The sequence below is a fragment of the Nansenia antarctica genome, assembly GCF_963989245.1.
Source record: "Nansenia antarctica genome assembly, chromosome: 1".
In the NCBI taxonomy this organism is placed as follows: domain Eukaryota; kingdom Metazoa; phylum Chordata; class Actinopteri; order Argentiniformes; family Microstomatidae; genus Nansenia; species Nansenia antarctica.
Window position 1 is genome coordinate 90177932 of NC_137674.1, and position 72089 is coordinate 90250020.

Consider the following 72089-nt stretch of genomic DNA (forward strand, 5'->3'; position numbering starts at 1 on the left):
TTCAATGAGTATTGTTGTGTGTAATGGATCCTCTGTAGTGTTTGCATTGAGTTGTGATACAGTAGACTAGTGTACATTCTGTATTTTCTGTAGATTTACATACTGTTCATATGAAACACACAAATCTATGAATGCCCAATACTCTACAGTGATATATTCTGAGAACAGATACTGTAAGGTTTCTAAAAATGTGCTTTGGCAGTTGTGAAGAAAAAAAAAAGGCACACTGAACATTGTGTTTTCAGTTGTTTTGTTGTAGTCTGTAATGATGCGTATAGTGTTTACATTTTTTGCAGGCTTTGAGATTTTCCCTGACCTGATTTTTATATGATCCTAAAAACCACAGTATTTAAGATCTTTAAATCTATAAAGATACATTGGAGTCAGATTATCAATATTAGAAATGTTTTGCTATCAACAAAACAGCCAAAAGTCTCTGCCAAACATTCATGTGAAAACTGATATTATTATATTTGCTCTACAGCCTGAATCAGTTCAACCATTCTTCCTATTCTAAAATGGTCATTGTATGCCTGCTATATTCATGGAATAAAACGTATGTCACCCCATTATTCTATCCAGACTGTTTGAGAGTCTAGTTTCCTCCTTGTAGCTACAGTATCAGTGTACCCAGGTGGCAGGTTGCAGGTTATGATGTTGTCCACATGAGGGCGCTGGTGATCCCACTGCTTTTCCATTCCATTGAGTGGAATGTTAATGTGCTGCTACACAGCTGTATACATTCATCAACAATAGGAGGCCTTTCATATAAATACATTGGAAAATATAACATAGTTTTTTATACTGCTGCTGAAACAATTCGGAGTGCCAGATGTGTGATAGTTTCAACCAGAGGCGCCCCGTCCATAGAGGCAACCAAGGCAATTGCTTGGGGCTAAAAGCTGCCGCTGCCAAAAGCTGCCGGGCCATCAGCGGCCTAAAGCTTCGTGCACACCGCGAACCGTGACCCACCGTTCTGACGCAACCTGGTGGGATGGGCTTGACGCATGTCGCATGCGATGCAGACGCAACAACACAGCGGTAATATATATGTCCGGAGGAGATAGCAAAGATGGCGCCGTTAGCATCACAAACACTATGCCATACAAGTTAGCATCAGAGGTAGACTAATATCCTCAACTTATGTCCTAATCACACTACTGTCATACAAGTCGTACCTTCTCCTTGACATGGACATAAACACCTGCTACCTTCTTTGAAAGAAATCGCGATTTATTCAGTGAAAACTAGTACACCATTCAGATAGCATAACAATAGCATAGCATTCGCGGACAGTCAGTCAATGCACCTAGCACAACAATAGCATAGCATTCGCGGACACAGTCAGTATGTTAACATCAGATATATAAACGGGTTATTTTGATAAACTGGACACATTTTGTGAATATATATGGTTACTTTCTCGCCTGAAAACATATAAAAACTTCATAAAATGACATATTAACACTTGTAGAGCCAAATTAAAGATTTTCGCCAATGGCGGATTTTACATCTGTGGCGAAAGCTCTGGTCAAGAAACTACTTCCGGTTACTTCCTGTTGTTTTGACGGATCCAACGCAACGCAAAAGCTGAAATATTTTGACTGATTACCGCACCCTGCCGGACAAGAAACGCAATGCAGAGCAACGCAACGGATCAACGCAACTGCCCCATTGAGATGAATGACTTCCGGTGCAACGCAATGACCTGGTGTGCACGCAGCTTAACGCGTCACGACCAGCTGGCACGCGTCACGACCAGCTGGCGACTGTGACGCGTCAGTCTAGTGTTTTTGAAACCTCCGTTTTGGCCGCCATTAGCGAAAAGCTGTAATTTGGCTCTACAAGTGTTAATATGTCATTTTATGAAGTATTAATATGTTTTCAGGCGAGAAAGTAACCATATATATTCACAAAATGTATCCGGTTTATCAAAATAACCCGTTTATATAAAGAAAGAAACGGAGGTCTGATCAGCAGATCATTTCTCATAAAGTTGCAAACGCAACTTGAGCCCTGGACTAAGCATCCTAAAACAATGCACAGCAATTCAACTTAATAATAAAAAATGCGCGTTTCGTTCAAGATTCATTAGAGTAGGACATGTACAGTTATGATAAGTACAGTCATATGTAACTTAGTAGTTGATATTGTAATAAAACTTGCCAATGTCAGACGATGAACAAACACACCACGAGTCCACACTGATTCAGAAAACGGAATAAACTTTATATATATATATACACAACACTTTGAAAATTCATAGGGGGGAATTCATCAGGGGGATAACGTTTGCAAAATAACTGTACAGGTTACAATCAGGTATATAATAATAGTTAGGGAGTAACATATCATTCACAAATTCAACAATAATAGAACCAGTATACGTATGTTACACAGTCAACTGTTAAGTGGGACAATGACATGCTGGTCTGTGTCCAGAGGGGAGAGAAGAAGAACAAAGGATGGAAGCATTGGATTGAAGGAGGAGAATTATACTTGGTGAGCTCTTGTCCTCATACATGCATTTCTTTTTTACTACAGTAAACATTGTATCCAAGAAAAGAAAAAAAATCAAAGTAAACATTGTCAACAAGAATGAAGCCCTGCATTTTTATAACTTTATATTTGTTTCTCTCTTAGGCAAGTCTAAAGGTTGTGGTGGTGGTGTGTCTGATATATCAATCAATCAATCAATAATCGTTTAGAATGTGTCAGGACCAGGTGGTGACTGTGACGTCATTCTAGTGCGCTGTGTTTAATCCTCCGCACTTTACTCCACCATTTTGCTCTGCTGCCGCACGTCAAAACACCTGCTACACGACACACCTGCTACTACAGAGAACTACTAGAGAACTACTACAGATAACCCTATCATTTCCTTTTATACGTTACTCTTATATTGTGCTTGTATTGTAAATTGTTTTATTTTAGATTGTGATTTATTTCGAACTAGCTAACTTGTGCGCGCACACACACACACACACACACACACACATGTCATGCACTCACTGGTTGTGACACAACACGTAGTTTGTACAGAATAGGAAAGACAACAGCATTCAACAAACTCTAGACCCATCTCAGCGAGCTCAAAGATCTGGCCCATTATGGACTCTCTGCCAGCTTGGAAGAGTCTTTGCCAGTCGCAAGAGAATGTGCGCTACTCCTATATGGAAAGGAGAAAATGGAAAATGGATTGATGTGCACAAACCTGGATGAACTGAGGTTCATCATTGCATCAACATCAGATACAGCCTCTGCAAATCTGCCGCCAACAGAGGATGCATTTCAGCAGCATGCGCAGAGAGCAATGTTCCAGACAGCGGTATGGTGTCACAGCCACATGCCCAAACCCCTGTTATGGAGTCCTATTGGCAAGGGGTGGATAATCAGAGATGGGGCCATTCAACCTGTCCTTTTTACAAAACTCCCAGCACCTACAGAAGTGAGAGACATCACTCACTTATATTGCAAAGATGCAAAGTGTGGAGAGAGTGGAAAGTGCCAGTGCCTCTCTGTTGGCCTTCCCTGTACAGAGTTCTGCACCTGCTGTGCAGAATGTCAAAATGTGTCCCCTAATGTTTGAGGACTTTATTTAATTGTACTTTGAATTAAGGTTCCAGTTTTAATAAAACCTGTACTATTTACACCTATGTTTTAGAGGCTTGCAATTTAGAACTAATAAACTTTATTTTATTGGGTTACTCTTATTCTGACTATTTGGTGATGTAGTTCAGCCACCTGGTATTTCCCTCTCCAAATATGATGACCATCAGAGTGAGCATTCTTAACTTATAGGCTATTATGCCACTTATCCCCCATTCGGAATTTGACTGTATCAGAGAAGAGGTAGGCCTATGTCTAAAGAAATCTCATTTGCAATAGAACTGTATGAGATATTTCCATACAACTACTGGTTAGTGTTCAATAGCACCCTAGACAATTCAGTAATGATATATTTTTCAGGGATTTCTGTTTTTCTGATAAATGAGAGAAAAGTGATGGAGTCCTATGTTCCTGTCACCAAAAAGTACAATTTCCGTCTAAACTAAAGCTAAGTTTACAGGACTATAATTCAGTATTTATTTAGGTAAATAGTTGTCTGACTATTTGGTGATGTTGGACAACCACCTGGTTCATACCTCAGCAAATCTGAAGAGGAAAAGAGTGATCATTCTCAAGTTATGGGCTTTTTTGTCACCTTCCCCATATTCGGCCTGGTCTAATTTGGGTCTTTTTCAGGGATTGGGGTAGCTCTAAAGAACAACCAAAAAAACATATTTCCCCCCAAAATAAAATTTGACAACAATCAATTTCATTAATGGGAGACCCTAAAGATAAGAAAAATCATTGTTGTCATTTGTTCTACCTCGGGTAGGGGTATCTCGAAAACTAAAGCCTTTTTTGAGGACTTGCTGCTAGACTATAAGGAAACAAGTAGTGGTAACCTCCATTGTTGCATCACCTGGACAAGAGAATCTAATTTGGCTTTTGAGACAATTAAACACAAATTGCAAGAAGCACCAGCTTTAGCGCTGCCAGATTATTTTAAAGAATTTGGATTGTATGTTTCCTCTTCCGCCGGAGGGAAGTATGCCTGCGCCGTTCTTACTCAACCAACAGGCATTGGAACTAGTCCACAGCCCATAGACTATTATTCTGTTGCATATTACAGAGCAACAGAATAATATGTATGAGAAGCCGTCAGCCTTAACAATGGGGTATCCAATAACCATTCTCTGCCACCACAGTCTGAGAAATCTCTTGAATCAAGGCAAGTACACTTTGACTATGCCTAGGATTAGGGATTATTACAGAATGTTAGAAAGGGAAGGGAACATTAGCAAGATGTAACACACTTAACCCAGCAGAAACCTTGCCAACCCCAGAGGATGGGGAGCCACATGACTGTGTAAAGGAAGCCACCAGGTACTCTAAGCTTAGAGCAGACCTACTAGCTTTGCCTTTAAATGGAGCTGATGTAGAGTTCTGGACTGATGGTTCTTGTTACCAGGTAGGAGAATCTTTGTGCGCTGGGTATGCCATAGTTAAAGCACACGATTCTAAGTTTGTGGTGGAGAAGGCTGAGGCAGTTCCTCAGCCCTGCTCAGCTCAGTTAGCTGAATTGATTGCCCTCACAGAAGCATGCAATTTGGGAACAGGACGGAGAGTAACAGTGTACACCGACTCTGCCTATGTACATAACGTTTGTCATTTACATGGAGCTGTATGGAAGGGGCGGGGTTTTAAGAAAACTGATGGTTTGCCTATACAGCACCAAGCACAGATCATGAAGCTGTTACAGGCCATGAAAAAGAGTTAGCCATAGTGAAGTGTGCAGCTCACAAATCTAACTCATCACGTCACACAGGGCAACAGGGCTGCAAATGATGCAGCTAAATCCATTACAGGAGCAGACAAGGCAGGTAAAGTTCTTCTGGTCACACATGAAGTGCAGTTGCAGGGCAGGGTCACACTTGAATATTTACTGATGTTACAAGATGGGGCAACTACGCTAGACAAGAACGTATGGCTAGCTAGGGGGGCAAGTCAGGATGAGACAGGTCTGTGGAGGAATCATACGGGAAGCTCATGGGTTAGCACATGTACCTAGAGCAGTGGTTCTCAACCTTTTTTGGGCCAGCGCCCCCCTGTCCATTATCCAGGCCTCTTACCGACCCCCCATCAAAAAAAGTAGGCTTATTTTCTTCCCTAGATATTAATGTTGACTAATATTCTGTGTTATATAATTTAAAAAGCATGTCACTGAATGCCAAATAATAGATTGGATTTAACTGGGCAGTTGGAATATCATTATCATTAGTTTACCAGAGAGCAGAAAAGCCATGTGAATGTGAATTAAAATGCTGTTTCTGAGTGTTAAACAAACTCAGACAACATCAGAGAATAGAAACAGACTGCTACGGAACAGCAGCAATTTCACACATGTCCGATGCAGAACAAACAGTAGGCTGCAGAACTGTACATTACAACTAACATTGTTAGTTTTTGTGCTGGTGTTGCATTTCTCCAAATTGCTGTTTTATGATGCTAATATTTATTACTTTTTGATTGGACTTTGGGGGGGGGGGGGTGTCACAATATGGCGGCAAACGCTAGGGGGCTATTATTTTAATATTTTATTTAGTATTCTATGGTATTATTTTCATAAACTGACCACTTCGAATTTCTCATATCAAAACATTGCACTGCGCTCTGGGAGCGCTCAGAGATGGGCGCTCTGACTGAAAACACGGTTTTGTCCGAGCGAACTGACCGTTCGTGCATTTACGAACGTACCCGTAATAACACAGCTGACAGCTGATCAATACAAAAGACGCTGCAGCTGATGCGTTCGTTTCCAGGACATCACAAGAGGAGCAACATATCACAAAAAAGCGATCGTATTTTAGTTTGCAAACACATCGCAATGCTAACCTCAGAATGGCACTAGGGATAACATCCACAACAACACTTAACAGTAATACATTTATGTAATATACTGTGATGAACCTGCGAGGGGAGGGGACATTCGTAGCTGATTTCTCCAGGTTCGATTATTGGTAAGCGACAGAGAACTTTCAGGACTGGTTTATTACGATCGCTTTTTTGAGATAGGTTGTTCCTGCTGTGATGTTCTGGTATGGTGGTATGGTATTACCGCTCATTTTAACTAAATTAAATAAGCTGTATTGAAAGGAAGCGAACGAAGCGAACGCAACAATTACAATGAGCCCACAAACTGAAACATATGTCACTCAAGCATAGCCTACAAAGAAAACACTCATAGAAGTTGGGCATTGGTCAACATGATGTTACAGATGGGATGAACCGGGGTTCTTTCTATCGTAGCATAGTATTGCAATTTCTGCACTGTGCATGAACTGTCAAGATTCTTCTACAATGCAGCTTACCCAGACACATTGGAAACTATCAAAAGCTCTGCCTTTGCTAGCTGAGTTTTTAGCTTCTCCATTTTCTTGATGACACTCTCACTTTTATTTTTTGTGTCTGCGTCAGAGCCCGGACAAGTTCAGAGCGCTCAGAGATGGGCACGTGTAGGGCTCTACGGCGCACTGCAACCAAACTAGCAGCTTTTTAGAAAAGGCTTCCCGCTCAGCCAATCACATTTCTACATGTCGTTCTATCAACCAATAGCAGCGGCCGTGGCTCGCATTAGGGCGGGACAGGCAGCCAGCAGGGTCGAACAGTCGACCGAAACACGGTTTGTCCGAGCGAACTGACCGTTCATCGTGCATCGACATTCAGCGTTCGTGCATTTACGAATGTGCCCGTAATAACACAGCTGTTTTTCATGAGAAAAATACTTAATGCGCGAACGCCCCCCAAGAACACCTCAACGCCCCCCTTTTAAAAATATCTGTTCCAGCGCCCCCCGGTGTTGTCTGAACGCCCCCTGGGGGGCGGTACCGCCCCCGTTGAGAAACGATGACCTAGAGGGAAAGGAAGACAAAAGATCCTAAAGGATTATGGGTTTTGGTCTCCATATTTAATGGAACATATTGACCATGCTATAGGTCGATGTGGGGTCTGTTGGAGAAAGAACATCAGAGCGGGTACACCAGTGGTGTCTGGGCATATCCCTACCCCAATTGGGCCACGGGTGGTGGACAGGGGGGTGAATGTACAGAGTAGGCAGGATGTTGTGCCAACAGGTAACAAGGTTCCCAGGGAACCAGTGTAGGAGGAGCTACAACGAGATGCTGAGGTGTTGCCAGAGCCGGTTGCGTTGCCAGTGGCAATACCAGCAATACCGGCAATACCAGAAACCGAGGAGACAGTAGAAACCTGTCCAGGGGTCAATGAACCAGTGACCAACGAAACAGAGAGTGTTGACAGTCTGGAGGTCCAACCAGGGAGTGTCCAAAGTTTGGACACCTGTGCTAGTGAGGATGCTGGTAAGTGCCTGCATCATGCTTCAGATGATGCTGGGGGCCACTCCCCAGACCTTGATCAGCATGGAAGGGGACCAGACAACTGCCTGAACCTAAATGACACTGACAGACGACGACCAGTTAGGAAAAGATTAAAGACTAAGCATAGGGTATTGAAGCAGCAAGTCAAGGGGAATGACGGGAATGGACAGCAGATGATAGCATGGCTGGAAACGGCCTTAGGTGCATGGGAAACTTATTTTGCTAAGATAGGAGCAGCTATTATAGCGGATATGATTTTGGACTTTGTTAGGAGACAGGGCCTCATTGACTTTTTTAGTAAAATCAGTCACTCAGTCCATGTTGGTGAACTTTTCGGATGGTTCCTCATCTGAGGTGAAGGCCCGTGCATTCATGCATTCCCTTTGTCCTGTGCTTTTTGTTGGGGATTATGTATTGTAATAACTGAAGGTGATATATCATGTACTGTGTGCTTATTTCCGTACCATGTGATTGATTTCAGTTGACAAGTGATGTGATGGTTACGCAAAGCTAGGAGAGAGGTTCTGTTCCTAGCACCAAGATGATAAAAGCTCCTGACTATGAAAGTGTTATCTATCTGAGACAGCGGTAAAGGTTGTTCTCCAACTGGGGTCAAGTGCTAGTAACCTCTGACCCTGAAGATGCAAGAACCAAGAAGACGTCGGTCGTTGGAAGTTTTTGTTTTGTATTGTACTGTGTTTGGATTTCTGTTTGGTTGTTATTTTTAGGATTTTTGGTTTGTGATGATTATTTTGAGTTTGTTTTATTTCTTTGTTTGATAGTTGCTGGTGCTGGTGTTGGGTTGGTTTGCGTTATTGGGTTTCTTGTGTTATGTGTTGGTGTGTTTCTTTTTCTGTCTGCTGTTGTTTGTGTTTTTGTGGGTTCTTAGCTGCATTGTGTGGGCTTTTGTTTTTATTTTTTGTTATTGTTGTTGTTGTGTTTTTGTGGGTGTTCCGAGGGGGGAATATGTAGTATATTTTTGGCTCACATACAGGCACAGAAACCATATAACCAGTATAGAATGTATAAGCTGTATAGGTTACCTTTGTTATATGGTTCCTCCTGACTGTGGGGGCTAGGGTAGGGTATTTACAACCCTTTGTTGGAAAGCCAAATGGTCAAGACAAAATGGAACCTGAAGGGACTGTATTCTAAATGGATCCTAAGTGGGGAAGAGCCTCTCTTTCACACCTTGATCACCAACTACAGTAATTGGGGTAGGCCCTTGTTTGAAACTGTATTTACATACCGTTGTTTATAAATACTGAGTGACCAGTCAGGGGCTGGGGGCCATTCCACTAAAGGTGGCTTAGTATAGCGGCGATTGAAATAAATGCGGCGATCAGGCAACTCGAGATTGGAATTCAAGCCTCAGGTGATTCCTCGAACGAGGATTAGCCTTGTGTCATCAGTGTTCACAGAACACCGGCTTACAAATCTTCGATATGGGCGCGTGCACGCAGACATAAAGAGCCCCGAAGAGTCGATCTGTCGAAATGAAGATACTCCACTCTGCAGGGGTACTACATTTGCGCAGCATTCCGAATTATTGATTTTTATGAAGACGGAAAAATAAGATGTAAAATAGTGCAATACTGCCGCAATTAACAAGGCGAGGGAAGATTAAATGCGTAGGTCATACTAGCCCCAGTTATTGTTATATGTTCATATTTTAATAAATGAATATTACTACTGTGGTGATATCAGCAGCAGGCTACAAACCGTCATAACACCACAATGGCCTAGTGGTATCGACCGCTGCCATAGGATTTATTCGTCATTTTTAGATGTGGTTCGAATCCCTCTTCGGACGCACTTTTTACTGCATTTCGTTGTCTGAATCTAATCTAAAATCTCATCTAAAATATAGTAATAGTAAGTATATAGGCTATAAAATGATGGTGCAGGCTAATTTACAAGAACTGACACGATTACAATGGTGTTTAAAGCCTTTCTGCGTAAATTATGTTCTTAAACTAAACCCTGGATTTGGCATAGATTATTTTTTCTTACGATTACTGATGGATAGATGATTCACTTAGACAGATATATATATATATATATATGTTGTAAATCGATTTGCATGAAGGCTTCGGTTAAATGTAAAAAAAAAAGAATGACTTAGTCAAGTCTCGAACACACAACCTTTGGAACCGACGCTAGCTGCCTTAACCACTGCGCCAGCCAGACGCTGAGATGACAGCAATGCAAGTTGACATAATGACTTTTTTTTTTTACACTTTTATTTATTGATCTATCGATCTATCTCACACTTTCAAAATATCAAGTTATCTATCGATCGATCACACTTTCAAAATATCAAATTATCTATCTATCACACAGTCAACCTATCCATCTATCTATCTCGTGTGAAGTGGGAACTAATATTTCCTAAAAGAGGAACTGTCGTTCGGGATGTAGATTCCGCCTGTGAGCCTTTTTTTGACGCGCGTCTTACTATAGCCAGTGTATTAGCCTGGTCCCGACCAGGCTAATTATATATCTGACTCAGAAGGAGCTCAACCAAGCAGCGAATTATTTGAGCCACATTGATGGAACCGAACGCAAGCTAACATTATCGAGGCTTACAACTTTATCGAGCTTCGTGGAATAGGCCCCAGGTCTCTCTTCTCTGACCACCAGCACCCCTCTCTTCTCTCTGATCCCAGCACCACCAGCAGCAGCTGTATTTTTGTAACCTGTACTGTGTTTAAATAAATCTTAAAAGCTCAGAAGTATATTCTTGATTATTCAACAAGTAACTTAAGAAAGATCCAACATAAGCAGACACACCAACACCAAGTTTGTTTCAACTTTTATTTCTTTAAATAAACATAAATGCTTATAAGTCATATACACATTATTTACACATGTGGGAGGCGGTGGTAGCCTAGAGGTTAGAGAGGCCGGCTAGCAATCGGAAGGTTGATGATTCGATCCCCGCCTCAGGAGGGAGCTTGCATGTTCCCTTGAGCAAGGCACTTAACCTCTAATTGCTCCAGGGGCGCTGACCCTGTGCCTAGAGCAAAAAAAGACCAAATTCCAACGACTGACTGACAAATTGATTGCATGGCAATAAAACAATGATGATATTATACACGTGATACAGAGGACATTCAATACAAAGGATGAGGTTCTGGTTACCTAGACGGCTGTGATGGGTTTTAGTGTCTGTTCAGGCTGGTTTTAGACTGGATTTCAGGGATATTTGGATCCACCCCACTACTCTAGTAGCGCTGCTTGTCCCTCCTTTCAGACTGGCATCTATGAGGGCGCCCCCCCCCAGTACTCTAGGACCTCTGCTTTTTGTTCCTGCCAACCTGGTATCTCCTGGCTGCCGCCTGCATGTTCTTCTGGGTGACTGACCGCTGGTCTGACTGGTCTCTCTCAGGTCCTCTCTCCTCCGTCTCCCAGGGCAGGGGGGTCTCCTGGGCGGGCATGGTCCTCAGCCACAGCTGGTAGTAACCACGGAAACCATCGATCTGGCACAGGTAGTTATTCTTCGACTTGTACTGAGAGAGAGAGAGAGAGAGGAAGGTTAGGGCAACATAGACAGTACATAGACAGATCACACACACACACACACACACACACACACACTACAGCTGCTCAAAGACTTGGAGGTAACTAAGACACACACACACACACACACACACACGGAGGCATGGAGGAAACTAATACTATTACACACACACACGGACGGAAGCACTTGCACGCGCACGCACACACACATACGCACCGGGTCATAGTTGGGGGGGTACTGAGAGGCGAACTCCAGCTGTTTGATGATGACCTCATTGGGCGCGACCCCCAGGTGTTTCATGTTCCTCAGAAGCTCCTTCAGGTAGCTGTAGTCCAGCCTCCGCGCTGCTTGGCCAATCAGGGCAGAGAACACCTGCACGTTGGGTGTCCTCCCGACTGCCTGCAGGAAACACACGGCCACATGTCATCCAGAAACACACCTGCCTGACGGACTCTCTCTCTGTTGATTACCATGGAGATTACTGGTTGTTTGTCATACCTCTGAGTGTGAGCATGAGTGTGTGTGTGTATGTATATTAGTTTCCTCCATGTCTTTGAGCAGCTGTATTCTGTCCGTGTGTGAGTATAAGTGTGTGTGTGTGTGTGTGTGTGTGTGTGTGTGTGTGTGTGGTTACCTCCATGTCTTTGAGCAGCTGTAGTCTGTGTGTGTGTGTGTGTGTGTGTGTGTGTGTGTGTGTGTGTGTGTGTGTGTGTGTGTGCGTGTGCGTGTGCGTGTTAAGCCCCTTTCACACATAGTACCCTGTAAATTACATGCAATCCCAACCCGGGTCCGCCAGTGATTTTCGCCGTTCACACGAGCTAAATGCCCGACAATTACCGGGTTGCTCCCTGTCACACATGGCTCCGACCCGGGTCTGCGCGAGCTACTTGAAACACGCATTCAACTGGATGCAGAACTGGAACGAGACAGGCCCGTGAGACTGCCATATACCATATGATATATCTGCCTCATACCTCTGTTTTATATGTATTCATCATCATATTTTTCACATTTTAACAGTGAGTCAACTCGTATTATGCTTACCATCACCAAGTTCGCTCGCCAACTAAAACACTTGATTACTGTTGATATTAGGGGTGGGCATCGATGATCGATGATCGATTAATTGATCGATAAGGTCTTGGTCGATCACAAAATATTTTGCTCGATAATCGTTTTTTTTATTTTTTATTTTTATTTTTTTATAATAATAATAATAATAATGGAAATTAGTTTGTCCACGTTATGTGTGAGAAATGAACTTTGCATTTGCCTTTGCATTGAATTTCGCAACGCAGTACGGCATGACGGAAGTTCCCGTACGTTAGTGTAACCTGACCTCCGGTCAGCGCCATGGCACAGCTCCTCGGGGAGCAATACGCAGCAGGCGCTGCTGCTGACAAGTTTGCACCTTTCTGAGGGAGCCTTCTGCGGGCCTGAACTGCGACCCAACTAGGGATGGACGGTTTTTCGGTTATACCGAAAACCGGGGTTTATAAAAATAGAAACGGTTTTTTATCAAAACCGTCTGAAACCGGATTTAAAAAAAAAAAAATTTAATGAAAAAAAAACCTTATTGATTAATCGATAATTGATCGTTAATTCGTTACGATGATCGAACAAAAAATGTTGATCGTTTGCCCACCCCTAGTTGATATAAACATAATATACTAGTCCAAAAGCACAGTATGGGAGAACTTGGTGATGGTAAGCATAATACGAGTTAACTCAATTAGACATATTGCTATGCAAACAATAGTTTAGTTTATGTTCAACTGGAAAAGGTAGTGAGCTCAGATTTTCGTGTTTAGACTTTGCTGGGAGTTTGTTAAAAATGTCTTTCCACCAAAGAACCGTGGAGCCGCAGTGTGTGAGCAGGCTGCCCGGGAGGGTCGGTCACTCGCCGGGGGAAGACGGAGGTTTCATCGTGGTGGATGGTCACAAACTTTGGAAGCCTGTTATATTTTCTGCATTGGATGAGGTTTGCTGTCATACAATGATCAATCAATGTAGAATTATATTTATCACTACTTTGGCTGATGTGATGTGGGTTAACTAGCCAACTCCCTAACATCAACAGAGCCAACCAAAAGTACCAAGTGAGAAACTACTCACTGTGATTGGTTAACTTGCCCCGTGAATATGTGAAAGGGGTTCTAGTTACCTCCATGTCTTTGAGCAGCTGTAGTCCGTCCCTCTGTTTGACACACCCCAGAGCCAGACTGCCATAAGTCTGCATGTCCACACTCACATTCCTCTGGAACATCACACGCACAACCGCCTGCAGAGAAAACACACACACACACCTTTTCATTTTATATATATATTGTGTAAACAAGTATTTGATACACTGCTGATTTTGCAGGTTTTCCCACTTAGAAAGAATGTAGAGGTCTGTAATTTTTTATCATAGGTACACTTCAACTGTGAGAGACGGAATCTAAAACAAAAATCCAGAAAATCACATTGTATGACTTTTAAATAATTAATTTGCATTTTATTGTATGAAATAAGTATTTGATCACCTACCAACCAGTAATAATTCCGGCTCTCACAGACCTGTTAGTTTTTCTTTAAGAAGCCCTCCTATTCTCCACTCATTACCTGTATTAACTGCACCTGTTTGAACTCGTTACCTTTATAAAAGACACCTCTCCACACACTCAATCAATCAGACCCCAACCTCTCCACAATGGGCAAGACCAAAGAGCTTTCTAAGGACATCAGGTACAAAATTGTAGACCTGCACAAGGCTGGGATGGGCTACAGGACAATAGGGAAGCAGCTTGGTGAGAAGGCAACAACTGTTGGCGCAATTATTAGAAAATGGAAGAAATTTAAGATGACGGTCAATCTCCCTCGGTCTGGGGCTCCATGCAAGATCTCACCTCGTGGGGCATCAATGATCATAAGAAAGGTGAGGGATCAGCCCAGAACTACACGGCAGGACCTGGTCAATGACCTGAAGAGAGCTGGGACCACAGTCTCAAAGAAAACTATCAGTAACACACTACGCCGTCAGGGATTAAAATCCTGTAGCGCACGCAAGGTCCCCCTGCTCAAGCCAGCGCATGTCCAGGCCCGTCTGAGGTTTGCCAATGATCATCTGGATGATCCAGAGGAGGAATGGGAGAAGGTCATGTAGTCTGATGAGACCAAAATAGAGCTTTTTGGCATAAACTCCACTCGCCGTGTTTGGAGGAAGAAGAAGGATGAGTACAACCCCAAGAACACCATCCCAACCGTGAAGCATGGAGGTGGAAACATCATTCTTTGGGGATGCTTTTCTGCAAAGGGGACAGGACGAATGCACCGTATTGAGGGGAGGATGGATGGGGCCAAGTATCGCGAGATCTTGGCCAATAACCTCCTTCCCTCAGTAAGAGCATTGAAGATGGGTCGTGGCTGGGTCTTCCAGCATGACAACGACCCGAAACACACAGCCAGGGCAACTAAGGAGTGGCTCCGTAAGAAGCATCTCAAGGTCCTGGAGTGGCCTAGCCAGTCTCCAGACCTGAACCCAATAGAAAATCTTTGGAGGGAGCTGAAAGTCTGTGTTGCCCAGCGACAGCCCCGAAACCTGAAGGATCTGGAGAAGATCTGTATGGAGGAGTGGGCCCAAATCCCTGCTGCAGTGTGTGCAAACCTGGTCAAGAACTACAGGAAACGTCTGATCTCTGTAATTGCAAACAAAGGTTTCTTTACCAAATATTAAGTTCTGTTTTTCTGATGTATCAAATACTTATTTCATGCAATAAAATGTAAATTAATTACTTTAAAATCATACAATTTGATTTTCTGGAAAACATTTTTAGATTCTGTCTCTCACAGTTGAAGTGTACCTATGATAAAAATTACAGACCTCTACATTCTTTCTAAGTGGGAAAACGTGCAAAATCAGCAGTGTATCAAATACTTGTTCTCCCCACTGTATATGTTACGGTACATGTGGGAAAACGGTTTATGTCGGCATTTTCCGGGACATGCCAGCATTAACCGTTGGCTTGGTACATTAACCGTTGGCTTGGTATTTCCCGGGACATACAGTGATCTCGGAATCCATGACATAACATGACATATCCTGTAATGTCATAAGTAATAGGCTACTGTACCACACACAATAATAGCCCTCCATTCCATATCTTAAGCAATGAGCCTATTTCATTTTTTAATACAAATTAAAAAAAAATATATATATAGTCGTTTTTCTAATGGGATAAATGCTTGTCAAATATTATGTGTTTATTCTGCTTAAAACAGTTGATAGGGCAGGTTATGTCATGGATTATTCTAATTATTTGTATGATATTGCTAGCATAGGTCAAAGCTAATGCAGGAGTCCAAGTAGAAGCCTGTTTAATTTGAAATCAGTGGCAAGTCAGGTGGCAGAACCGGTAAGTCAGTTGGCGCAACCACAATTAATGCCACTATATGGAATAAATACTGTTATTTAAAGCTCCAAGATGCTCTAAAATGTGTATTCGTGTCTACTTAAATATATATTAACACTTTTAAACGTTTCACGATTATAATGTCTTATTTTGAATAATTTTAGATGCCACTGTCAGTGAAGGAAAAAGCAGCCCAAAAACCAATGTCTTAGGCACTATAGACAATCTAATAAATATAGATAATAGATACATGACAAAGATTTCACTTAATAAATAAATAATAGGAAAATATAAATACTTTTACAAATAATTGGTTGCGCCACCTGATTTTTTTTTAGCAATTAAGTTAGAAATACAGTAAAAAAAAATATTTAAACAAATTAACAAATGCGGCATGTTTAAGCACATTGTCACAAAATATAAACTTTTTAGAAGCCTTATTCGTCATTGACCCATTTGACAAAGTGTCCCTGTCCCGCGTTATTGGCCTGGGCTCGGATGGGGCCAGTGTAATGATGGGGAAGCGTGCTGGAGTTGGTGCTCTTCTGAAGAGAGAGAGTGCGTTTTCCATTCAGGTGCACTGTGGTGCCCACCGAGTTGCGCTGGCCACGCTAGATGCTGCAAAAGCTGTGGACCAGGTAGGAGCCTACAAGCGCACAACTGCTTCTGTGTACTCCTTTTACAAGCACTCAGCCAGCAGGACCAATCGCCTCCGTCAGGTGACAGCAGCTCTCAGCGTCGAAGACATGACGAGCCTAAAGCAGCCGTGCACTGTCCGCTGGCTATCCTTGCACAGGGCAGTGGAGGGTATCAAACGTAACTGGCCTGCTCTGGTGATGGAGCTAAATGAAGAGGCTGTGAGAGGAAATTCCCAAGGCCTCCTAGGTCAAATCCAGCCGTACAGCTTTATCGCCTGGACTCACGCACTGGCTGATGTGCCACCTGTGATGACCAAACTGAACTTGGTTTTCCAGAAAGACGACGTCAATCTGGCCATGATCCGACCAATGGTTCACGCATTCGTAGCGGTACTAACATAGCTACGAGATGCCCGAGGCCCAGAAGAAGATAAGTTCCAGGCGGACTGCCAAGACGGTCTGTACAATGATGTCAAAGTGACACATGAACCGGTCCGTTCAGGCGTTTAAAAATGCCCGAGCATGCTACATCCAGCATCTAAACCCTGACATATATATATATATATATATATATATTTATTTATTTATTTTGTATATATATATCTTTTTTTTAATTATCTTGTGTCTGCTGAACATGACCCAGGCTATTGTTAAATTGAAAGCACATGACGCTTCACTCAGAAGTTGCATAACAGGTTGTTTATAGTGCGTGCGTGCGTACCTTAGCTCCCTCCATGTCTCCCGCCCGGGCGGACCTGCGGATCGCCGTGTTGAAAAACGCCACGTCCAGCTTCAGCTCGTTTTGCTTGGCGACCTTCAGGAGCCGTCCCAGTGACCGCGCCCCTGGCTCCATGACATCGGCCAGCAGCGTGACCGTCCGCAGGTCGGGCCGGAGGCCGCCGGCGGCCATCTTGTCCAGGACGCCCTCGACTCCGCCCATCAGAGCCAGCCTGTCCGACGCGCCGATCACGGTGCCCAGTGAGACCACGCCCGCCTCGCCCACCCATAGGTCCAGCAGGCTGGGGGGGCGGCCGTTATCTGTCGACTGACAGGACAGAGAGTCGACAGGGGGGGTCTGTGGCTCCTCCCTCACTGTTACAAGGTGGGTGGACTCCTCCTCCTGTTCCGACGTTACCGGGACGACCCCACTGTCCAGACCGGCGTAGTGCCCGGGCGTGTTGCCATAGCGACCAGGCTGGATAAACAGTTGGTTTTCGAGGCTTTCCAGGTCCAGCGGGGATGCGCCTCCTCGTGACCTGGGTCTGACCCTGGACCCCCTCTCCGTCCCCCTGGGTCCGGGGGTCAGCAGCAGGGCGGAGGCCAGAGCGCTGTCGCCTATCCCACAATCCCGTGCGGCGCGGAGGAGCAGGTTGTAGTTCTGGCAGTCCGGGTTGATGCCCATCTTCAACATCTGGCGCCACACCTACACACACACACAATATCAAACATACTGTATGTGTGTGAAGATGCATGCATGTGTGTGTGCGTGTTTTGCATGTGTGAGTGTGTGCTCACCTGTAGTGCCTGTCTGAAGCCAACCTCTTTGTCTCTCACACACCCCATCAGCACGTAGTGGAACGTCTCCTGGGTAACAGCATGGCCGTTCTCCAGCATCTCCTACACACACACACACACACACACACACACACACACACACACACACACACATGCACACACACACTCACACACACAAACATTCACACATACACATACACACACATACACCAAAAAACAGATGCTTGGACTTACAATCATGGAGACCAAAACGACCCCTCCATTCAGATAAGCTGTACACATTTCACAGCAGGCGACACACACACACACACACACACACACACACACACTCTCTCTGTCTCTCTCTCTCTACCCTGAGTGTTTGGAAGCAGGCCCTGAGGTGGTTGGTGAGAGCGTGGGTCTTCAGCAGGGCATGGTATGTGATGTCACTAAGTGGGTGGTTCATCTGCTTGAGCTCCTGCTCCAATCGCAGTGCCTGCTGTAGCCCTGCCTGTTTCCACGGCGACTCGGCGCAGGCGTTGAACAGCGCGGTGAAGGTGGCGTCCGTGGGAACCAGACCTCTCTTCTTCATCTGTGTGGGGAAGAGAGACTTTATTCCAAGCTGTGTGTGTGTGTGTGTGTGTGTGTGTCTGTGTGTGTGTCTGTGTGTGCGTACATACATCGTTGTAGAGTTTGAAGGCTTGTTTTAAGTGGCCTGTTCTTCCACAACCACCTATCAGGACAGTGTAGTTAAACTCCTCTGGCTGCAGTCTCTCTCCCTTCAGCATCTCCCTGTCAAATAAAGACAACGCCTCCCTCAGCTACAGGCAGGAAGTGAGAGGACAGGAAGAGGTGGTGGTTAGATACATCTGGCTTACACCATCAGGTCATTCACACTAGAGAAGAAGACAGATGGGTAAACGGAGAGAGAGAGGGGGGAGAGAGAGAGGGGGGGGGACGGAGAGAGAGAGGGGGGGGGGGACACAGAGAGAGAGAGAGAGAGAGGGGACAGAGAGAGAGGGGGGGGGGAGAGAGGGGGTGGACAGAGAGAGAGAGGGGGTGGACAGAGAGAGAGAGAGGGGGGGACAGAGAGAGAGGGGACAGAGAGAGAGAAAGGGGGGGACAGAGAGAGAGGGGGACAGAGAGAGAGAGGGGGGGGACAGAGAGAGAGAAAGGGGGGGACAGAGAGAGAGAAAGGGGGGGACAGAGAGAGAGGGGGACAGAGAGAGAGGGGGGGGGACAGAGAGAGAGAGAGAGGGGGGGGGGGGACAGAGAGAGAGAGAGAGGGGGGGGGACGACGACAAGGAGAGAACGAGGCATCTTTACCTTGTTCTCCTTGATCAGTCTCTTGCACCGTAGGAAGTACCAATACGGCGTGTTTGTCCTTCCAGTGTTGGACCTGAACTGTACCTCCTCCTCCTTCTCCTCCTCATCTTGGTAACTCTGATCTCGCAGCTCTCTGGAGGTCTTACGGAACGACCTTCTCGAGGAGAAATAAGCGGCCATCGAGCCGAAGTTCTCCTCTGTAATGTGGCTCCCAGCCCGGGGGGGAGACACTGGGGGCTCCGGTGCTGCTGCTGCTGCTGGGTCGACCGACGCCTCCCTTGGTCTGCGAGAACTCGCTGCCGTCACTGACACCGTGAAGCCTCTCCATCGGGCTTCCGTGGAAGAATGCACGGACAACAGACACGGGTCCCTCCTGCTGCTCCCGGCGGCGGACAGACCCCGTGCTGACTGAACCGAAGCAGCGTGTGTGACACCGTAACCTGCGACCCTCCTCCCGTTCCTCACACACGTCCCGGAGAGACACTGCCACATCCTCCTTGCCCAGGCAAAGGCGTTAGCTCGCTAGCTATTAGTGGTGTGTCAGCATGTAGTTATTGACAGTTAAACAAACACGTAGCTGCCAGTGAATATATGGCTAGAAATAATGTTGCTGAGTAGTTATTTAGATCTAATTTCTCGCTTTGAAGCTCATCGTGTCTTCCCGTCACTGCACGTCAGACTGGAAAGCAAACGCACGTTGTGTCCACCTACCAGACCATGACAGTAGATCGTCGACTTCCATCTCCCGTTATTGATGTATGATCAAATGTCAATAGTTTTCCATAAATGTTTCAAACGCAGATTTTAGGGACGTATATGTATTAATTAATTGTGTACCATAATCATAATAATATAATTCATTAATTAATTGTGGTTGTTTTTTTACACAAACTGAGGGACAGTGGTCGATTAGTAAGGCTTTCAGTTTAGAGGTCAGTTTTTAGATTTCTTCTTCGACAGGGTGATGACACAAATCAGCAAGAAACTACTGCCATCAGCTGGACATACGAGAATGACATCCTTTCGTGCTCTCGATGCAGAAAGAAAACGTTATTAAGAACACCTACATCTGTACATTACAACCGTAATACGTTTGTTTGAGATGCGTGCAGAATCTAAGGTCGTGTTCTCATATGAAACCCTCCTCAACTGTTACGAAACATTTCAAATCCGGGTCATCGGGTGAGGCAAGTTCACAATAAAAGTCCCAGCTTGAATTCGAAAGAAAGAAGAAAAAAAACTTTTTTTCGTTATGAATATTGGACTGAAACGATGTCTAGAAAGTCTAGAATTAGAATATGGACTGTATCCACAGTCTATACATCTCTTGTTTCATCGGTCTGACAAGAGGACTCTTATTGTGAAGATCTGGACCAAAGAACCCGGAAGTGGTCGCGTTCGGTCCTGCCATCTGAACAGTTCTAACCTCCACGTGCCTGAAACAGCCTGAAGCTGCTGAAAACAGCCTGAAGCTGCCTTCTAGACTTCACCAAGTGAGTATATATACTATATACGCTGCCAGCATGGGTTGAAGGAACATGTTTCTAAGCGTTCAACCTCAAATGCGAATGAATAAAACAGCTGTGCTCGAGCACAGGTAGTGGTGCTGTAACCATGGAGCTAGCTAACCCTAGCTTAGTTCCTCTACAGGTGCTGTAACCATGGATACCACTATGATTGATTCATATGTTACATGATTGATAATTATTAATCTCCAAGAGAGTTAAAAAGAAGTACATTTATATTGTATTGGCTAAGAACGGGTAGAACTGCAGGTCCCAGAATGCTTTGCAGCAAGACGTCATAGAAGTTGACCGTTTGTTTGTTTGTTTGTTTTGAGAAATGGGAATTGTAACGAATATCTAATGGCACGTTTATTGTTTGAAAGTGGTCAAAAGTGTATGACAGCTGATTTGTTATATAAATAACCTTTCGCTTTATAAACCGACGTCCTAGCCATAATTTTTTAAGGTAGAAATACCACCAAAGGAACATGTTTCTAAAGCCCAATTTATACTTCTGCGTAAAATCGTAGGCTACGCCGTAATGTAACTACGCAACACACCTACGCAGACCGGAGCACTGTGATTGGTCCGCTTGGTAGCACATGATTCCGACATGATTCCGACTCTCTCGTAGAGAAGCCATGACAGAAATGTTATTTATTTTTTCTGTAATTACTTATTAATAAAGATTAGAAAAATTATGATAGCCATCTTATTATCTTAGTTTAATGTCATTTCAAAAAATATGCTATTTTTATACGCTATTATGCTGCTATGACGCTATTATGCTGCTATGACGCTATGAGTACACCGTTGCAACGGAGCGCCCCATGTCAAGCACAGCCTTCCCAACCCCAGCCGAGCTCCCCTACAGGTAGTGGTGCTGTAACCATGGAGATAGCTAAGTAACCCTAGCCCTGGCTGAGCTCCTCTACAGGTAGTAGTCCTGTAACCATGGAGATAGCTAACCCTAGCCCTGGCTGAGCTCCTCTACGGGTAGTGGTGCTGTAACCATGGAGATTGTAACCATGGAGATAGCTAACCCTAGACCTAGCTGAGATCCCCTCTTAACACATCAGACTGGGTTAGGTGGAGGTCCAGGTAGATCCGGTGTCTTCTTCAAGATGCCATCTGGCTAACTTCTACATGAATGTGTGTCTGTCTGTCTGTCTCCTTCTCTCTCTGTGTGTGTGTGTGTGTGTGTGTGTGTGTGTGTCTCTCTCTCTCTCCTTCTCTGTGTGTGTCTGTCTCCTTCTCTGTCTGTGTCTGTCTGTTTCTCTCTCTGTGTGTGTGTGTGTGTGTCTGTGTGTCTGTGTGTGGTTGTGTGTGTGTGTGTGTGTGTGTGTGTGTGTGTGTCTGTCTGTCTGTCTGTCTGTCTGTCTGTCTGTCTGTCTGTCTCTCTCTCTGTGTGTGTGTGTGTCTCCCAGCATGGCCAGTGACCAGCAGGGGGCAGCAGTGGGTCAGGTGCTTGCCAGTGACCAGCAGGTGGCGGCGGTGGGTCGGGTGCTGGTGGACCCCAGCCAGGACCTGACGAGGCGGTTCCGGGCGCTGTTCACGCTGCGCGGCCTGGGAGGAGCGGAGGCGGTCCGCTGGATCGGCCTTGCCTTCACAGACGAGTCAGCGCTGCTGAAACACGAGCTGGCGTACTGCCTGGGCCAGATGCAGGACCGCAGGGCCCTCCCCGTCCTGGAGGCCGTGCTCAGAGACCCCAAGCAGGAGCCCATGGTCAGGCATGAAGCAGGTAAACACTGCCCCCACCTTGTACTGGAGCAGCATCAGCAATGGCTGAAGAGGTGTTTGTCTAACAGAGAGGCCAGTGACACTTAGGAAATCACTGTGGCCATCTTGACTGTAGCTAGCTGGCTAACAACAAAGAACATGTTCAGGGCTGCCAAGTTTCACCAAAACTTTGGAGTGAGATTTTTTGCCGGTGGAGCGACGCAAAACTGAGCACGTTTGGCAGCAGCGGCCCCTCTCTCCCACCCAATTATTATTATTATTATTATTATTTTTGCTAGTTTCCTACAATTTTACATCATAATAAACTAGCACAAGAAATGAAAACAATTGGAAAATTGTATTAAACAAGACAAATTCAGACAGTAATAAAAATATATTATATTTATTATCATCTATCTATAAATAAATCAATCATGTAACATCAGAATAACTCTTTTAACTGTCAATCAACCATGTAACATATTAATCACTCTTTTAACTGTCAATCAACCATGTGATTGCTAACCCCCCTAATTGATCAACCCCTGCTGTCCAGCAACCCGCTCCCTAGCCCGCTAACCAGCTGGTTGATCCTGAGCAGGAGACTGTCCTCTGCTCTCTGTGGAGATAAGCGACAGTGGAAAGTTGTGTTTACTTACTATCATACCTTACCTTACTATCATGCTATCTGCAATGTCCCGTTCTCGCCGTCCGCTATTGTTCCGACCGGCCAAAGCAGTTCGCTATCTAATTACACACATACATTACTCTATCTATCTAGTTATATATATATACTGTATATTAGGGATGCTCCGATCTGGATTTTTGGGGCCGATACCGATCACCGATTTTTTTCCTCAAGATCAACCGATACCGATACCGATTTTTTTTTAAATACATAACTGTAGGCCTACTGACTGGATAGCCTACATATTTTTTGCTTTTTAGACAAAAGTTTTGATCCATTAGGCACCAAGCAAACGCAGACCCATTTTTATGGCATAGTAAAGGTCTGGCCTATCACCCAGTTAGGGCCTGAAGCCCAAGTCAGTCGATATGGCTGTATAAAAGACATCATAAACGTGGCCTTCATGGTTTACATACTGTTACGTCCTCCTATGTTTTCTGTTCAGTTATCTGTCTTCCCCAGGGAAAAAGAAAAAAAACTAATAAAAAAAAAAAGATCGGTTTTTGCGATCGGCCATTTTTGCCGATCACCGATCGAGTCATTTGGAGTGAAATCGGCCGATTTAAATCGGTGGCCGATAAATCGGAGCATCCCTACTGTATATATCAGTTACTCTCTTTACTCCATAAACCGCCTAAATAACTCAACAACACCGAACCCTCCATCTTCATTACTGTCTCCACTCACACGACCATGAGCTCGAGGACCCATTGGGAGTGGCAGACGTGTCAGCCAATGGTTAAACAGTATAGAAGCTAACCACCGCTACTTCACAAATAGCAACCAATGGGATTAGCCGTAGGTGCCGTGCCTTAATAATTTCCACGATCAAGTTAGGCTGTCGCTGTCATTGCCGCTTGACGGCCTTTGACAGAACCAACGGGGTCTCTCACAGATCATTCTGCTAATCACCTGGATGACAATTTGAGATTTCAAAACATGTCACACGTCACGAAACTCATGTCCGGTAGCTTTCTTTCAAGGAATTTCAAAAAGAAAAGTCCCGTAAAACTAATTGTTATTTCTCGCCGTGAGAAATAGAGTTGCGGCTTGAGAGCGTGAGAACTGGTTGAAATGCGTGTGTCTCATGGTGATTGCGTGAGACTTGGCAGCCCTGATGGCGTTAGCTAGCTAGCTGGCTAACAACAAAGAACATGGCATTAGCTCGATATCTAGCTAACAACAAAGAACATGGCGTTAGCTAGATATCTAGCGTAGATAGAGCATGAACACGCTAGAAACACATAACTAGATGACACAGTACCTTTTTTATTGATGAGGATACATGTTCAATGCTATCTTCAAAAGTAAGTCTTATGATAATAAACAGTCATGGTTTACTTCATAGGTTGCATTATATTATATTATTACATTATCTGCGTCACATATCAGTAAGTAGCCGTGAGAACCGATGGTTCTCGAGCCTAATGGCCCTCCTGTTTCCGTATTGTGAGGCGGCTTGATGTACAAGTACACCCCCTGGACATGACGCTGGCATGTCGCAGGGTCTTTTATTTGTATTTATTTGTATTTTTTATTTTTATTTAACCAGGTAGGCCAATAAGAACTAATTATTATTTGCATTGGCAAACCCTGTATCAGTTATAAGTTAAAAGGACAGCATCATACATCCACATAAACCCGCACAACATTAAGCCAGGGCTCGACATTAAGGCTTGTCTGGGACAAGTACATTTTATGTTCGGACAAATGGACTTCCTCCTGCAGTTGTCCGATGGACAAGTCAAAACAAAAAAAAGAAATCAATATGTATTAATATCTGCAAACATGAATTCCTCCTTCCGATCTGAATAGTAAAAAAAAAATAGCAAGCAAAGCGATGCCGTGCCTCATTCTCGCTATTTCAGTCTCTCGTAGTTCGTTATCGTCATAGTTCGTAAATTTGCTCAGAGCGCACACTGCGTTCAACGTCATAAAGACGTGATTGGGCAAAAGGCATTCCATGAGTGCTGATCAGATTCCAGAGCGAGTTTACGAACGCAGCCATAGTGTTGTGGGTCTCCTGTCACTAGTGCCATTCACGTGAACGCGTATTCGCTTCTTCTCAATGCCGCTTATTTTCATGTAGTTCGATGCGATCGTATATTTACGGTTTGAAGTTTTAAGACCAGCACATCGCAATAGGAACTTCAGAATGATACTAATTATAGATTTCTCAATTTGAATATAGGATAGGCTACTATCCAAAAGCTAGCAAATAAGATTGCTTCCATTGGGGAGAGACTATAGTTACAAACATTTTTTGTAAATATTCCTAGATATTCATCCCTTTTGTGGCCAATCTTAATCTAAAAGGGTTAGGGGTTACGTTTTTAAATAATTACAAAATATTGAATACATTTGAAAATTAAGGATAAATCATTATCAAATCAATAGTAGTCAAATGTGTTATTTGCATACACATACACTCACTGGCCACTTCATTAGGCACACCTTGGGGTTGGACCCCCTCTTTTGCCTTCAGAACTGCCTTAATTCTTTGAGGCATAGATTCAACAAGGTGCTGGAAACATTCCTCAGAGATTTTGGTCCATATTGACACTATAATATCACGCAAACAGCCCGTCTGGCACAAACAACCATGCCAGGTTCAAAGTCACTTAAATCACCTTTCCCATCATTTCCCATCATTTCCCATTCTGATGCTGGTTTGAACTTCAGCAGATCGTCTTGACCATGTCTACATGCCTAAATGCATTGAGTTGCTGCCACATGATTGGCTGATTAGATATTTGCGTTAACAAGCAGTTGAAAAGGTGAACCTAATGAAGTGGCCGGTGAGAGTATAATATTATTATTAATATTATTGCTTTTTCAAAATCTTTGGATTTGGACAAGTAACTTGAGCTCTCGGACAAGTAAAAGATAAGTTCACTTGTCCGAAGGACAAGTACCTGAAAAAGCTTAATGTTAAGCCCTGATTAAGCACAACAGAAAGCACACCAACATTTTTTTTTGCTAATTTGGACAGACACAGGAAGTCAACAGGCATGCATGGGACAGACAGTAAGCAGCCAACAGGGTTAGGAAAAACACTAGAGGGTTGAGAAACAGTTGCATGTGTCAGTGGGAGTGCCCATGATAGTCCTTAAAAGCTGATTTGGAAATAAGAGTGTCCAGTTTGAGTGTTTTCTGTAAATGGTTCCAGTCATTGGCTGCAGCAGCCCTGAAAGAAGATTTACCTTGTGCAGTGTTTGTTTTGGGAATTTTTAGGAGAATAAGGTGAGCAGACCGGGTGTTGTGGGCAGCAGATGTAATTTGCAGCAAGTGACACAGGTAGGGGGGCGAGAGACCAAGGAGGGTTTTGTGGATGAGCATGAGCCAAATCAAATCAATTCAAATTGTATTTGTATAGCGCATTTCTTACAAGATGCAACTCAATGCGCTTCACATACTGACAGAGCAGGCAAAAGTAAAAAACCTGTACACTATGTAGCCAGGAAAATTCCCTTCCAGCCCTCTACTCATAGAGCGACTACTAACCACTTTGCCTACCAGCACCCATCGGTGGACCGTCAAATTTCTCTTTCTTTCATAATTTGCTTTTATGTAAAGAGAAAAAATATTTATTTTGGATTTCATTGTATCTTATCTTCAATGTTGAACAGAGCACCTTTATTATTATGTATACACACAAAAGAGGACAAGAGCAAATCATTGTGTGTTGATGTTGACTGCTCAATGAGAATAAATATTTGAAAGTACAGAAGAAAAGTATAGTTTTTATAATCTTTGGTGGTATGACACGGCCGGGGATCGAACTCACAACCTCCCAATCTCAGGGCGGACACAAGGGCGGACTCAACATTTTGAACAGGCCTACTAATGGGTGACCTCTCTCAGATGTTTGTATTCAAAGCCTACATTTGGGGCGGCTGTGGCGCAGGAGGTAGAGTCGCCGTCTAATGATCACAAGGTTGGCAGATCAGCGGTTCGAGCCCCGGCTGGCCACATGTCGAAGTGTCCTTGGGCAAGACACTGAACTCCAAAATTGCTCCCAGTGAGCGGGCCGGCGCCTTGCATGGCAGCTTGCCGCCATTGGTGTGTGAATGTGTGTGTGAATGGGTGCATGAGAGGCCGTTGTAAAGCACCTTGGAGCAGCAAAAAAGGCGCTATATAAGTGCAGTCCATTTACCATTTGATGTGGTTCTCCGTACTACACTGTAGCATTGGTGAATAGTTGCACTCTCTCTCTCTCACACACACACCACACACATGCCCTCACACGATGCCATACTACTATGGCTGCTACTGTATTTATCTTCTCACTCCACTATTGATGTTATGTTTCTGCTGCCTCTGCCTCATGTTACTGTTTAGTTATGACATCTGTGTTGTGTTGTTAGGCTTAGTTGATGTTACTGTTTAGTTATGACATCTGTGTTGTGTTGTTAGGGTCAGGTAGTGTTACTGTTTAGTTATGACATCTGTGTTGTTAGGGTTAGTTGAGGAGAGAGTTGTCCAGAAGCGATTCATTGCACCTAAACTTTGGTTTGTATGGTATTGAGTGTTTGTCTAACGGGTGACCCCTGACCTCTCTCTCCAGGGGAGGCGCTGGGGGCCATAGGGGACCCCAAGGTCCTGGACCTCCTGAAGGAGTACTCAGAGGACCCTGTCATTGAGGCAAGTCTAACCCCCAGCCCTATCCCCAACCCAGCCCTAACCCCCCATAACCCTAACCCAGCCCTAACCCCAACCCAATCCTAACTCTAACCCTGCCCTAACTCTAACTCTAACTCTGCCCTAACCCTAACTCTAACCCTGCTTTAACCCTAACTCTAACCTTGCCCTAACCCTGCCCTAACTCTAACCCAGCCCTAACCCTAACCCTGCTTTAACCCTAACTCTAACCTTGCCCTAACTCTAACCCTGCCCTAACTCTAACCCTGCCCTAACTCTAACTCTGCCCTAACCCTAACCCTGCTTTAACCCTAACCTTGCCCTTACCCTAACTCTAACCCTGCCCTAAACCTAACTCTAACCCTGCCCTAACTCTAACCCTCAGGGATTAAAGTTCTCTGTCGTAGCGACGGATTTCCGTCAATTTATTCCAAGTTGCGACGGAGTCTACCTGATGTAATATGATTAGTAGAGGCATACAAACTATTTTGATGTCAGTATTAGGTATATAAATGATATATAATAGCCTATATAGCCTACATATAGGCCTTTATTGGCAACAACTATGTGACAGTAACTTGCGCATAACGCAAACAAAACCTTATTTCTCATGCGTTGATCTACCTCTGATACATCGGAGACCGTATGAGCGCAGAAACTTGATTTCCAGGTAGCTAGTAATGCTAGAAGCATGGACGCGCTCATACTAAAAGAAGGCTCCGATGTATCGGAGGTAGATCAAAGCGTGAAAAATAAATGGAGATGGGCTTGGCTCTACGAAACGGGGTATGATAAACCTTTTAGTTCATGGTGCAAAAAAATAAAAGAGCCAGGTGTGTGTGTTTTTGCACCGTATGCCACAGGAAATGACATTATGGCAGTAAAAACTCAAAGTCAGTCAACCCTTGCAAAAAGTATCAGTTTTATTTCATGAATTGAAAACAGCATTGATATTATGTACAGGCCCGGATTAACCCAAAGCATGTTAGGCCCACCACCAAAGCATGTTTTTTTGTTTTTTTGCATTAATGTGATTGAAAAATATAGTATACGATCACTTCGTCTTTTGTCCTTTCTGTTTGTCCATAGCTGTTTTCCGTTCCCATAATTCCTGTGTTGTCAAGTCTAGTGTAATGCATAGTGTTACCTAGCTAATTTGTCTAGCAGAGTCGAACACAGCCTACAAAAATGTCCAGTGCTCAAAGAAAATACGAAAGCGGTGCCCAAAAAAGAAAATGTCAGCAACAAAAACAAGAGAGGAAACTGGAGTTGTTAAAGAAGACACCCAAATTAACCAGCAAATTAACCGTTAACCTGAATATTGACCGGAATCGGAATATGGTGTGCATGTAAACGCAGTCGATGACTTTGCCTCCAGGAAGAGCAGGAAAAAGGCCCTTTAATATTACTGGTGAATCCGATATTATTTACTCACGAGTATAGCCTCAATTTAAAAATATCTTAAATTGTTCTAGTGCCGACTAGCCTATTTCAGCAATAATGTAGGCTATTCTGTATTCTGAAAACGGTGTACTGTCTCCCTCTCTGTCATTGTGTTTTGCCTTTGTGTGGAATTGTGCTATTCTCTGGCTGTTGAGTAGGCCTAAATCTGTTTTGGCTGCACCTCAGTATTGATTTATTATTAAGATATATTTCAATAATCAATATGATTTTTAGATTTTTGATCACCTGCTATATAAAACATTGCCGCTCGGCTTTAATGGCTTAACCGCAAATTAACGTTTTTTTGCCACCCTAGTTTTTGGTCGTGCACGCGAAAAATCGCACGCGCGCCTCGCCCTCTAACCCTGCCCTAACCCTAACCCTAACCCTGACTTGTACTTCTCAACAACTTTGTCTCGGACTTGTTTGGAGAGTTCCTTGGTCTTCATGGCAGTGTTTGGTTGGTGGTGCCTCTTGCTTAGGTGTTGCAGCCTCTGGGGCCTTTCAGAAAAGGTGTGTATATACTGACAGATCATGTGACACTTAGATTGCATACAAGTGGACTTCATTTCACTAATTATGTGACTTCTGAAGGTAATTGGTTGCACCAGAAGTTTTTAGGGGCTTCATAACAAAGGGGGTGAATACCTTACACATGGCAATTTTCAGTTTTTTATTTTTTTAAATTCTTTTTTAATATATATATTTCTCATTTCATTTAAAAACTAACACTATTTTGTGCAGATTCATAAAATAAAATTCTGATTAATTTTTTTTTGTCACTCCGCATGTTAATATCGAGGCCGTACCGTTACCTTTTTTTACGCCCAGCCACAGTGGTGTCAGACAGACACGCCCAGCCACAGTGGTGTCAGACAGACACGCCCAGCCACAGTGGTGTCAGACAGACACGCCCAGCCACAGTGGTGTCAGACAGACACGCCCAGCCACAGTGGTTTCAGACAGACACGCCCAGCCACAGTGGTGTCAGACACGCCCAGCCACAGTGGAGTCAGACAGACACGCCCAGCCACAGTGGTTTCAGACAGACACGCCCAGCCACAGTGGTGTCAGACACGCCCAGCCACAGTGGAGTCAGACAGACACACCCAGCCACAGTGGTTTCAGACAGACACACCCAGCCACAGTGGTGTCAGACAGACACGCCCAGCCACAGTGGAGTCAGACAGACACGCCCAGCCACAGTGGTGTCAGACAGACACGCCCAGCCACAGTGGAGTCAGACAGACACGCCCAGCCACAGTGGTGTCAGACAGACACGCCCAGCCACAGTGGAGTCAGACAGACACGCCCAGCCACAGTGGAGACAGACACGCCCAGCCACAGTGGTGTCAGACAGACACGCCCAGCCACAGTGGTGTCAGACAGACACGCCCAGCCACAGTGGAGACAGACACGCCCAGCCACAGTGGAGTCAGACAGACACGCCCAGCCACAGTGGTTTCAGACAGACACGCCCAGCCACAGTGGTGTCAGACAGACACGCCCAGCCACAGTGGAGTCAGACAGACACACCCAGCCACACTGGTGTCAGACAGACACGCCCAGCCACAGTGGTGTCAGACACGCCCAGCCACAGTGGTGTCAGACAGACACGCCCAGCCACAGTGGTGTCAGACAGACACGCCCAGCCACAGTGGTGTCAGACACGCCCAGCCACAGTGGTGTCAGACAGACACGCCCAGCCACAGTGGTGTCAGACAGACACACCCAGCCACAGTGGTGTCAGACAGACACGCCCAGCCACAGTGGAGTCAGACAGACACGCCCAGCCACAGTGGTGTCAGATATATTTCAATAATCAATATGATTTTTAGATTTTTGATCACCTGCTATATAAAACATTGCCGCTCGGCTTTAATGGCTTAACCGCAAATTAACGTTTTTTTGCCACCCTAGTTTTTGGTCGTGCACGCGAAAAATCGCACGCGCGCCTCGCCCTCTAACCCTGCCCTAACCCTAACCCTAACCCTGACTTGTACTTCTCAACAACTTTGTCTCGGACTTGTTTGGAGAGTTCCTTGGTCTTCATGGCAGTGTTTGGTTGGTGGTGCCTCTTGCTTAGGTGTTGCAGCCTCTGGGGCCTTTCAGAAAAGGTGTGTATATACTGACAGATCATGTGACACTTAGATTGCATACAAGTGGACTTCATTTCACTAATTATGTGACTTCTGAAGGTAATTGGTTGCACCAGAAGTTTTTAGGGGCTTCATAACAAAGGGGGTGAATACCTTACACATGGCAATTTTCAGTTTTTTATTTTTTTAAATTCTTTTTTAATATATATATTTCTCATTTCATTTAAAAACTAACACTATTTTGTGCAGATTCATAAAATAAAATTCTGATTAATTTTTTTTTGTCACTCCGCATGTTAATATCGAGGCCGTACCGTTACCTTTTTTTACGCCCAGCCACAGTGGTGTCAGACAGACACGCCCAGCCACAGTGGTGTCAGACAGACACGCCCAGCCACAGTGGTGTCAGACAGACACGCCCAGCCACAGTGGTGTCAGACAGCCACGCCCAGCCACAGTGGTTTCAGACAGACACGCCCAGCCACAGTGGTGTCAGACACGCCCAGCCACAGTGGAGTCAGACAGACACGCCCAGCCACAGTGGTTTCAGACAGACACGCCCAGCCACAGTGGTGTCAGACACGCCCAGCCACAGTGGAGTCAGACAGACACACCCAGCCACAGTGGTTTCAGACAGACACACCCAGCCACAGTGGTGTCAGACAGACACGCCCAGCCACAGTGGAGTCAGACAGACACGCCCAGCCACAGTGGTGTCAGACAGACACGCCCAGCCACAGTGGAGTCAGACAGACACGCCCAGCCACAGTGGTGTCAGACAGACACGCCCAGCCACAGTGGAGTCAGACAGACACGCCCAGCCACAGTGGAGACAGACACGCCCAGCCACAGTGGTGTCAGACAGACACGCCCAGCCACAGTGGTGTCAGACAGACACGCCCAGCCACAGTGGAGACAGACACGCCCAGCCACAGTGGAGTCAGACAGACACGCCCAGCCACAGTGGTTTCAGACAGACACGCCCAGCCACAGTGGTGTCAGACAGACACGCCCAGCCACAGTGGAGTCAGACAGACACACCCAGCCACACTGGTGTCAGACAGACACGCCCAGCCACAGTGGTGTCAGACACGCCCAGCCACAGTGGTGTCAGACAGACACGCCCAGCCACAGTGGTGTCAGACAGACACGCCCAGCCACAGTGGTGTCAGACAGACACGCCCAGCCACAGTGGTGTCAGACACGCCCAGCCACAGTGGTGTCAGACAGACACGCCCAGCCACAGTGGTGTCAGACAGACACACCCAGCCACAGTGGTGTCAGACAGACACGCCCAGCCACAGTGGAGTCAGACAGACACGCCCAGCCACAGTGGTGTCAGACAGACACGCCCAGCCACAGTGGTGTCAGACAGACACGCCCAGCCACAGTGGTGTCAGACAGACACGCCCAGCCACAATGGTGTCAGACACGGCGAGTCTCACGCCCCGTCCTGCACTTTCTCTCCCTCCGCCTGCAGGTGGCGGAGACCTGTCAGCTGGCGCTCCGGCGTCTGGAGTGGCTGATGGGCGGGGGAGACCCGCAGGGGGCGGAGTCACCCTACAGCTCCGTAGACCCCGCCCCCCCCGCCCCCGGGAAGAAGGACGTGCCGGAGCTGCGGGCCCGGCTGCTGGACGAGAGCCTGCCACTGTTCGAGCGCTACAGAGCCATGTTCTCCCTGCGCAACCTGGGCACGGAGGAGGCCGTCCTGGCCCTGGGGGACGGTGAGGAACACACACACACACACACTCACTCACTCACTCACACACACACACACTCACACTCACTCCCACACACACACACACACACACACACACACACACACACCCACGGTGAGGAACACACACTCACCTCACCTCACACTCACTCACTCACACACACACTCTCACACACACACTCACTCACCTCACCTCACACTCACTCACTCTCACACACACACACACACTCACACTCACACACACACTCTCACACACACACACACACACACGCACACACACACACACACTCTCACACACACTCACACACACACTCACACACACGCTCTCACTCATTCACTCACACACACACACTAACACACACTCACTCACTCAATAATAACCCCCCCCTCTATAACCTCCCCCCCCCGCCAGGGCTCCAATGCAGCAGCTCTCTGTTCCGTCACGAGGTGGGTTACGTCCTGGGTCAGGTGCAGCATGCAGCCAGCATCCCCCAGCTGCGCGCCGCGTTGGAGCGCCCGCAGGAGAGCGGCATGGTGCGGCACGAGTGCGCCGAGGCCCTGGGCGCCATCGGCAGGGAGGAGTGCGTGGAGGTGCTGCGGCGTTACCGTGGTGACGCGGAGCGCGTGGTGCAGGAGAGCTGCGAGGTGGCGCTGGACATGCTGGAGTACGAGAACAGCCCCTCGCAGTTCCAGTACGCAGACGGCCTGCTGGCGCAGCAGGGGGTGCCGTGACCTGGAACACTTTGTTTTCTTCTTCATCATCATCTTCATCATCTTCATGATGGTCATCATGGTCATCCGGGCTCAGGACTGTTGCAGCTGAAACATTTCATATGTTGAACTTGGTTGTATTGTTTTATTTATTGTCGTCATGAAAGCCAAGATTGACAAACAGGTCAAGAATGTTCACTTTTGTTCACCCCCTGTACCCCCCACCCCCACAGCTTGCAGATGTACCCCCCACCCCCTCCAAGCTTGGAGATGTACCCCCCACCCCCCCCACAGCTTGGAGATATACCCCCCCCCCCACAGCTTGGAGATGTACCCCCCACCCCCTCCAAGCTTGGAGATGTACAATGTACAATGAATATTATTTCAATTCATTATCTGATTTGTACACGTCTGAAATCAGGGAATGTGAAATCTGTCAATAAACATCAGTTGAATCCATTGGGCTGCAACATAGCTGTCATTAGTGTGCTTGCTGTAAGCAATATATAATAATATATATAATATAGTACAAATAAAGAATATCTCTATTCTATCTCAAAGAAGCAACATTTATGCCAAAGTATATGTGTTGGATGCTAATTTAAGACACCGTCACTTCATTTTCACATTTTACATTCAGGACACTAAATCATTTGCAGATAAATACATGGCTATATGTTCACAACTATATACAGGGGTGCACATAACTTTTTGGGGCCAGTGCTCAGAGGAGCACCTAGGGATGCTGCTTGGTGCTCCCCGAGCTCGCGAGTCACGACCCGTCCCACAGGATGGATGAAAAAGGGATGCATGGATAACTTATATTAGCAAAACGACATTTGTTCATAAATAAAGATGAACGAACAAATGATTGTGTGCAAAACAAAAGAAACAAATGCAAAATCAAATGACTGCTCTTTAAGCATGAAAGTCTGTCAGACTCCTTTAAACACAATGAAATCAACTGACATCTCTTTAAGCACTAACTGAATGTCTGTTCTTTAAACACAATGAAATCAACTGACATCTCTTTAAGCACTAACTGAATGTCTGTTCTTTAAACACAATGAAATCAACTGACATCTCTTTAAGCACTAACTGAATGTCTGTTCTTTAAACACAATGAAATCAACTGACATCTCTTTAAGCACTGCTCTGTTCTGTAAACATTGAAATGAAAAAAAATCAGGTGTAGTGCTGAGGAACAAACATGTACATTTCAAGCCTGCAAACTGCGACACTTGTTGGAATAATACTATTGTGCAATATGACAACCCTAGTCGTCTGTCTGTACAGTATAGTACAGTGGATAGTGTACATAGCCTTTATTTATGTAAACCAGCTCCTTCCCTTCTTGTGATTTTTTTTCTAAAAGTTTTTTTTTCTTTTTTTTCCCTTTCCTAACACCAGGGGAGCCACCCCTCCTAAATTTCGTTGTTTGGTACCTGTACTGTAGCAATGACAATAAAGTCCATTCATTCATTCATCAAATCAACTTTTCAACAAAAAGTTACAGCCGAAGCATTTATTTATGCTACAAGCTTAATCATCATCATCACTGCTCTCTTGACTGCTGTTAATACTGTCCTCAATTTCAACCATGGTAGAGGATGTTGTAGGCTTTAAATAGCTCATTATTTTGATTGTGCAACAAAGTCTTTTTTTTTTTTTCTAATATAATTCCCAACCATATTCCCTGGGTCAGGGGTCTAGGTGCGATAATGAAGCTGTAAAACAAACGTCTGAACGTTTGAAAGCTTCAGAGAAAAGAAACGTGAAGTCCCTTGGTGTTGTTTTTCCTTTTAGCGACGAGTCGTTCGGGACTGAATTTCACGTGTCGGCGTGATAACCATGCGATACGCGATATGCGGAATGAAAGTACAAGTTACGATACTTTCCGAATGTTTTCGTGAGGGGAGTCGCCGTGGTCGTCGTCGGTCGACTGTTGTGATGGATTACTCGTCGGGCCTTCGGCTGAGGGGACGGCAAATAGTTACTTAGTGGGGCTTGCTTCTTGGACCCAGCTGTTGGTGCGCAAAAGCGCCTTCATGCCGCTGATCTGCCGCGCAGCATGCATTTTGGCGACGCATGCGCACTGGCGCACCAGTTATGTGCACCCCTGTCTATTATCTCCCTATCACACACTTCCCTGTCACTATCTGATAACCTATGTTCTACTGTCCCTAACACTTGCTCTACACTATCCCCGTCTACGCTATCTTTAGACATAGAACTCCTGCACTGTCTCTATGAATGAATGGTCTTTATTGTCATTGCTATAGTACAGGTACCAAACAACGAAATTTAGGAGGGGTGGCTCCCCTGGTGCTAGGAAAGAAAAAAAAGGAAAAAAAACACAAGAAGGGAAGGAGCTGGTTTACATAAATAAAGGCTATGTACACTATCCACTATACTATACTGTACAGATAGACGACTAGGGTTGTCATATTGCACATAGTGTTATTGCACATTCATTTAAAGTGTCGCAGTTTGCAGGCTTGAAATGTACATATTTGTGCCTCTGCACTACACCTGATTTTTTCAGTCCAGCAGCTGCCATCAATCCGTCCAGACTGTCCAGGGCCCAGAACCTAGGTCTTTGCTGTGTTCAGGGCCTGGATGGCCCTGGGGTAGAAGCTGTGCTTCAGTCTGTTTGTCCTTGCGGCCATGGTCCTGTACCGCCTTTTCGAGGGCAGCCGGGCAAAGTGTTCGTACCCAGGGTGGGTTGGGTTTCTGGAGATCTTGGAGGCCTTCCTGAGACAGCGTGTGTTGTACAGCTCTTCCAGAGAGGGGAGGGGGGCGCCGGTGATCTTCTGGGCTGTTCTCACGACTCTCTGTAGAGCATTTCTCTCCGCGGTTGTGCAGCTGGAGAACCAGTTGCAGATGCCGTAGGTGAGGATGCTCTCCACTGCGCCGTGGTAGTAGGCCACCATTATCTCCTGCTTGTTGTGTTCCTTCCTGAGGACTCTCAGGAAGTAGAGCCGCTGTTGTGCCTTCTTGATGGTGGCTGCTGTGTTGTTCTTCCAGGACAGGTCATCCTGTATGTGCACCCCCAGGAATCGGAGGGCTGAGACTCTCTCCACGCTCTCTCCGTCGATGAGCAGGGGCTGGACCTCAGACTTTTTCCTCCTGAAGTCAACGATGATTTCCTGGGTCTTTGACTTGTTCAGCAGCAGGTTGTTAACCTTGCACAGCTTGCTCAGTTGCTCTACCTCATCCCTGTACGCCGCCTCGTCCCCCCCCGAGATGCAGCCCACCGCGGTGGTGTCGTCTGCAAACTTTACGATGGAGTTGCTGGGGTGGACGGGGGTGAAGTCGTAGGTGTAGAGGTTGTAGAGGATGGGGCTTAGCACGCAGCCCTGGGGGGACCCAGTGCTGAGTCTGAGGGCTGTGGAGGTGTGGGAGCCCACCCGCACCCTCTGGGGGACGGTCGGTCAGGAAGTCCTTGATCCATGCACATATAGAGTGTGATAGTCCCAGGTCTAGTAGTTTGTTCACTAGCCTGTCTGGAAGGATGGTGTTGAAGGCAGAGCTGAAGTCCACAAAGAGCAGTCTCGCGTAGCTGTTTCCCCTCTCCAGGTGGGATGGAGTGGCGTGGAAAGTCATCGCGATGGCGTCCTCTGTGGACCTGTGGGCTCTGTAGGCGAACTGGTATGGATCCAGGTTGGGCGGGAGGCGTGTGAGTATGTGGGCCCGGACTAGTTTCTCGAAGCACTTCATGATGATTGGTGTGAGTGCCACCGGGCGGTAGTCGTTTAGGCAGCTCACCGTGCTTTTCTTAGGGACTGGGATGATAGTTGAGGTTTTCAGGCAGGGTGGGATGGTGGCCTGGGACAGGGACTGATTGAATATGTTGGTGAAAACCCCGGCCAGCTGGTCGGCGCAGTCCCTCAGCACCCGTCCTAGGACGCCATCCGGCCCCGAGGCTTTCCTGGGGTCCACCGCCTTCAGCACGCGTCTCACTTCATGCTCTGTGAGGGTGAGGCTGCTGAGAGCTGGAGAGAGTGGTGTTTGTGTTGTGGTTACCTCCGTTCGCCCCTCGTCGAACCGGGCGTAGAAGGAGTTCAGCTTTTCCGCCAGCAGGGGGTCGTCCTCTGCGGCTGTGAGCCTGTTGGCTCTGAAGTTTGTCATGTGCTGAACCCCCTGCCACATCCGCCTGGAGTCGTTGCTCAGGAAGCATTCCTCAATCTTCTCTCTGTGGTCTGCCTTGGCCTCTCGGATGCCGCGCTTTAGGTTAGCCCTGGTGGTGCTGTACAGCAGTGTGCCCTTCCCTGCGAAGAAGGCGTTGTCCCTCTCATTGATCAGTTTTTGGACCTTCCCAGTCATCCATGGCTTCGTGTTGGGGTAGACCCGGACCCGTTTGTCCACGGTGACTGAGTTGGTGCAGTTCACTATGTGGTTCAGAACCGACGACGTGAACTGTTCCAGGTCCTCATGCTCATATTCCTGCCATGAGGTGTCATTTAGGCAGATCTGCAGTGGAGCGGACCCTTCTGGCCAGGTTCTGACAGTCTTAGTGATGATGGGAGCACTTTTCCTCATGGTAGTGTAGGCTGGGATCAGGAGGATTGACACATGGTCAGACATGCCTAGATGAGCTAGCGGTCTAGCCTTGTAAGCACGCTTGATGTTGGTGTATACCTTATCCAGTGTTTTTTCTCCTCTTGTTGCGCATTTAACATGCTGATAGAACTTGGGTAGTACTGCCTTCAGGTCGGCATGATTAAAATCTCCGGCTATAATGTGAACTGCCTGTGGGTCCGCGTTCTGTTGACCACTGATGACGTCATATAGCCACGCCAATGCTAAGCTACCATCTGCATTAGGTGCAATGTAAACGCTTGTAATATACACTGCATTGAATTCCCTCGGGAGGTAAGTGGGTCGGCATTTAACAGTCAAGTATTCCAGGTTTGGGGAACAGTGGCTACTTACAGTTTTCGTGTTTAAGCACCAGCTATCCTTCGTAGATATAATGAGCCCACCTCCGCGGGTCTTTCCGCTAAGCAAAGTCCGATCTGCCCGGTGAAGGGTCCGTCCTTCCAGGCTAACCGCGGAGTCCAGGATAGTGTCATTTAGCCAGGTTTCAGTGAGAATAATCACACAGCTATCTCCCACGATGTTATTTTTGGCGACCTGTAGTCTCAATTCGTCCATCTTATTAGCCAGGGACCTGACGTTGGATAGGAAATTACTCGGCAAAGCTGGCTTATCCGGGCTACGTCTCAGCCTGGCTAGCAGGCCTCCCCTTCCTCCTCGGCGTTGTTTACGGTCTCGCCTCCGCCTGCGCCTGAGGGCGGGGATCGCGTAATATTTTTCACCCGGCGACCGCGCGAGGTCGAATGGGATCCTGTGTTGTTTCAAGAATTCCGCCGTTACAGTCCCCTCGTTTTTCGCACCAACTTCTAGTAAGTCTAGTCTGCTGTAGGTACTATTTACACAACCGTTCCCTATGAGTACTAAAATAAAAATGTACATACAAATGTACTTAGAAACACTTAAAAGCACCGATTTGGGAGCTCCCCCAAGCCTCGCGACCAAGCGCGCCGCCATCTTGGGTTTTCTCTAAAACCCCTACATCAGGGGTATTCAATTACAAATTCAGTTGGGCCAGATTTGAAAACCAAGACATTTAGCTGGGCCAGACATTTTCAGCGGCCAGTAGCCTAGGCACCAGGTAATGACACATTTCAAACCAACACAAATGAATGTAGGCCTAATGAAATATAAGCAGTTTATTTATAGTTTTCCTTTTAAATTAGGTAACATCTGACACAGGCACGTCAAAAAGACTTGACTGAACACAATAAAAGAGCTGTAATTGAACATAACCTAATAGCAATACTTTTTTCACTTTTTAGGTAAAACAACAACATTTTGGTCTCAACTGACCCATGCACATCTTAAAGTGCATAAAAAAGTGTACAGTAGTATACCAATAAAAACATGTCCTTTTGTAAAATAAAAATGTTGGTCATAGCTGACCCAGGCACAACGTGCTTTTAACTGAATGAAAATACACCTTGAGTGCACAATTAAACAAGTTACAGTTACAGTTAAACAATAAAATTGAATCTAATCTAATCTAATCTTACCCTGCTGACTTTCTTAGTGTGAGAAGTGACATGTTTTATTCTGAACAAGAGCAGTGACATTTGGCTCATAAGATGTCAATGCAATTAATCCGAAGGCATTGGTGAAGAGTACTGTCAGTCAGGGAACAACGAGAGCTGCTTTTTATTGTGTTCATGTGTGAAAAGCTTGATTCACAGGTGTATGTTGATCCAAACATACTGAGCACATGGATTGCTACTTTCTTAACGTTGACGTTGGTGCACGTTGACATCACTCCAAAACTTCGCAGGTCCATTAGTGCGAAGCTCCTGTGCCATGGTTACGGATGACTGCATGTCAACAAGTTCGAGTATGAATTTCCCCTCGTCGATAAGTCCCCTTCTATTGCAGCAGTGAATGGGTCTCTGGCAAAGCCCATCACCTCTGCGGGCAGAGCAAGTCCATCCAGTCGACCAGCAAAGTTCTCTTTCAACCTCGCAATGAAAACAGTCATCACATCTGTGATTTGTGCCGGGGATGAGACGCATTTGCGGAGCGTCGGAAAATGCAGCATTCTGCCGGTGCAGAAGTCGGCCGCGAAAAGGTCCAGTTTCCGCGCGTCTGTTCCACAAGATAAATCACAGTGTTGTCTCTGCCTTGTTGTAGCCCCACATTTAGGTCATTCAGGTGTTTGAACATGTCGCTCAGAAAGCAGACATCAACCATGAAGTTGTCGTCCAGTATGCGATTCAAGTGTGTTTCTGCCTTCGTTTGCTTGCTGCTGCGGAGGAAAGTTGTAATCTCCTCTCTGAAATCACAGAAACGCTCCAGTGCCTTGCCTTTGGACAGCCACCTGACGTCGTTATGCAAAAGCAGCTCGTGGTGCTCAGCAGACATTTCTGACAGCAACTTGCGGAATAAGCGATGTTGGAGGCTCGAAGTGGAGCGAATAAAATTAATTGTAGCCATTATTCATTGTTGTTTTAAGCTCCCCGCTTAGTTTGTTTAGAGTGTTATATTCACGTTCTGAAGCCTACTATTGTAGACATTTCTGCATGAATTTCTGAACACTCGCGAAATACGTTTTTCTCTGCTTTTATGGCTGGGCCAATCGGGGGTCGCGTCTGGGCCGCATGCGGCCCCCGGGCCGCTAATTTAATAGGCCTGCCCTACATAATCATTAACTATCTCCCCTTTCTCATTCTCTATTTCTTTTATATAAGTCCTGTCTCTGCTTCTCTAACCCTAAAAAGAACGCTGTACACTTCTCTCCCTCCACTGCATACTGTGCCCTACTTCTAACTATTGCCCCCCTACACTTTTCCCTCTCATATGCCTCTAACTGTCCCTTTACCTGTATATATTTAATTAAGCTCCTACCTGGGTCTCTCTATTTCTTTTAATTCCTCCTCCATTCTCTCCCTTAATACCCTTTCTTCCCTCTTTCTTTCTTGATTTCGCTTTCTACAGAATTTCATGCTTAAACTTTTAATTTGTTTTTTCACACTTTCCCACCATTCACACACATTCTCTTCATACATTTCACACATCATTCGCTCCCTGATACACTCATTCACCATCACCTTATACTCCTCCTCTGCTAACACGCTCGCATTCAAACACCACACTCCCCCCCCTTTCCCTGTTTGTCTATCCCCTAAATGAAAAATAATAGCTGCATGGTCACTGAAAATGTTAAACTTGTATTCTATATTGCTAATGTCCCTCTCTATTCCCTGCTGCACTAAACATAAATCTATCCTACTCTGTTTCAGAACCCCACTAACTATCTGCCTTCTTGAAAACTCCCACTTACTACTATTTCTTACCCTCCACACATCTATCAAATCCCTATCCTCTATCATTTTAAATAAACCCCTCCTTGCTGAATCTGTTCTAAAACTCTCTACTCTATGGGCCGGTTTCACAGACAAGGCTTAAGCCTAATCCTGGACTAAAAAGCATCTTCAATGGAGATTTTACATTGAAAGTGTGATTTAGTCCAGGACTAGGCTTAAGCCTTGTCTGTGAAACCGGCCCTAAATGTATCTATTTTTGTGCAAAAAGTATTAAAATCACCCACCAAAATACAATTCCCCGTACAATGTGTACTAAGTGCAGCAAAAAGCCCTCCTTTCAATTTCTTTGTTCGGTGCATATACATTAATCAATTTATACAATACATTATTCGCTTCAAATTCAATCCATAACACTCTTCCCTTCCCATCATTTAAAAACTCCTTTACATTTGTTACTCTATTTTTAAAAATTAATATGGCCACTCCACACGATTTGTCAGTTCCATGATTAGTAAAAAGTGCATCACTCCATATTCGACTGATTTCATTTATTTTAGTATCCGTCCATCGAGTTTCTTGGATGACTAAAATATTTGTTGGTAGACTGACCAGCACTTCCCCGAGTTTCTCCATGCTCCCTAGCCCGTTTATATTGAGCGAGGTAAGTGTGACCATTGAAACCAGGTATGAGAGTATATGCCTTCCTTTCATCATTCTATTTCATTTTCCCCTTTTTCTCTCCCGACTTTTGCCTTCTCGCCACCGATGTCTTTCCCTGCACCAACGCCCTCTTTCTCGCTCCTACCCCCGTTAACAACTCAGCCTCGTCAGAGGTCCCGTTGTCGCTGTCCAGCATGTTTTTTCAGACGGTTTAGGGGAGGGACTGATCGGAGTTGCGTCCCTCCAGCCCGACTCTTTTCCTGCGCTCTCACCTTTTCCAGCTTTCGCCGCTCTAGGGCGCACGGCTCTCGGAGGCAAAGGCTCTCTTTGAGAGCCCTTCCCTCCGGTCGCCTGTACGCCCTCTCCCCGTTCTGTTACCGGGTCCAATTCGAGCAGCGCCTGGTCCAATTCGAGCAGCGCCTGGTCGAGGCTGGACCCAATCTTTCCCCCTCCACTCTCTCCCGTCATGCTGGACAGCTGCGTTTCGGGCACCCCTGACTCCGACTGAGCTGTCATTCCCTCTTCCTCCTCTTCCATCCCTTCTTCCACCCCTTCTTCCTCCTCTTCCTCTTCCTCTTCTGTCTCTTCCTCTACCCCCTCTAGGTGGTGGGCCGAACGCGTTTATCGCGAAGTTTATCTTTTTCCATCTACGGAGTAAACGATCTCTTACATACGATATTAAGTAATTATCTTTAGTCTATAACAATTTGTTGGCAGCTGTATTTATGTCGGAGATTTTCACAAACTTGTTTTTTAATCGTCTGTCTGCTCAGGGACATCGCTGGTCGCTCTAGTTGATAAACCAATCAGAATTCGAGTACGGCTTCATTAGGACCCCGAAATGTAAACACTGGCTGTTAACCCTAGCAACTGACTGGATGTTAACCCTAGCAACCACGGGAAAATAACGAGATGTGATGAATTATGGAGTGTTGTATGCATTTAACAAACCGAACGGACAATATTATAGCATTTTCAGATGCAAGTTGGACCAAATTTGTACATTGTTCTCTACAGTGGGTGAATCTTCACACTGCAGAAAGCCAAATTGCAGAAAGGGCTGTAAAAAAAATATAACCTAGTAGACAGTTACATTCCAGATGTGCCAGCTACGGTAATATTGGCTACCATAGACAATGCTATATAATAATAATAATAATAACTTTATTTGTATAGCGCTTTTCCTGCAAACGTTGCAGCTCAAAGTGCTTTAATCATTATATAATCTTAATTTAATTATTTTGTAACTTAAAGGCAATATTAAAAAGATGGGTTTTTAGTCTTGACTTGAACATATTTGCTGAGGTTGCATCTCTAATGTATATGCAGTATGCCAACATACGAAACATTGAAAGAGCCCACAAGAGAAGGGAAAAATCAGTAGGCCTACAGGAGGCTGCAGGTTTTTTATAGCAATATAAGTTATTTATAAGAACAAGATGATATAAACAAGCTAAGATATGACATGAACATTATTAACAATATGATATAAACAAGCTAAGATATGACATGAACAAGATATGAACAAGGCATCAATGGGTCAGGGTCAGCCCTGCCAGGTCAGGTCCAGAAGATGTGCAGTGCAGTCCAGGGCTGAGCATCTGGGGTTACCTTGGTAAACAGATTAGGAGAGTTTTAAATAAACTAGGCTATAACTTTGGACGCTTTACTACTTTTACTATTGTTGTGGGAACAGTGAGGAAGATAGACATAGGGGAAATGCTGGTCTATAGTCTGGGACCCTTTCCTGCAGCAATTGCGAACATAGATGGCTCTCTTGTGAAAACAAAGCCAAATTAATGCACTTTCTAGAAGGATCAGTAAATCCACCAGCCACCGTAGAAATCCCTGATGGCTCAACCTGGGTGTGGGATGCAATGGCACTAGTACAGGCTATGAAACCCCAAGATACATTTGGAAGATTTGCCAACAGTGCACTAATGTACCTGATCAATGCAGCCAAAGTGAGTAAATCTAAAGTGGTGCATTTTGTCCCTGACACCTACAAAACACTGAGTATAAAGAATGCAGAACGAGGTCGACGAGCAACAAAAGGATGTCAGTTGATTGATTGATTGATTGATTGATTGATTATACTTTATTGTCCCCGAGGGGAAACTTGTCTTGGGCATGGTACTTTCATGCTTCAAGTGCAACAGAGACGATACATACAACATACAGTAGGCAAAGTAAACAACAGGACAGCAACAAACATTGAGTGACATTGGCAGCAGTTTCCACCTGGACATGGCATCATTTGGTATAAATATATATTGCACATAACCCTTCAAGTGGTGTGTTCGAATATTGCACATTGCGCAGTTGACAACAATATATTCAGCTGACCAGAAGACTTTGGTCCAAGTTCTTGGCTTGTGGCCAAAACAAAGAAAACCTACAACAGTTTCTTTTTGAGACATGGTCCAAGTCCAGGAAAAACCAAATTCAAGACATCACTTTGATTGTTGGACATGGGTCTGAGTGTCATGTGATCAGAGTCAACAGCAGTGGCACAGAACTTGAGGTTTTACCACTGCTCACACTGTTCTCAATACAGGAGGAGGCAGACACCCTGCTGTTGCTTCACTGTGAACATGCCTCACAGTATAGCTTACATGTTGTGATCAGCAGTCCTGACACAGATGTGTTTGTACTGGCTATCGCTTTCTGTAAGGAAATAGGAGCAAACCTGTACTTCCACACAGGAAAAGGGACAAACAAACACCATACACGTACAGAGAATACACAGCCAGACATCCCTCCGCCAATGAGCCATGGCTGGAAGATAGAGGGAGATTTCTTTGAGATTGACTGGATGTCCCTTCCCCCAGCCCCAGTCGCAGTTTTAGAGCTTGTATACTGCTCCTGCAAAAAAACAAAATGTGTGAAAGGGAATGCACATGCAAATCTAACAACCTACCATGTACAGACATGTGTCTGTGTTTGCACTGCGAAAACACACTAGTGTTATAAATGTTCTCTAACACTTGAATCTTTGTCTAGTCTCGTCAATTATAGGCAAGGCAAGTGAAGATACACTTAGTCTTGGGTTTTGTCTTACCAGCTCACCTTGTAAAAGTGAGACGATTGACAATATCAAAAACATGCTTGCACACACATATAACATACTCACACACAAGTTAATGTTACTGGTCCCAATTTGGCACAATTATTATTGACATAATTGAGAATAGACATAATTGACATTGGTAACTTAGCTATTGTACCCTTTAAAGTTAGATAACTAGCTTGTTAATTAATTAGCTTCACAATCGCGGGTGACGATAGGTCGGATTTTTCACTAAAATAGCATATTAGAACATGTTTGTATTGACACAACATGACATGGACTTGTTCATTAATATGTGATATAAATTAGTATGACATGCACATCTTACCTGAAACATTACTTGACAGTAAAGTTATCCGAAACAACTCAGTCTTCTCGTCTTTCCAGATAATACTTTGTTTACCTCTAGTTCCGTATTTTGAAGGAATATCATTGGCAGTCAAGTCAGGTGACGCTTTAACGGGTTTTGATTGGTTAGCGGCATAGTAGCCCCAAGCATTCTCCTTATTAACTTATGGATCGTAAGTTTACTTTTCATAAAACGTCGATCGAAAATCGGCTGCCAACAGACGGAAACATGTTCCAAAAAAAACTATTTAGCTTATATGAAAAAATCAACTAGTCCGTAGTTGTAGATCGATCATTTCACAAACGAAAGCAGATAGACAGCTTCGGCCCACCGCCTACTCCTCCTCCTCTATTTCTTCTCCCTCCTCCCCTCCTTCCTCCACCACCTCTCGTTTCTTTTCCTCACCTGTCTCCTTCTGCACATTAACCCTTCCAACCACCTCCTCCTCCCCTCCACACACACACAGCGACTTCCTCTTCCCACAACCCTCACACCTGGTTTCAAAGGTCTTGCACTCCCTCGCATAGTGCCCATTTAGATTGCATATTCTGCACCTGAACTCTGGGCACTCTCTAAAGCTGCGTGCACACCTTGCACACCGTGACCCACCGTTCTGGCGCAACCTGGTGGGATGGGCTTGACGTACTTCAACGTGCGATGCAGATGCAAAGCTCGTGTTGCTAGCGAAGTTTCCCACAGAAGTGGGGGAAAAAACGTCAGATAAAATATATAAACGGGTTATTTTGATAAACTGGACACATTTTGTGAATATATATGGTTACTTTCTCGCCTGAAAACATAAAAACTTCATAAAATGACATATTAACACTTGTAGAGCCAAATTACAGATTTTAGCCAATGGCGGCCAAAATTGAGGATTTTACATCTGAGGCGAGAGCTCTGGGCAAGAAACTACTTCCGGTTTACTTCCGGTTGTTTTAACGGATCCAACGCAACGAAAAAAGCTGAAATTGTTTGACTGATTGGCGCGTCCTGACGGTCAAGAAACGCAATGCAGAGCAAGGCAACTGATCAACGCAACGGCCCCATTGAGATGAATGACTTCCGGTGCAACGCAATGGCCTTGTGTGCACGCAGCTTAACGATGTGCCCAGGTTGCAGGCACATTCGGCACACCTTGACTTGGCGATCATGGATAACTCGGAAGAAGTCCGCGCCAGTCTCCGTGTCAAACCTAGTCGAATATGGAAGTGATTTAACAAATTCATTAAACTGCACTTTTACAAATCGTGTACCTTCACAAATATTCGTACCTGGCCACATTCTCCTTTTGATGGGGGACACTGCCTTCACTCCCCAGTCCCGCAGCTTGACCAGTGTATGTTTTTGTCAGTTCGATATTCCTTTTGAAAACGAAAACAGATTGACTTATCAGCTCGATATTCCTTTTGAAACCGAAGACGGCGTGAGTATAATAGCAGTTTATTTTCTATTTCCAGAACACAAACAAGAACATAGATGGTCACGTGTATGTTTTGTCAGTTCGATATTCCTTTTGAAAACGAAAACGGATTGACTTGTCAGTGACGTCATCCGAGAGAATTCTATTTTCTGTTCCTCTTTGAATCGGCACACTCCAGCCAGGTGGGCGTTGACAAGGAGGGGGTTCGTTCGGATTGTACCGAAAACATTTTAGCGTTAGCGTTGCATATTTCTGCTATGTAAACTACTTCCTTATGAATAAATAAGTTAGATTATACGCTATAGTGTTATATGTATTCATAATAGAGGTGTTAACGTTACTTTGGGTGTTTTGGTGTGGATTATTTTGGTTTATTTCTGCTATGTAAATTACTTCCTTATGAATAAATATGTTAGATTATACGCTATAGTGTTATATGTATTCATAATAGAGGTGTTAACGTTACTTTGGGTGTTTTGGTGTGGATTAATTTAGCTTTAACAAGCACCATGGCTTGGACGCAATGATTAACAATGATAGCTAGAAACCGTATTAACCTTATGTAGGATCAATATGCCAAGTCAATAACAATAATAATAATAATAATAATAATGCCAAGTCAATAACATTCCAGCTGAACCTTCTAATGTCTTAACGTCTGCCTCTGTGTGGTCTATATTTTCAGACAACCACCAATCTCTCCTCACTACACTGTCTGAGGCCCCATCTATCATAGGGGTTAGACTCCTAACCCTGTCTGCAAGTGTACTCTGAAGGTCCTGTGTAAAGGTGAGACATGGAGAAAGGCATGGACACACACAGGCAAACACACACACACACACACACTCACTCACATGATTGCATACACAATGTTTACATTTGTAAAGCACTAATGTCTATTCCATGAAGATAAGAGTCTGAGGAGGGAATCATCATCAATGCTTCTCTCCTCTGTTTGTCTGACAGCTCCCAATAGCAGGTCATGTGGTGCAGAGGCAGGGCCTGTGAACCACCACACCTTCAGCTGGATTCAGGTGAAGAACAGTCACAAGCAGAGCTGTAGATCATCAGCAGAAGCCAAGGGAGAGCCTTCTTCTTCCTCCATCTCTCGCAGAGCAGAGCAGAATGGCTACTCTTATTCTCAATAAGTCTAACGCCTTTGAAAGTAATCATGAAGTTCACATCCCACAGGGCAACCCATGTAATATTAAGAATTTCCATCGAGCTGTACTTCTCCATGTTATTGTTACTCATAAGGCCAAGCCCTGGGTATGACTGGTAAATACATGTGGCCAACACATCTCACACCAGATTACTTTTATTTGACTATTACTCACCACAAAAGCATTCATACATCGTTTTTTATTTGAACTCAGCATTTACTTGAATATATTTTGTTTGCAATCTTATTTATCCTATCCTCCTATCCTCCTATCCTCCTCTCCTCCTCTCCTCCTATCCTCCTCTCCTCCTCTCCTCCTATCCTCCTATCCTCCTCTCCTCCTATCCTCCTCTCCTCCTCTCCTCCTATCCTCCTATCCTCCTCTCCTCCTCTCCTCCTATCCTCCTATCCTCCTATCCTCCTATCCTCCTCTCCTCCTATCCTCCTCTCCTCATCTCCTCCTATCCTCCTATCCTCCTATCCTCCTCTCCTCCTCTCCTCCTATCCTCCTATCCTCCTATCCTCCTCTCCTCCTATCCTCCTCTCCTCCTCTCCTCCTCTCCTCCTCTCCTCCTATCCTCCTATCCTCCTCTCCTCCTATCCTCCTATCCTCCTCTCCTCCTATCCTCCTCTCCTCATCTCCTCCTATCCTCCTATCCTCCTCTCCTCCTCTCCTCCTCTCCTCCTATCCTCCTATCCTCCTATCCTCCTATCCTCCTCTCCTCCTCTCCTCCTATCCTCCTCTCCTCCTCTCCTCCTCTCCTCCTCTCCTCCTCTCCTCCTATCCTCCTATCCTTCTATCCTCCTCTCCTCCTCTCCTCCTATCCTCCTATCCTCCTATCCTCCTATCCTCCTATCCTCCTATCCTCCCATCCTCCTATCCTCCTCTCCTCCTATCCTCCCATCCTCCTATCCTCCCATCCTCCTATCCTCCCATCCTCCTATCCTCCTATCCTCCTATCCTCCTATCCTCCTATCCTCCTATCCTCCTATCCTCCTATCCTCCCATCCTCCTATCCTCCCATCCTCCTATCCTCCTCTCCTCCTATCCTCCTATCCTCCTATCCTCCTCCTATCCTCCCATCCTCCTATCCTCCTATCCTCCTATCCTCCTATCCTCCTCCCATCCTCCTATCCTTCTATCCTCCTCTCCTCCTCTCCTCCTATCCTCCTATCCTCCTATCCTCCTATCCTCCCATCCTCCCATCCTCCTATCCTTCTATCCTCCTCTCCTCCTATCCTCCTATCCTCCTATCCTCCTATCCTCCTATCCTCCTCTCCTCCTATCCTCCTATCCTCCTATCCTCCTATCCTCCTCTCCTCCTATCCTTCTATCCTCCTATCCTCCTATCCTCCTCTCCTCCTCCTCTCCTCCTCTCCTCCTATCCTCCTATCCTCCTATCCTCCTATCCTTCTATCCTCCTCTCCTCCTATCCTCCTATCCTCCTATCCTCCTATCCTCCCATCCTCCTATCCTCCTATCCTTCTATCCTCCTATCCTCCTATCCTCCTATCCTTCTATCCTCCTCTCCTCCTCTCCTCCTATCCTCCCATCCTCCTATCCTCCTCTCCTCCTATCCTTCTATCATCCTCTCCTCCTCTCCTCCTCTCCTCCTATCCTCCCATCCTCCTATCCTCCCATCCTCCCATCCTCCTATCCTCCTATCCTCCTATCCTCCTCTCCTCCTATCCTCCCATCCTCCTATCCTCCTCTCCTTCTATCCTCCTATCCTCCTATCCTCCTCTCCTCCTATCCTCCTCTCCTCCTATCCTCCTATCCTCCTATCCTCCTATCCTCCTATCCTTCTATCCTCCTCTCCTCCTCTCCTCCTCTCCTCCTATCCTCCTATCCTCCTCTCCTCCTATCCTCCTATCCTCCTCTCCTCCTCTCCTCCTATCCTCCTATCCTCCTATCCTCCTCTCCTCCTATCCTCCTATCCTCCTATCCTCCTATCCTCCTCTCCTCCCATCCTCCTATCCTCCTATCCTCCTATCCTCCTCTCCTCCTATCCTCCTCTCCTCCCATCCTCCTATCCTCCTATCCTCCTATCCTCCTATCCTCCTCTCCTCCCATCCTCCTATCCTCCTATCCTCCTATCCTCCTATCCTCCTATCCTCCTATCCTCCTATCCTCCTATCCTCCCATCCTCCTATCCTCCTATCCTCCTATCCTCCTATCCTCCTATCCTCCCATCCTCCTATCCTCCTATCCTCCCATCCTCCCATCCTCCTATCCTCCTATCCTCCTATCCTCCCATCCTCCTATCCTCCTATCCTCCTATCCTCCTATCCTCCTATCCTCCCATCCTCCCATCCTCCTATCCTCCTATCCTCCTCCTATCCTCCTATCCTCCCATCCTCCCATCCTCCCATCCTCCTATCCTCCTCTCCTCCCATCCTCCTATCCTCCTATCCTCCTATCCTCCTATCCTCCCATCCTCCCATCCTCCTATCCTCCTATCCTCCTATCCTCCTCTCCTCCCATCCTCCTATCCTCCTATCCTCCTATCCTCCTATCCTTCTATCCTCCTCTCCTCCCATCCTCCCATCCTCCTATCCTCCTATCCTCCTCCTATCCTCCTATCCTTCTATCCTCCTCTCCTCCCATCCTCCCATCCTCCTATCCTCCTATCCTCCTCCTATCCTCCTATCCTCCTCTCCTCCCATCCTCCTATCCTCCTATCCTCCTCTCCTCCCATCCTCCCATCCTCCCATCCTCCTATCCTCCTATCCTCCTATCCTCCCATCCTCCTATCCTCCTATCCTCCTATCCTCCTATCCTCCCATCCTCCTATCCTCCTCCTATCCTCCCATCCTCCTAACCCTAACCCTAAAATAAGCTAAGCTAAGCTGCTAAGCTGTGTCTACTGTCATACATAGACCACCCTGGGGGGTAACCCTAACCCTAACCCTAAGGGGAGCGTACCTATGTTCCCCGGGTCCTATGTTCCCCGGGTTCTATGTTCCCCGGTTCCCCGCTTCCGAAAAAGGGCTCTATGTTCCCGTTTTTTTTTTTTTTTAAAACAACATACACAAATACATAATCATACTGTGTTTTTTTTTTAATTTATTTTTTTATTATTAAACATACACAAATACACAAATACATACACAAATACATAATCATATGTATCAATATCAATCATATGTATCAATGTCAATATCAATGTCCTGAGGTTGATACACTAATGTATGCTGACGACACTGTACTATTTGTACATGGTCAGACCAAGACGGAGGTAGCTGCTGTACTTACCAAATCTATGGCTCAGGTGACTACATGGTTGAACCACTGTCGTCTCCAACTTAATGTTTCCAAGACGGTCAGCATGTTTTTTACCAAAACAAACCGTTCTGCTGAAGAAGCATATGTCATTATCTCAGGGGAACAACTACAAGTTGTGAAAGAGTTCAAATATCTTGGGGTGCTGTTAGATTCCAACCTCACTTTTAAGGCACATATCAAAAAGGTCTGTAAAATTGTCAAGTTCAATCTGTCCAACTTCCGCTTTATAAGGGACTACATGTCAACAGAGGCAGCTACCATGTATGTCCACGCCATGATCTTCACACACATCAACTACTGCATAACAAGCTGGTCACAAGCAAATCCCACAACCTGCAAAGCACTCGAGTCACTATACAAACAAACAATCAAAACACTAGACAAGACACTAGCCAAGACACTTTCACCACTGCACAATACTGAAGAAACACAACATTCTAAGCTGGGACAATCTGAAAACCTACACAAACCTCTGCCTTGTCTATAAAACTATCCACAATTTAGCCCCACCACCACTTAACACCTTCATCTCACGACCAGGAAGTACAGCACGCACCACAAGGGGTGTCACCAGAGGGGACTGCACCATCCCATTTAGGAGGAGTGCCTTTAGTCAGTCTGCCTGGTCAGTTAGAGGGGCACGTGAATGGAACCTGATTCCAGGGCACCTTAAAGAATTAGGCACTTTTAAATCATTTAGAAAGCACCTAAAACAGTGGATGATCAACACACACATCTGCCAACATTGAAATGTCCTGTCCTATACCTGTATGTCATGTGTACCGCCTGTCTGTGTACCGCCTAACATGTCTTACCAGTACAGTCTGTGTGCTTGTTTTTAGTCTGCTTACCGTGCGTATATGTTGCTTGCTTTTAGTCTGCTTACCGAATATGTACCCTCCCTTTAACCGCCTATGATTAATGTATGCTCTTTTAACCCTCTGCTTATATGTACCCTCCTTTTAACCGCCTATGATTAATGTATGCTCTTTTAACCCCCTATGTTATGCCCTTAAGCTAAATGCTTGTCCTGTCTACTTTTTTGTGCCTAGGTCTACCTATATTTTATCTTTTTAATGTACTTTTTTCCTCCCTAACCCTAACCCTAACCCTAAATGTGGCCTAACTAATTAATGCAAGTGCAATTCAAAATGGAATAATCCCGAGAGAAGCCCCGACAGGCGCACATAACAGGTGCACCCCTGCGCTATCAGAACGAGCTACCCCAATGTCACGTCGGAATTCGACGTTTGGATGCAAATGTCACGTCGGAATTCGACGTTTGGATGCAATCTCACGTCAGAATTCGACGTTTGTCCATAAACGTCGAATTCTGACGTCTGCCGTGTGAGACCAGGCTGATTAGAGTTAGTAGATTTGTGACAGCCCCCCAGTGTGTCTGAATTGGAGTCCTAGTATACTGTACTTCCAAATGGTTTAGCATGGGGGGGTCAGCTTCAGTACTAGATTTGGGCCGAGGTCCAATAGTGTCCTACCTACAAAAGGTTTTGTACATATAATCATTTTGTTCATATAATAATGTTGTACACATAATAATTTTGTTCCTATGTATAATAGTTCCTGCAATTTCCTGTAAATGTCTATCAATTAGTAATCCACAGTATGATTATGTATTTGTGTATGTTGTTTTAAAATAATAATAATAATAATAATAGTAATAATACATTCACGGAAGCGGGGAACATAGAACCCTTTTTCGGAAGCGGGGAACATAGAACCCTTTTTTTATTTTCCTAAGAAATCGGGGAACATAGGACCCGGGGAACATAGGACCCGGGGAACATAGGGATGACCCCATCCTCCTAGGAGCAGGACAATGGACTTGAGGTGACTGCACTGTGGTGAATCTAGGATTATCTCTGCTGCTTTCCAATATAGGGGTTGGTCAAATGCAGGGCTGGACTGGGACAAAAATTAGGCCCTGGCATTTTTGGCCCAGACAGGCCCACCCCAATCGGTCGGATCACACCCACAAGCACAAAAATACTTGCCTTATATACTCGTCTTATATACTGTGCTGTACAGTCATATGTGACAGCGTCTGATTAATAGGTCCCCATCTCGGCCATTTTGAAACCTCGCAATCGAGCCAAACAAGTCTTGTTGTGAAAAAAAATTTTTTCCGGTTTTTGGCATAGGATGACAAACGAAGCGATGAAGAACACACTCGATATCATGTCCAACAGTTTTACATTCACTAAATACCTACATTTAGTTAGCAAAGTCGGGTGGGGGGTATTATTCGTTTTAGTGTAGCAGTGTGTGTAGCCACGCCCACCCCAGCTGTATTTAAGTAGCCATGTGCGTGTGGACCTGTTTGTTGACAAGTTTACAAGATGGAGGCTGAACCTCTCGCTAATGCTATCAACAGAATTTCAAAAGCAGGCAGAAATATCGACAGTGGGCAATTAATGAACTCCTTCATATTGGACTATACATAATGGGAACTCCGAACTCCGAATCTGACTATGACGAAGACAACGGAATGTCAGACATTGATCTCCACATCAGTTCACTACAGTCGTCTGCACAGACCTTCTGCTGTGTTCTTGGGTAAGTTTTAGTGAGTTACATGTGTTGTTTACTAGGATTTTGTGTTGTTTACTTAGGATAGCCAAACAGTTATTTGTTGTTTTGTGAGTAAGGTAGCATCAGCCCCGTTGTTAGCATCAGTTATCAGACCACCTCCCACCATCACTAATGATGGTGGGAGGAAGAAATAGGTTGTCAAAGATAAAACATAATGAATAAATACATGTGTTGCAGACCTACTAAACATGCAACATAGTGTAATATGTTTCATGCACCATTTTAGTGTGTTTGTGTGTGTACCAGCTAGCCAAACAAGTGTTAGCTTGTTAGCTAGCTAGCTAGCTTTGTTAGAGATGTAATAGATTATAGAAAAAGTAAATGCTTTTGTAATGAACACTAATGTTGTCGCTAATGTAATCCTTATATCAAAAATAAGGATTAATTCATTGATATGTAGATTTGCTGTAGAATAATACTGTGGATTGAAATGATTTCACTAGCCTACTCCTTACAGTACAACAATAGTACACTGAGAGTCTATGGAAAACCTCCACTAACAGTGTGTCCACACCTCTGACCTGACATCTTTGTTACAGAATGACGAGGTGAGAGGTTCTGAGAGATGACACCTTGATGAGAGTCACCAGCACTTCAGGTATTTGTCATTGTCATTGTATAAGCAATTCTATTTTATGAAGATAGTAGTAGGCTATTTTGTAAAAGTGGTGTTGGTAACAGTGGGCAATCATTTTAAATGTACTGTCTTCTTTTTGTATTACAGCTTTGATGCCCAGATGGGATGGGAAGGAACTACACCGAAGTCCCACTAGATGCTTTATGGACTATAATGATAAATGCATACACACAGACACAACATTATAATTTTTTACCATTCTATTATTGTATAGCTCAATTGTATCTTGCCTAATTTTTTCCATTGCCATGAATTTTACTCTCTTGTACTTGTAATGGGATGTAATAAACTTTTGGCACACATGGCAATAAAATGATGATGAATCATGAATCTTGAATTATTATTATTATTATTATTATTATTATTATTATTTAGCTATTTAATAGTGTCAGCCCTGCAATTTTGCTTCCTGAGGGTTAGCTGACAACCCCACTGACAGATGACAGGTAGGTAATGACAGGTAGTGTAATGGGGCAGTGGTTGTCTTGAGGGTGTGGTTGTCTTGAGGGAGTGATTAGGGTGGAGTTAACCAGCTATTGTTCCCACCCATTACCTCTGTGAAAAACGTCTCTGAAGAAGTTTGAGGCTAGATATCTCAGTACGGTGGTTCAGGGGGTATCACCATTAAACTATCCATGACTTCTTCAACTTGTTTCAGATTTCAATGTATGACACATAATTTTAAAGCTTACAATCTACCCTTTCATAATCTGGAAAAAACAGAAAAAAGATTTTGCCCTAGTTGAGGACTTTTTAACCATGCCCTGTCACATATGACAAACTGTAGTATTCCCCCAAACCACTACAAAGACGACTACATACAGTAAGCAATGGTACCAGTGCAAGTAGACCAGTGTACTCAGTGATCAGATTCCAGAGCGAATTTACGAACGCAGCCTTGTTGTTCTAGATTTTTTTTTCCATTATCAACCTATCATTGCGCTTTAGAGTAAAACAAAGCACGCAACTGTCGCGTCTATCTTTTCATGGCAACTCTACATTGTGATTTACAAGGGATATTAACTAATATTAAGTAATATTATTACTTGGTTACATTTTGCAATTGATCCGCGGTACACATGCGTGCCGAACCGTGGGGGGCGATCCGTTACACCCCTACACAGCTACCTATATTTTCCTTACCGGGTCAACGGTTACAGGCTGACTCGGCCCCGCTTCTTCTGTATCCTCTCTATCCTCTGTATCTGTACCCTGCTCCCGCTCCTCCCTGCCAGCCTCCTCTTCAACCTGTTGCTGTTGCTGCTGTGGTAAACTTGAGGGTGCAGCAAACATGTCCCTAATGTTTACACATTTGGCAGCATCTGCCTCGAGTTTCTTCTTGTTTTTCTCCCTAAGTTTTTCCCAGCCTCCCTTCCGTTTTAATGTGCTTTTGCGCTCCATCTCTCTCAGTATCTATCTAGTAACTATCCAGGCTAACTAAATTTATTTTGCCGGCCGGCTCGGCCCAAAACTACCGCGAAACTGAGACGGAGGTCTGGTGCTGCGTGCGTGCGTGCGTGACCCATGACACCCCCCCCCCCTTCTCTCTGTTGATTGGGCCAGCCCAGTGTCTGTATCGAAAATGGACCAACGGGCCGCTGTCCCTGATTTATGGGCCGTTCAATGGTAGCTTTCGATTTATAGGTACCAGAATCAGTTGAGAAATCCTTTGCACCATATTCTCAATTTGAGATATAGCCATTTTAATATCTCCACCGCCATCTGGGACGCCATCTTGGAAATGGCGGCTTTCGGGGGGGTCGATTTTGGTCGACTTTTAGTATGTTATTTAGCACGCCCAATACTATCGGAATCCATCGAAAAACCTTTTGTATCAATTTTTTTTGGGTTAAGTGCTTTTTTTTCATAGATTGATTCACCTACTTGTTATGATATAGAGAGAAGCAGCGCGAGTTGTTTAGTTGTGATGCTAATTTAGCCATGATAGCAGGAATTGTCATGTAAGCCTGGAAACATTCACTAAAGACTCAAACTGAGATCACTGTGTTGGATGAGTTATTTCAAAACTTTACAGTTCCAATGCTTCAATTCACTGTCCATGGACTGTAAATATACCATTATGGTATTACCATAAAGCCCAATTCTAGCAGAATAAGAAAGATTGTATATCTACTTTCCTTCTGCGCCGAATGTACCGCCGCCGGCACAAATCCGCACCCGACGTTGTAATTACCGTAATTTCTAAACGGTTTGTGCTATCGAAAAAAATCCATACTGTCCCTGAAAGCTGAGATGTTGCACTTCAACCAACATATAGGGTATTACGGTAAAATGTGACGTGACGACATTCTCAGAGTCAGTTTAGTCACAGTGATTGGCGGAGCGTTCTGTGGATGAGTTACGTGGAGTTTGGTTTACAACATTTTTGCTAGCGCGGGCTTTTTGGATCTTTAAACTTTAAAAAATGTCCCGGAAATCATTGAGGGTGTCAAAACCTCCATCTCGATTTATCGAGGAGTCAGAGGAGGACAGTGAACATGGGGACGTGATTTCGTCTTCATCAGCGTGAGTAACTTTGTAAGTTGTAGCCACATTTGTAGCCTAACTTTTTGGGTAACTCGCATAATATTTTCCTTCGGGATGACTGAGACTCAAGCTATAATCTTATGTTATATTATATACATTACTTTTAGCATGCCTTCTGAGGGGAGGAATGGAAGTACTGAGAGGGGAGAGAGTGCACACCGCAGACAGCTTCAGAAGCCGGTCACCAATCAGAGCAACCGGTTGGAAAACGGAGGCAGACCCTGACATTGTGACATTGCCCCCAAACCACCACGGTTTGCTCCCAAAAGGAGCCCCGGAGTTCAGCCCCCCCTCAACACTGGGAATCCATCCCCAGGCAAAATCTTTTTACAGTTTTTTGATGAGGAAATAATGAGAGTGCTGTGTAACAACACAAACAGCAAAGCAGCAAAGAATAAAGAGAATGGTAAAACATTTGCATGGAGAGAATTGATCCCTGCAGACATGAAGCAGTACCTGGGCATCAGGCTTAACATGGCGGTGCTGCACCTGCCCAAGGTGAGAGGTTTCTGGAGGAAAGACACCAACTTTCATGAGCCCAGCCACCATGATGCCCAGAGACCGCTTCATGGCAATTTCTGCCAATCTCCACATGAGCGATCCAACTGAAGATGTGGAGAATGACAGAAAAGGGGCACTGAAGAATATGACCTCCTCCACCGGGTCAGGCCACTGTATGGCATGATCAGGAACCGCTGCATGGCCATTTACCATCCCAGGCAACACATCTCTGTCGATGAGAGGATGGTCGCCACCAAGGCCCGGTTGTCCATAAAACAGTACATGAGGGCAAAGCCCACCAAGTGGGGGACTACAGGCTCTACACCGGCAAGTCCAAGTTTGCCACTGGGAAGGGTCTGTCGTTTGATGTTGTCGCTGACCTGGTGAACAAGAACTTCCTGGGCTCTGGTTATCACATATATTGTGATAACTACTACACCAGCCCAGCCCTCTTCAGACACCTCGGCCAGCAGGGATTTGGGGCATGTGGAACCTACCGGCAGGGTAGAGTTGGCACTCCATCCTCTCAGGAGAATGCTGTGTGTAAAAGGTAATAACAGTAATAATACTATCTAGACAGAATAATAATAGTAATAATACATTTTATTTTATTTGTAATGCACTTTTTGTTTGAAACACCTCAAAGGTCACCACGAGGAACCATCCGGTGGATCAGGGATGGTAACCTGCTCTTTGTAAAGTGGATGGACACGAGAGAGGTGTCCATGTGCACCAATGTCCATCCAGTCTACACTGGCGAGACGGTACTGCGCTGGCAGAAGACAGGTATTGACATAATGCTGTAATGTAACCTTTTGTCAGTTGATGAATAAATGACAGGAGCAAAACACATTGAATTACCATTGTGACAATGTGCACCCTCCTTTTCTCTCCCATCTATCTAGCTGATGGACAAAATTAGAGGGTCCCCATCCCCAGGCCCACAGCTGTCGGTGAGTATAATAAGTACATGGGTGGTGTTGATACATTTGACCAGATGCTGGGGACAAACTCTGTCCACCGCAAAACCAGGCGGTGGCCTATTACTGTGTTCCAGCACTTTGTGGACATTAGTTTGACAAACAGCTACATAGTCCACAAGGAGCTATGTAAAAGCAAGCAGGAGGTATGTAATTGTACTCTACTGTATTTTGCACTGTCCTGTCTTGTCCTTGCACCTTTTGTATGCTTGTCTACTTATTGTTATGCACCAACATTCCAAAGCAAATTACATGTATGTGTGAAAAACCCCGGCAAGAGTAAATCTGATTCAGATTTTGTTTCAGGGACACATGACACGCCAGGACTTCCAGGAGCAGCTGACTGCCCAGCTCCTGGGAGTGCCACTGCATGGCAGGCCGGAGAGGACCCCCAGCCAGGGCCATTTCCCTGTCCCTGTGAGCGACGGTCAGGGGAAGGGCAAGACCGTGAGAGCCACCCTGGGGAGAAAGAGGTGCACTCTGTGCAAAAGAAACACTCCTTGGAGATGTAGAGAGTGTGGTGTGGGCCTCTGCCTTCAACTCGACAGGAACTGTTTCACTCTGTACCACGACTGAGTACAGTAGGCCTGTCTGTATATAGTTAGTTAGTTAGTCCTCTTCACCCCGTTGAGGGGCATAGGGCGTCCACCAGAGCTCTCCATCTCACTCTCTTTTGGGTCTGGGCCTTTGTTTCTTGCCAGCTCACCCCGATGTTCTTCAGGTCTTGGAGTGTGGAACGTCTCCAGGTGTTTTTCGGCCTTCCAGCTTTCCTCTTCCCCTGCGGGTTGTAGTCCAAGGCCTGTCTAGTGATGTTGTTGGAGTCCTTCCTAAGGGTGTGCCCTATCCAGCTCCACTTTCTCCTTTTGATGGTGGTAGCTATGCTGTCCTGGTTTGTTATTCTCCACAGCTCTTCATTTGTGATTCTGATGGGCCACCACAGCTTGAGGATGTACCGCAGGCATTTGTTGACTAACACCTGGATCTTGCTTGTGAGGCATAGCTTGTGTATATAGTCTGTTCTTAATTATTTGTATATAGTCTGTTCTAAATCATTTGTATATAGTCTGTTCTTAATTATTTGTATATAGTCTGTTCTTAATTATTTGTATATAGTCTGTTCTAAATCATTTGTATATAGTCTGTTCTTAATTATTTGTATATAGTCTGTTCTTAATTATTTGTATATAGTCTGTTCTTAATTATTTGTATATAGTCTGTTCTAAATTATTTGTATATAGTGTGTTCTTAATTCTCAGGAAATGTTTAAGCGAGACCTCAAAACCTACTTATTCAATGTCGCCTTTTGCTACTAAGGGAGACATTGGACATTATAGAACTAGGATCACTAGGCCATTACACCATACTCGTGTTTTGAGATTTGTGTTGACAGGAAAAAGGACCTGGGTGCTGACGAGGCACTGTCAGCTCCCAGTAGCACCTAGAGCAGTACTGGAACCGGTACAAGGATGTACCTGGACCACCATCAGGTTGTATTGCTGTCATCTTTATTGTGTTGTTGCATCATAACTGTGCTTGAGATTCTCTTTTGGCAGGACCTGTGCCCATGCTGGATGCAGAACGAACCACCGCTGGCAGTGGAGCCCCTAGACTTTTGGGGGCCCTATGCAAACAACATTATGGAGGCCCCTGGTAAGGGTCTTAGGCGGGTGACGATGTGGACATTTTAAAATGTATTTATTTCCCTGACACTAAAATATAATACGGTTTTACAAAGTTCGCGCATATGCGCGCGCTCGTGTGTGTGTAAGTAAAAAAACAGTCTGAAACAAAGGAATTCATTATAAATGTCATAATGTATTAATTAACAGTCACACACACGTCCGAGTATTTGATCAACAAAGGAGCCATGTGTAGTAACATCAAATTGGAGCAATATAAATAATGAAATATCAACTCACAATGTTGCTTATTAGAACTCTTAACACACTTACATTCTGAAACTGCAACATGAATATGTAATATCAAACAGAGCAAGAACAACAAATAAATAAACAAATAAACCAAAACCAAAATCAATAAACAAGTATATTCTGAAACCGCTGGTGTTCTTATTTACATTTTACATGACTCCACTGGGTCTGTCTGTCTGTCTGTCTGTCTGTCTGTCTGTCTGCCTGCCTGCTTGTCTGTCTGTCTGTCTGCCTGCCTAAGACATCTTACTTATTTTGCACTCTGCATCTTATTTACATTTTTGCACTCTGCATCTCCTTGCTTATTTTGCACTCTACTTATGTTTGCTGTTTGCTATTTGCTGAACCCTACTCTGAACCTGCTCTATACTCTGAACCCTGACATACAGTAACCTTTTAGAATCGCTGCTCATAATTATATCCACTTACCACTATCCTGGTGTCGTTTTTCATTGTCTTCTCGTTTCTTTTTTCTTTTTCTTTTTTCCATTATCAACCTATCATTGCGATTTAGAGTAAAACAAAGCATGCAACTGTCGCGTCTATCTTTTCATGGCAACTCTACATTGTGATTTACAAGGGATATTAACTAATATTAAGTAATATTATTACTTGGTTACATTTTGCAATTGATCCGTGGTACACATGCGTGCCGAACCGTGGGGGGCGAGAAGAAGTTTGTGAGTGGAACACATGAGGCCACCAAGTTCTTCCGCTGTTCTTTCTCGGGTATTTTAGGTAATTGCAATGTTACACTCTGAAGGTCACGTAAATCACGTTCTCTCAAATCAAATGACGCACAGATCGCACGTACAGTAAACAATATCAGAGTGAGATTGACAGCCAATCATCTCCCCGAGTCTGAAAGATTTACTTTTTTTTTTACATTGCCATTGCATTTGGTACGTTAATGATCATCACCTCTTCTGAATTCAAACGCTCATCTTGACTCTTTTATTTTATTTTACAAAAAGACAGCGAGAGAAAGAAATAGGCCTACAACAGACAGGCTAGGTGTTTTAAATATCGGCGCGACCGTAAAATCTTCCCTCCTCAGAGTGACGGGGGCCCCTGCTGAGGTGGTACTAAGACGGGCGGAATCGACAATACAAACAGGTGAACAGGGCCCTGCGGTTGTGGCACTTGGCCGTCAAGAACCCCCTCGTCAATGGTGGGCCGCCCCCCTCGCCCCCACCCTAGCTCCGCTGTTGACCGATATCATAAGAGACTGTATGCCTCTACAAATCATATTACACCAGGTAGCCAATTGACGGAAATCCGTCGCGACTTGGAAAAAATTGGCGAAAATCCGTCGTAGCGACGGAGAACTTTAATCCCTGAGGACAGTTTTAGTTTGACAAAAAGGCCCTTTTTGTTTGGTGGCCCCAAGCAATTGCCTTGGTTGCCTCTATGGACGGGGCGCCTCTGACCGCTGGGTGCTGGTAGGCAAACTGGCTAGTAGTCGCTCTATGTGTAGAGGGCTGCAAGGGAATGTTCCTGGCTACATAGTGTACAGGTTTTTACTTTTGCCTGCTTGCGGCTCAGTCAGTATTGATTGATTGATTGATTGATTGACTGAGAATGTTCATTATGTGAAGCGCATTGAGTTGCATCTTGTAAGAAATGCGCTATACAAATAACATTTGATTTGATTTGATTTGAATTATTTGTATATAGTCAATTTAATATTTCACTAAAAACCCTCTAAAATCAATTCCGTTTTTGTGTTTTTCTTCCCTCAAAACATTTCAGTAATGTCAGATATTGAAAGCTGAAGTAATCCTGACAAAAGGAGCAAAGGCATTTACTCACAGGACATTATCTGACATTTTTACAGCCAAAACATTACAAAATACTTTTATTCTTGACTAAAAACCTATAAAACCCAATTCCGATTTTCTTTTTCCTCCATGTCACTAATCACTAGAATGGTCATTACTCTTGAACAATATAAGATATTTCTAACCTGTCTTCTATTCTGAATTGCCAACAGAATTGTGCATGCCTCATACCCTCTAACTTTCCTTCAAGCTTGTAAGTAAAATGGTTTAAAATGCATTTTTCTGATGGAGTATGGCAGCCGGAGAAGATTTTTGTAAAGATTGCTGTGTGAAATCTGCTGGATAAAGGATAGTTATTCTCAAATAATAAAATAAATATTGCTACCATTTAAAAGCCCTAGCTCTTCTCTTTAAAATGGTCATATCATTTTGGCTCTGTGATTTAATATGAAAACACCACAAATGTTCTTGTATCGGAATGCCATATTCCGGAATATGAAAATATGAAAATATGAATAGATAATTAGGTCTAAAAGGGTATGACTATTTATTGAAACAAAGTACAGGTATACAGTATATCAGAGCTGGTAGCTGGTGGTCTGATGGTCAGCTGAGGTGAATAAGAGAGAGAGCTGTCCCTGTGCTCTCCACTTTATGTCCTTTCATATGCAAATACAACGACAACAATGGTCCTATCACAGTCACTACATAGATGTTTGAGGTGTGAAAAAGGGGTCAGTACTCAGGTCAGAAGCCATCTTAAGGTACAGTCAATTCAGGTCATCCATTTTGTCACAGAACAAAAAGTAATAAAACCCCCACAGCCAGGAGAATCTTACAGAACTTATGCAAGTCAAAAGGCAAATAATACAGGCCCATACTATACAATTCATGTATGTGTGTGTGTTCAAGTAAAATATACTACACCTGCTGTTTGTATTGTGTTGTGTGTTGTGTTTTTGTCTCCCCCTGCTGTTGTCATTTTTCCTAGGTTCACAGATAATTGCTTGGTTCCGGTCCCATCATTCCACACACCTGTTCCTGATTCATCAATCAACCTGGTCTTTCCACTATAAATGTTCTGTGTCCTCAGTGTTCTCTCTCTCTCTCTCCTGTTTTGAGCTGTGGCAGGGCTCTGGTGGGTTGAGCCTTGTTTGTGATATTTGTTTTGTTCATTTAGATGATTTAGATGATTTATGTAAGTTTCCATTTATTATATTACCTTGTTTATGTATTTTGTTTGTTAATCATTTATGTTTATTTGTGCACACAGGGACAGATGACTAGTTGAGATACCCTGGGTTTACATCTGCACATACGTAGGACATACCTGCTGTCTAGCACCCCAGTTTAGAGTGAGCACCACCCACTGTACTTTTGAGGTGCCTAGCACCTGTAAAGGGGGGGTGGGGGTTATTATTTTGATTACTTTTATTTGGTGCCACTGTTAGTCCTCTCTGTTCCCTGTGTTGCTGTATCAATAAATATCAAGTTAATCAAGTTAGTTTCCTGGTTTTTGTGTGACTGCACCCTCACTTGTCCAAGTTGTTGCTCTATGTTGCGCCCTTCTACCCCGAGTCACCAGGGGGTGTAACAGGAGCAAATCCCTGCAACCATAGAGTTCTAAAATTAGTAGAAAGTCTTCCCAGAAGAGTGGAAGTGGAAGCTGTTATAGCAGCAAAGGTGGGACCAACTCCACATTAATGCCCATGGTTTTGGAATGACAAGTTCAACAAGCACATATGGGTGTGATGTTTCGGGTGTCCCAATACTTTCGTCCATATAGTGTATATGGAAACTAAATTATTTAAATATTTTATTGTTTATTCAGATTTACAGAATTGGAATGCTCTGCCCTTGGATCTTAGATCAGCTGGCTCGGTCGAGGTTTTTAAAAAAACGCTAAAGACTGTCTTGTATACACGTGGCTTTTGGATAGCCCCAAGGGCCTGTCTCTCTGTGTCCTGTTGATGTTGTTGTACACCTGTTGTCTGTTATTTGTTTTTATTTTCACTTGTTTGCCTGCTTTAACCTGCTGTGGCTTTCGCTCTTTTATTATGCTTTATTGTGTTTTTTCTTTGTTATGTAAAGCACTTGGTCTGGGAAAAGGTGCTGTATAAATACATTTTACTTACTTACACCATCTATAGCCTCACCCTGCACCAGATCGGACATCAGCTCCAGTCTATGTAAGGGAACCGACAGGACGTCCAACCCTAATCCCTGATCCACAACACCCCTGTGTGTCTGTCACCGGCAGGAAAGGAACAATGAATGAATGAATGAATGAATGAATGGACTTTATTGTCATTGCTACAGTACAGGTACCAAACAACGAAATTTAGGAAGACTAACAATGACTAACACAAATGATTCAGATGCCCCCAATGTTCCTCAGGATCTTCACAGGAACCTTTTCATCAGCCCCCCCCAGAGATACAAAACTCACCCCCCCCCCCCCCAGAGATACAAGACCCTCTGTGATAAAAGGTGCGCAATCTGAATCAATGAATGTCTTATCATACACTCAGGGTTCCTACAAGTTTCAACAAGTCAAATTCAAGACCTTTTTTAGACCTCTTTGAATATAATTTTAGACCTATTCGCGACACCATATGATAGCTTTTTGTCATCCTCGAGGTGATGAAATTAGGGATTCGTTGAAGTCATTTATGATGACATCTGCCCCGGACTGGCCTTCCTTCTAACAGAGTCGATCTGTAGTCTGTATTACCCTAAAGGTAAACTAAGATACTTAGGCTAGAGGCGGAGAGATTCACCCTGCTGTTCACTGTCTTACTTGCTTCCTCCTATTGTCATATCCCACAAATAAGCCCTTAATAATAGCACTTAGAAATCATAGGCACATAGGTCCCTGTAGTTAATGACAGCTCTGATATTTTGTTAGGCTAGGCTAACCATTTAGTAGTAACTATAACGTGCATTGAATCTAATGTTTTACAGTTGACAAGAAGGGTACAAGGGACCTTTGTTACATAGGGAATTCCTAATAAATGCTGTGCCTGTCTCTAAATCCTGCCACATAACCTTCTACCAAGAACCTTCTGACTGAACGAACCTATTGCTTACTATAGCTTATTAACCTCTGAACCTAGTAATAATGTTACCCTCGCATTAAGCATGCCTGTCATCAAGACCCTCACTAGCGCCACCTAGGGGCAAGGCCAGGTAGTGGAGCAGCGAAAGGTCAAGACTCAAGACAACCTCTCCAACTCAGCTTCCAATCGATTGCCTACGGTCATGCCGCATGACATCAATGGTTGCAGAGTCTTCCCGCTGCTAGAGAGAGTTCATGCAAGATTATTGAGTCCTTGTAATACCTTAATTTAGTAACCTGTTAATCCCTGATATCCAGTTCACCTATTATGAGGTCAATCCAACCGATCATACGATTGATCTACCCATTATAGAACTGGATACCTTATAGGCTTCGACCCACCCTTTCATAGGATCAGAGGCCTCTAAACCAGTGGTTTTCAACCCTCTCCTCGGGGACCACCAGCCGTTCCACATATTTGATCTGTTCCACCACCAGCACACCTGATTCAACTAATCAAGTACAAATCATAAGAGGGTTGAAAACCACTTCTCTAAACCATAACCCGGCCTTGAACAACCCTCTCAGAGGGTCACGGCTACCTTAAACCCTCTCAGAGGGTCACGGCTACCTTAAACCCTCTCAGAGGGTTACCATGGCTACCTCAAAACCTCTCAGAGGTTTACCATGGCTACCTTAAACCCTCTCAGAGGGTTACCATGGCTACCTTAAAACCTCTCAGAGGGTTACCATGGCTACCTTAAACCCTCTCAGAGGGTTACCATGGCTACCTTAAACCCTCTCAGAGGGTTACCATGGCTACCTTAAACCCTCTCAGAGGGTCACCATGGCTACCTTAAACCCTCTCAGAGGGTTACCATGGCTACCTTAAACCCTCTCAGAGGGTCATGGCTACCTTAAACCCCCTAACCCTAACCCTTAAACCCTCTCTGGTGATTCTTCAATCCACCCTGATATAGGATTGAATTCACCCTTCTAAATATGTTTTTTTAATTTGTTTTAATTATTTGTAAATATTTTATTCTCCTTGGAATGATACATGCACTCCATACACCGCACAGTCGCATGTAATTCCAAGTTTATGAATTGTAAAACATCTGGAACATCTGTATTCAAGACACCAGATGTTTCAATTCATAAATACCCTATTAATAATAATAACTTAATAATAATATTTGTTTATAATAGTGCTAATAATAATCATCCTAATACCTTGTCAAATCATTGAACCCCTCTTGTCAATTGCTAAAGTAATACTTTATTATTCATTAAGTGATGGTAAAAATGCCAGCACATGGATATATATAAATATATATCATCCCATAAGTGGGTAAAATGTATAAAAAAAAGAAATTAAAGAAATGAAATAAAATCATCAAGTAATTTAAAAGTCATACTAAATGTTAAAAATAATAATAAAAGGAAATTAAATGAATGACCAACCTTGTTCTTCCCATACTCTGCCTATCTGATATACAAAAATAATGGAGAAGTTCGACTTTGACCGATGCCCTAATTCCTCCTTTCAGCCACCAGCCTGTATCCTCAGAGTTGAAATCGGCCCTCGGCAGAGCCTCGTTTCACTTCCCCAATACAAGTGAAGGCGGTTCCAAAAATAATCCAAGTCTGAGACCAAGTATTATTCAGTAAGAAACCCTCTACGTTTTACAGCCCAATTGGCTGGGATCACTCCAAACTATTAGCTACTAGCTAAAAAGAGGAAGTTCTCCTCTCCCGGAGACCATCTGGTCAAGAAGGGGAAAGTTACTTGCTCTTACGCCTAGTGAGCTTATTTTAGTAAAAGGGGAACGCCTTTGTCCTCAAGCTCTGTCCCTAGTTGCCTGTGACCTTCTACCGCTGCACAGTGGAGAGCATCCTTACCTACTGCATCTGCGTGTGGTTCTCCAGCTGCACAGCCGCAGAGAGGAAAGCGCTACAGAGAGTCGTGAGATCGGCCCAGAAGATCATCGGCGCCCCCCTCCCCTCTCTGGAAGAGCTGTACAACACACGCTGCCTCAGGAAGGCCTCCAAGATCTCCAGGGACCCATCCCACCCTGGGAACGAACACTTTGTTCGGCTGCCCTCAGGCAGGCGGTTCAGGACCATGTCCGCAAGGACAAATAGACTGAAGCTCAGCTTCTACCCTAGGGCCATTCAGGCCCTGAACACAGCAAAGACCTAGGTTCTAGGCCCTGGACAATCTAGACAATTTGATGGCAGCTACTAGATTGTAATCACAAGTGCAATATTGAAATACAACTGTGAACATTTCAAACCTGCAAACTGCGACACTTTAAATGAATGTGCAATAATACTATGTGCAATATGACAACCCTTGTGTACATAAGGTTCAGAGATAGGAAATGTTAGGATATTTATAGCATAGCATAGAGTACAGCACAGTGTTTTATTTGTATAGTATAGTAGTATAGTATAGTGGATAGTGTATATAGCCTTTATTTATGTAAACCAGCTATTTTCCCTTCTTGTTTTTAGTATTATTATTATTTTATTTTATTTCCTAACACCAGGGGAGCCCCCCCTCCTAAATGTCGTTGTATGGTACCTGTACTGTATTAATGACAATAAAGACCATTCATTCATAGTTCAACATAAGACATTGTTTTAATCAACATCAAGATAGCGCACACATCCTATCTCAAGTCTCAGCTACATCACATTGGTCCTATCTCACATTTCTTATACATCTTGCAACACAATCAACCCCATTCTAGTGGGTATCTTGGATATGTTGATTTCTCTCAGAGTATGTGTTCAACGTTTCACTTCCTGATTCTATTCCTATGCAAGCAGGTCTACATTTCATAGCAAATCAGTCTGGCAGACCATGGCAGAAACATTCATCATTGCAGAGTCATTGGTGGTAAACCCAGGTTAATCATGGGGAACAGCTCGATGTCATAGTTCAAGTCCAGACCCAATGCTGGCATTGGATCCTCCTCGGACGGAGGTGGGGTCTGCTCATCGTTGCCCTCTGGTGGTGTTATAATGACCTGTGGCAGGGTGGACTGCTCGATGCCTCCCTCTGGTGGCAAGAACCGTGGAGTGATCGACAACAACCACTTATCCATTGTGGTGAACATCACACACTCCTGCAGATTCCTCCTCTCTGATGCTTCTTCAGGCTATGTGTCCGAGTGAAACTTTTGCCACACTGTGTGCACTGGTATGGTTTCTCTCCTGTGTGAATTCTCAGGTGGCTCTTTAGGTTTTGTTCCCGATTGAAACTCTTGCCACACTGTGTGCACTGGTATGGTTTCTCTCCTGTGTGTATTCTCTGGTGTGTCTTTAGGTCTCCTGCTATTCTGAAACTCTTGCCACACGGGGAGCACTGGTATGGTTTCTCTCCTGTGTGTATTCTCTGGTGTCTCTTTAGGTGTCCTGCATGATTGAAACTCTTGCCACACGTGGAGCACTGGTATGGTTTCTCTCCTGTGTGAATTCTCAGGTGGATCTTTAGTTGTCCTGCCCGAGTGAAACTCTTGCCACACTGTGTGCACTGGTATGGTTTCTCTCCTGTGTGACTTATCAGGTGGCTCTTTAGGTTTTGTTCCTGATTGAAACTCTTGCCACACTCGGAGCACTGGCATGGTTTCTCTCCTGTGTGTATTCTCTGGTGTCTCTTTAGGTGTCCTGCTTGAGTAAAACATTGCTCACACTGGGAGCACTGGTACGGTTTCTCTCCTGTGTGTATTCTCTGGTGGACAATTAGGATTCCTGCATGACTGAAACTCTTCCCACACTCGGAGCACTGGTATGGTTTCTCTCCTGTGTGTATTCTCTGGTGTCTCTTTAGGAGTTCTGCACGATTGAAACTCTTGCTACACTGTGTGCACTGGTATGGTTTCTCTCCTGTGTGTATTCTCTGGTGTGTCTTTAGGTGTCCTGCATGATTGAAACTCTTCCCACACTGTGTGCACTGGTATGGTTTCTCTCCTGTGTGAATTCTCAGGTGGCTCTTTAGGTGTCCTGCCCGAGTGAAACTCTTGCCACACTGTGTGCACTGGTATGGTTTCTCTCCTGTGTGACTTCTCAGGTGGCTCTTTAGGTTTTGTTCATGATTGAAACTCTTGCCACACTCGGAGCACTGGTATGGTTTCTCTCCTGTGTGTATTCTCTGGTGTATAGTTAGGTGTCCTGCTTGAGTAAAACATTGCTCACACTGGGAGCACTGGTACGGTTTCTCTCCTGTGTGTATTCTCTGGTGGACAATTAGGATTCCTGCATGACTGAAACTCTTCCCACACTCGGAGCACTGGTATGGTTTCTCTCCTGTGTGACTTCTCAGGTGGCTCTTTAGGAGTTCTGCACGATTGAAACTCTTGCTACACTGTGTGCACTGGTATGGTTTCTCTCCTGTGTGTATTCTCTGGTGTGTCTTTAGGTGTCCTGCATGATTGAAACTCTTCCCACACTGTGTGCACTGGTATGGTTTCTCTCCTGTGTGACTTCTCAGGTGGCTCTTTAGGTTTTGTTCCTGATTGAAACTCTTGCCACACTCGGAGCACTGGCATGGTTTCTCTCCTGTGTGTATTCTCTGGTGTCTCTTTAGGAGACCTGCACGATTGAAACTCTTGCTACACTGTGTGCACTGGTATGGTGTCTCTCCTGTGTGTATTCTCTGGTGGACAATTAGGGTTCCTGCATGACTGAAACTCTTCTCACACTGGGAGCACTGGTAAGGTTTCTCTCCCGTGTGTATTCTCTGATGTGTCTTCAGGTGTCCTGCCTGCTTGAAACTCTTGCCACACTGGGAGCAGTGGTGTGTTTTCTCTCCTGAGTGTATGTGTTGTTGATGGTTCCCTGATGTGGTGGAGCTGGGCGCGTGGTCTGAACCTGGGTTGGAGCTCTGCTCATCTGTAAGAATATGAACATATACAGGGTTAAACACATTTTGTGCAAAACATTGAGCAAAGTTGTCAAAAAGAAGAATATTATTTTAAATAGAAATATACCTATAGTTTATACTGCAAAACATGATGGTGTCTCTCTGGTTTCTCAAATATGTTAAAGAAAAGGTGTAATAAAATAAAATAATATAAACATGCCTGTACATCACATATATACATGTGAGTTTGTCCCAACATAATACAAGGGTCAAAAGGTCAAATTGTATGACCAAGTGGATTGGGGGAGTAACACAATGGTTAATTAGCATAATTTCTATATAGCCATGGTATAAATACAAGGAATTGTATTTATTCAAGGAAATAAGAAATTTCAAGGAAGCCATCATACAGTAAGTTGACGACCCAAAACATCCTGCAATAGTGAGGGGTAGTGGGGGGGGTAGTGGTGGTGGTCTAGTGGATAGTGAGTTGGACTTGTGATTGGAAGGTTGTGATCAGAAGGTTGTGAGTTCAAATCCCGCCTGAAACCACACCACTACTAGTGTGCCCTTGAGTAAGGCACTTAGCCCTCAGTTACTCCAGGGGGAATGTCCCTGTAATTCGTAATTGTAAGTCGCTTTGGATTAAAAGCGTCTGCTAAATGGCAAAATTAAAATTATTTAAATTAATTAATTAATTAATTAATAGCAACTAGGGAGTTTTTCAGAGCCAAAAAGTTGAAAGTTTTGGACTGGCTCCGGGTCATAGCATAGATATAGATGATTTACTTACTTAAGACAAATGTAGTAAGTCGCTTTGGATGAAAGTGTCAAAAATGTAAATGTAATGTAGACGGATGTGGCTGTCCTATAGCCCACTAGGTTAGACTGGGGAACCAGCCCTGATAGATCAATCCCACACAAGGGGAGAGACCAGGACTGTCAGACTATGCAGGTTCTGACTGACTTACAGTGCACTGGACAGATGAATTATCCCCCGTCCAAACTACTGAAAAGCAGCCAACCGAAGTCCTCGGTAGCATCGTTAGCAACAAATAGGCCCGAGCCTTGGGCTTGCATGACTGAACAACACTGAGGTAAGACTCAGAGGCGCCGGGCAAAACGCACAGAACAAGACAGGCCCGCGGAGCGGCGTCAAGCCAAGATCTCAGAGGCCGCAAGAGCCTGGGAATCACGTGACTCCCCTGCCCCCCCTGGTGACTCCCTGGCCCGCTCAAGAACACTCCCTCCTTCCTCTGCTTCTCCATGTGACATGCAGCGGATGAAACAGACCTCAAAGATGATTGGAGACTCGGCGATCAGAAATGTAAGAGGTAAAAAATTACAAATCCACTGTCTTCCTACTGACTAAATATCCAGACACAAAGCGGCTCATATTACACGTGGGATCAACCGATCCATGTAAAATGAGACGTGATTTTATGGAGCATTTCAATAGACTTGACAAGCTTAAGATTGAAACATTCATCTGTGGACCGCTTCCCACTGTTGCCAGAGGTAAATTCGAATTCAGCT

At 44.7% G+C, this 72089-nt stretch overlaps 2 protein-coding genes across 3 annotated transcripts; one reads left to right on the forward strand and one right to left on the reverse strand.

The window, feature by feature from the left end:
• Positions 1–10813: 10813 nt before the first annotated feature.
• Positions 10814–20323, reverse strand: ptcd1 (pentatricopeptide repeat domain 1). Of its 2 annotated transcripts, XM_080533308.1 has the most exons (8): positions 19313–20323; positions 18667–18807; positions 18360–18578; positions 18008–18109; positions 17214–17915; positions 13628–13744; positions 11680–11862; positions 10814–11452 (listed from the first exon to the last, which is right to left on the reverse strand). In XM_080533308.1, the coding sequence occupies exons 1-8, from the start codon at positions 19802–19804 to the stop codon at positions 11231–11233; spliced, it is 2178 nt and encodes a 725-aa protein (XP_080389434.1). In that variant the 5' UTR covers positions 19805–20323; the 3' UTR covers positions 10814–11230. The 2 variants fall into 2 exon arrangements, with proteins under 2 accessions (XP_080389434.1, XP_080389435.1); XM_080533309.1 differs by lacking the exon at positions 10814–11452 and having other exon boundaries at positions 11686–11858.
• Positions 20324–20720: 397 nt separating this feature from the next.
• On the forward strand, positions 20721–34171 carry dohh (deoxyhypusine hydroxylase/monooxygenase). Its single transcript, XM_080535532.1, has 5 exons — positions 20721–20805; positions 22245–22558; positions 27792–27868; positions 32888–33131; positions 33537–34171. The coding sequence occupies exons 2-5, from the start codon at positions 22246–22248 to the stop codon at positions 33854–33856; spliced, it is 954 nt and encodes a 317-aa protein (XP_080391658.1). The 5' UTR covers positions 20721–20805; position 22245; the 3' UTR covers positions 33857–34171.
• The last annotated feature ends 37918 nt before the right edge of the window (positions 34172–72089 follow it).

Bases quoted from the DNA above. Each gene is read 5' to 3' on its own strand.
- ptcd1 (XM_080533308.1), bottom strand. From the start codon at position 19,804: ATGTGGCAGTGTCTCTCCGGGACGTGTGTGAGGAACGGGAGGAGGGTC. The intron at 18,579-18,666 runs GTATGTACGCAC...TTCCCCACACAG, and splicing joins CCTTCAAACTCTACAACGAT to ATGAAGAAGAGAGGTCTGGT. The intron at 11,453-11,679 runs GTGCGTATGTGT...TCTCTCTCTCAG, and splicing joins ACCCCCCCAACTATGACCCG to TACAAGTCGAAGAATAACTA.
- dohh (XM_080535532.1), top strand. From the start codon at position 22,246: ATGGCCAGTGACCAGCAGGGGGCAGCAGTGGGTCAGGTGCTTGCCAGT. The intron at 22,559-27,791 runs GTAAACACTGCC...CTCTCTCTCCAG, and splicing joins CATGGTCAGGCATGAAGCAG to GGGAGGCGCTGGGGGCCATA. The intron at 27,869-32,887 runs GCAAGTCTAACC...CTCCGCCTGCAG, and splicing joins CAGAGGACCCTGTCATTGAG to GTGGCGGAGACCTGTCAGCT.